Genomic DNA, 60,948 nt, shown 5'->3' on the forward strand with positions numbered 1-60,948 from the left:
TGAGATGGAGCATGTTCACCATAAGCTTCCCGAAGTATTCAGCAGCACTTTTCTTCAAAATAATGAATTAAAACTTCCTGCAAATGCTTTTTCTTGCACAAAATCCAACATTTTTAAGTTTAAAAGTATCTAAGGTAACACCATCAGCAAATTTAACATATGAAGTTTTGAAGCTTGTTGTCAATACAACAAAATAGCATACATATATATCACATATATGTCAACATATGTGTAACTCCATCTATTGAAAAAAATCCGCATTATTAACTGGTACACCTAGTATGTTCACAGCTACTAAAACAAGCCCCACCTCATTTCTCGGCGGTCCCTGCGTCAGGCCTGGCCATAAAGCCGAACCGCATTGCGCAGTCCGTCTGTGTGCTTCTCAGGGACACAGAGGCCTGCGGACACGGGCATTGCTTTACTCTCTCGCCGGGTCTGAGGACAGAATGCTCACATGCCTGAGGGTCTCACTTCCCACCTGTCACCAGGTGGCCTCCCAGGCCGGAGGTCCTGACTGGCCATGACTTAGGACCCACGGCCAACAGGGATCTGGGACGAACGTGGAGACTTCCTGGTAACCGGGGCGGGCACAATGGGTCATGGACAATGCAGCCAGGAAGCCAGGCGCCAGTCGTCTGTAGGCACTAGAACAGCTCGCAGTTAGAAAAGATCAAATAACGGTAGTTCAGCGCAACTGAATGGCTAGTATTTGCAGCCACAGGACCCACCTCCACCCCAGGGCGGCAGCTCCAGGACCTGTGTGTGCCGTCCACCCCACCCCCACCCCGTGCCCGGCCAGGGCTCCGCTACAGCACCTTCTGGTAGAAGACAGGCTCCCCAGAATAGATGTTTTCTTTGCTTTATTACAGTTTGCAAGCAATAGTATATATACACATATGTATGTGGCATTTTTAAAACAACCAGGTGTGCTAGAAAGGTGTCTTTTTCTTTGCACGCCGGGTTTCCTGAGCCCTTTACATTAACTATATGATTGTGCAGGCACTAGGCAAACATTTAAGAACCTTTGAGCTTCCTACTCACACTTCCCCAAATCCCACCTTCTCTATTACATGGGATATTAATATTAAAAACACGAGGGAAATACCATTCATTTCATTTCCTATAAGTCCCTTTTCTCTATTTTTACATAACCAAAGATGATGGCTCGGTTATGAATTCAAAAATGCTCCCAAAGTTCTTGATGATGATTCGTAGAGAAATCTGAAACACAAGGAAAGAAAGAATTAGCTATAAATATAAGTGACCAAATTGTCCAAATGTGCATTTTCACAAAGTAAATCTAAAAATGGTTGTTAACCAAATCCACTTAAAAAGGAAGTTGAAACAAGCAGTCACGGCCCACTGACCGGTCCACGTCCGCCAGAGAAGGAAAAACAACACTGTCTTAGCGGGTACGCGACACATGGACAAGCGTCAGTGAACACAGCGGCCGTCACTCCCCACAGCCAGCAGCTCAGGGGTCCCCAAGGATCCCCCCACCAATAAAACTATTCCGTCTATTCCGAGGGATGGGCTTCCTCCCTGACGGTGCTCGGGTGAGGGAGGCTCTGCCCACGACTCGGTCCTCAGTGCACTCCACCGTGACGCATGCACGTCCCCTCTAGCCCCCGCCTCCTGAGCTTTCCCTTCTACACAGGAACAGGGACGGGGGTGCGCTATCACCTGGCAGCCACTGGCACAGTCACCTGAGACCTGCAGACAGGCCTCGTCTGGCCTCCTCCCTCCCTGCCTGCCCCTCCCAGCCGATGTGGGTGGGCCACTGAGTTTCCCTTCCATGTGCCTCTCCTAAGCCCTGCAGGGTCAACTCCAGGCCTAGAGCCGACCAACCGGGCAGCTCACACATGCCAGGTGCACTCCCTCTCCGAGCCTTAAAGACATTCCCGTCCTTCTTGTTGCCCAAATGCCACAAGGGTCCGGCACTCCCCTCAGAGGGTGCACAAGCCAGCTACGCTCTCGGCTCCTGCCTAGACACAAATATCGATGTTTATCCCCCATGACATCTCCTCAGCTAGAGCCCCGCATCCTGCTCCCCGTGGAGATGACCCACCACATGGCCCACAAGCAGCCCTTCTAGTATCAGTCCAAGCACATGTCGACCTGCACTTCCTAGGAGCTACAGTAAGAGGTCAAAGGAGTCAGGTGAAGTGCATCTTAATGTTTTATTTAGCCCAATACACCCAAAATACAGCAATCCATTATCAATATAAAAACACCTGACAGCCCTGGCCAGTGGGCGTCAGTGGTTAGTGTTTGCCAGAGCACCGAAGGGTCCAGGTTTGATGCCCGGTCAAGGGCTTGTACCTGGACTGCAGGCTCGATCCCCGGCCCTGGTTGGGGCATGTGCGGGAGGCAACCAATTGATGTCTATCTCACATCAAAGTTTCTCTCTCTTCCTCCCTCCCCCCCTCCCTCTCTCGCTCCTCCCCTGCTTTGCTCTCTGTAAACGTCAATGGAAGAAACATCCTCAGGTTGGGGTTAAGAAAAGACAAAAACCCACACTGCTGACAGACGGCACAACCATGTTCACGCTGTCTCCGGGGCTCGGTGCGCTCTCTGCCATGCCCTGCTCAGCTCAGCGGACTCACGTTCCGAGTGCTCAGTGACCACAGGGATGAGGCCGGCAGAGGGGCCAGCACAAATCGATAAAGGTTTTTAAATTCTCTCTCTGTCCTGGAATTCAGGCATTTCACTAGCACTTCCATGTGATTTTTCGTCATCAATCCCATCCAGATTTAGTGAAACAACAAAATCTTCAAAGCTACATGCTCTCCTATCCTTTATTAAACCACGGCCTGTCTTGGGTCTATTTTCTTGGCCTGCCTTTGTCCCTGTAACTTCTCTTCATCAGTATCTGTCCTGACACATCTCTCCGACGCGCTCCCTCTGACCATCTGGAGTCGGCCACCGGCAGTGACTCTCCTGGCGCTGACACTGCTGTGCTCTGGGGGCTCCTTTCTCCCAGGGCTCTGCCTGCTCCTCTAACTGCTGGGCCCCTCCACGTGTGGTGGTTCTGGTCTGTGCCCCGGGGACACTCAGGTGGAAGCAGACGGTGGATGTGAGAGGCGCAGGCCATGGAGGCTGCCGCCACAGCAGTGAGCAGGCTCTTGGCCCCCGAAAGAAACATCAGAACACTCCCGATGCCCCACAGCTCTCCAGGGCCTCCAGCCCCAGTGACAGAAAATATAGCGCCCCCCCAACCCCCACCCAGGTCAGCTCTCTAGGGTCTGGAGCAGTGGTTCTCAACCTTCCTAATGCCGCGGCCCTTTAATACAGCTCCTCATGTTGTGGTGACCCCCAACCATAAAATTATTTTCGTTGCTACTTCATAACTAATTTTGCTACTGTTATGAATCGTAATGTAAATATCTGTGTTTTCCGATGGTCTTAGGCGACCCTGCTAGCGGTTCTCAACCTGTGGGTCGCGACTGCTGTAGATCCTAAGACCATTGGAAAACACAGATATTTACATTACAATTCATAACAGTAGCAAAATTACAGTTATGAAGTAGCAACGAAAATAATTTTATGGTTGGGGGTCACCACAACATGAGGAACTGTATCAAAGGGTCGCGGCATTAGGAAGGTTGAGAACCACTGGTCTAGAGAGACCAGGATAGTCACGAGGGCCAGTATTAGCCAGACCCAAGTTCCCTGGTGGCCTGGGAGAGAAAAGCACCCTCTATCACAGCCAGGAGCTGAGATAGGGACACAGGACACACCAAGTCACCAGCACCCCACTCACAATACTGTCTCCTTGAGTAAGCACAGCCTTGAAAGACAGGAGAGAAAAGCACTCAGCCACCTTGGCAGGAGCTGATGAACTCTAGGCATCAGCCGCTCAAGCTGACCTACGTGTAGACTAGCACAGACACGACCGCCGTCACCCCGGGACCGAGACTGAGCCGGCACACAGACCGCTGGCACCGCACGTGCTCCTGTCATAAGCCAGGGACCAGGGCCAGCTTGCCCAAGACAAACCGCTGACAAGGGCAGCGTTTGGGTTGAACCCAGGCTGTCTGTCTGCTGACCTCCCTGAGGAGCCTCGGACAGAGAACATCCAGCTCTATTTTATGTCTTCACTCTCCTAATGCCGGGGAAAGGCTCACTATGCTGTGCACGCAAAAGAAATAAGGATGTTAAAAAACAAAATTAATGAAATGTGGGACGTTAGAGCTGGAAGGGACAGGGCAAACCTCAGACAAATGAAACCCTGGGCCAGGCTTCTCCTGTGTGACAAGACACCTGACCTGAGTCCAAACGTCGTTAAGCACAGGCCAGAAGCCGAGTCTGCACAACCCGCCTCCCTGCAACCCCACTACCAAGGGCTGTGCTCACGTGAGGGAGAACACCCACAGCCACAGGCACAGCCACAGGCACAGCCACAGGCACAGCCACAGGGAGGTCCCACTGCCCACGAGCTGTGCCCTCGTGAGGGAGAACACCCACAGCCATAGCCACAGGGAGGCAGGCAATCAATTTTCTGAGAAAGCAATAAGAAACAATGTATGTTTTTATTAAAGATTAGTCTTATTTATGTCTAGTTTTTAATTATCCACACTATTGGTGATGACAGAAGCATGTTTCAACACATAAAAATCAATTGTCATCCATCATCACATCAACAGGCTAAGAAGAAAAATCACATGGTCATACCAATACACGCAGAAAAAACTACTGAAAAGTCCAGCACCCATCATTCACATTAAAAACTCATGAACTTGGAACTGAGCAGAGCTCATCAACCTCATAAAGCTCGTGTACAAAAACCCTCAGCTTCTCATCACACCTAATGCTGAGAAAGTACAAGCTTTCAGACGCAGAGAGGAACGAGGCAAGGAGGTGCCCTCTTGCCATCCTTTCCAGCGTGCGACCCAGAGTCTGGGCTAATGCGGTAAGGCAGGAAGGCAAGAGAGGTAGACCGACTGGGAGGGAGAAACAAAACTGTCTTCGCTCATTCGTGAGCAATTCAGGATTTTGGAAGCTTTTCTCCCAAGGAGAACATGGCTCCTTTCCCGGGCAGGTACAAAACTGATCTCCTAGTCCGAGCTCTGTAAACTCAAGTCCACAAAACAGCAGGAAAAACATGATTTCTGTGGCTGCTCTGAGAGTCCACACAATTCCTAGGAGCATCTGCAGGGCACTGCCCAGCATGTCCCCAACAGTGTCAACACGGGCGGGGCCGCGCACAGCCTGGCAGCGGGCCCTGTGGCAGCAGGGGCCGCCCGGAAGAAAGCTATGGATTCCTTCAGTCTCCAGTGGGAGCGCTAGGGAAGTGCCCATGGCTTCAAAGGCAAGCAAACCATCAACAATCATCTACAAAATAATTCGGAGGCACTTACTTTTCTAGAGCAATATTTTACAAACAAAGTTTTTTTATTTTTGAGGACAGACATAGAAATAAATTAAACCTATGTTCCAAGTGTTTGCCAACAAAATGTTTCTATCTTCACAATCCCCAGTTTTCTAACTACCTGGCTGTGGGCAGAGTGAACACGTGACGTAAGACACCTGAGGAAAAACTAGCCTTTTCCAGATAATCGCCCGCCGCGTGACCGTGCTTTACCTTTCCCTGCTGTCCTCTTCCAAAGTGATCTCCATGAATGTCTGCAGTTTTCTGTGAACGGCAGCTGCAACATCCTTCACTTTGGAGCTTTTATGCTTACCTGGAAGTATGTTAAAGACAGAAAAAAGACTTTAACGTGACCATACAAGACCAACATCTGCCATCAATGCCGGCACAATTTCAACACAACTGAGCACCCCACCATCCCCTCAGAGCTGGCCCACTTATTGACCGTGGACAGTAACTGCCCCCTCACAGGAAGTGAGGGTCCAACGTTGACGAAGCTCCTTGCAGCTCTGAGGCGGAGAGAGCTCCGATGAAGGTGACCCAGGAGTCTTTCCACCAGAGTGCGTGCCACCTGTGCCTCCGTGAGAATGACAACTACCACGCTGCAGTCACCACCCGCGTGGCAAATACTGAAGTGCCTGTGAAGACTAGCTGCTCCATTCTCACTCCCTCCACACAGAGACGGTCCCCTAACCTGCAGATCTCAACTAGGAACACTCCCTTGGGGGAGGCTTTTCTGAGGCCTGGCCTTGGGCAAACCAGTTACAAAGTATTATCATAAGACTGCAGACTCAGGCTTACGGGGGAGATCGTTTCCAGGAGCACTCTCTAGATACAACATGTTATCTGAGAAAGTAATTGTGACATTTTTAAAACTGAACAAAAACACAGAAAGTTAACGGTTATGCACTGCAGGGTGTTACTGTATTGTACACTGAGGGAAGCATTTTATAGCAGCTCCAGGCATTTTCCCAGTACTATTGCAATTGGCTGGAACAGTCACAACAGGTAAAGCTAAGGCTTAAGCATTTAGCAGATACATTCAATATTAACACCAAAACATACCATCATTAGCAAAATATATTCAGATTTTTAAACATCCTATATAATAAAAGCCTAATATGCTAAGTGTCCGGTCGACTGGTCAGCCTTTCAACCAATCAAAGCGTACTATGCTAATGATATGCTAAGGCCGCTTAACCGCTATGACATGAACTGACCACCAGGGGGCAGACACTCCAACCAGTAGGTTAGCTTGCTGCTGGGGTCCGGCCGATTGGGACTGAGCAAGATGGGCCGGACACGCCCTGGAACCCTCCCGTGGTCCCTCCCCGACTGGCCAACCTCCCGTGTCCCTCCCCAGTCCTGATAGTGCATTGGTGGGGTCCCTCGGCCTGGCCTGCACCCTCTCACAATCCAGGACCCCTCAGGGGATGTCAAGAGAGCCGGTTTCAGCCCAATCCCACAGGCCAGGCCGAGGGACCCCACTGGTGCACTAATTCGTGCACTGGGCATCTAGTACGTAATAAATGACAAATCTATAGAAATTCAATTCTGAGGCATAGGAGGGATACGTACTAGGTCCAGGGGGGAAAGGTGATGGGAATAGGAAGTACATTAAGAAGCTCAGGCCAGCAGGTTACCCCCAGTGCAGGCTCAGCAAAGTAGAGGGAGCTGGGCAGATAAGTGTCAGAGCAGGGGATCATGGAACACGGGAGCTGAGTTTACAGAAGTTCCAGAACAGTTCTAAGATAGGGCCAGCTACAGCCCAAACAATGTAATAGAAATTTAACCAACCTTTATTGATAACCAAAATAATATGCATAACAGCCGTGAGACACACAATTCCTTCAATATCGTCAGAAGTAACACACACCTTTAACTCATCTAAAAATGACCTGCAAAAAACAAACATCTGAAATTACTCAACAGCATGCACCCTAATACCTGGTAGAAGACAAACACAGGTAAGATTCATTAACCACCGTGAATTCTAGTTCCCACACTTTTCACTCTGGTATGCCAATCCCACAGGTGAGACAGGCCATCAGAATAGGTCTTCTGGTGAAGTGAAGGAAGTTACTCTGTAGGTCCCAATACACACCACAAAACTTAGTATGTTTCTGAAAGGTAATTCACAGCTGCTGAAAACGATGCTTTTTAAACTTCTCATTGAACTGATCTGCTATTAAAGTTCCACAGGTATCAGGCACCTGCAAAGCCATTCTTTCTTTAACCCTTCAGTCTTGTATGTGCCCGGCCTAGGGTATCAGGTGAATGAAGGCTAGAGAAATATGCAGGTGTGTGCCCACAAGCGGAAGCCACGCTGATGCCTCACCCCGTCACGTTCTAGGAGCACACATAGTAACAAGTGTTTTATAAAACACATTAACATTTTAAATGTCTCCCTCTAAGTGAATTTTATTTATGAGAAGCATAACCAGAGACTGTTTGGATGAATATATTATGCAGAAAGTTAGAGAAATTCTACTTTATATATACTTATACAGCCCCAGAAAGGCTCTGTAAGTATAATGTAAATATTTTATGTAATATTTACAATGTACGAGCATAATATACAAGTGTACAGTATAATGTAAATGTTTCAGTGTAATCTATATATATAAAAGCCTAAGCAACCGTTACCACTGGTCGACCGAATGACCAGTCGACCAGTCGCTATGATGCTCAATGCAGGAGCTACCGCCTGGTGGTCAGTGCACTACCACAGCCAACCTCCCACAGTCCATCCCCCTGACCGGCTGGCCCCGATCAGCCGGGATCATCGGCCAGGCAGAGGAACCCCACCCATGCATGAATTTGTGCACTGGGTCTCTAGTGTAAATATAATGTATAATCTAATGTAAATATTTTTAAGCACTGATAAAATGGGAGAAAAACCTATGTTTTTGTCAAAGAAAGAGAGCAGATCTGAGAAAGTCCAAGAGTGGAAGGAACAGCATAGCCGGCTGAGCCACAGCCACAGGAAGAGTATCAAACAGTGAAAATGATTACCTGACCACATTTGGAGATTTTATGATTATTCCTATTAAACACCTTGAAAATGGGGGCAGGTCTGAAAGATACTCTGGGGGGGAAAGCTCTTCTACATCAGAAACCTAAAAAAAAAAAAGTTTTGAGTCAGCAATTTATCAGTTGAGACTGAGACATAACTTATTTTACACGGCTTTGAGAAAGGCTTTCCAGAAACTCAAAAGAATGACTTTACTAATTGTTGAAATTTCTACAAGAACCTTGATTAATCTATTATTATATACATGATGTCTTTACTTAGAAAAAGAAAAAGATAATGTCACGCAACCACCCTGGTCAGAGGACACTGTGGTGCTGGGGCAGCAAAATGCAGAGCAACGGTAAAATACTATATTACACACAAGCGATAATGTAAACTCAACAGAGGAGACAGAACCGTACAAATAGCAGGAAAGGAGGAAAAAAGGGGGACTAATAAACAAACTTCAAAATGGTCAACTTACCCCCAAGCATATATATAACTCCATTCAAGTCAATGAATTAAGCAACCCAACTTGAAGGCAGAGACTATAAGACTGGATGGGGAAAAGACCCCAATGTGGTATCTATGGTGCGGAATGAGAAACAGCAGGGCACAGACTGTGTGATGCTGCGGCAGAGACAGAGACAAATCCCTCAAGGTGAGCCTTAGGGCGCATGCGCAGGGTGACAAAGCTCCCGGACACACGAGGGAAGTCCACAGCGCTGACCTGCACTGAGGACAGGCAGATGGACAAAACCAGTGGGGGCACATGGCAGAGGTCCGTAAAAGCCTTCTCTAAAGTAGTAGATAAGTAGTAAATATTTTCAGCTTTATGGGCAAAACCATCTTCACACCTACTCACCTCTGTTCTTGTAGCACAAAGCAGCCACAGGAAATAGGTCAAGAATGACCTATATTGGTTGTTCCTTAAAATAAGTTTATTTGCAAAAGCAGAGGGTGGGCCAAACCTGGCCATTCTCTGATTTCTTTATCACTGTTAGCTACTCAGCACTGAAGTAAATAAGTTGTAGTTCTTATTCTGTGTATGACTTTCCTTCAAGTTTCAAGGAGGGCCTTAAGTTCTATTAATGTTTTAAAATTTAGTTAACTTTTTAAAAATTCATGGTCTTATAATACAAGATATTACATGCCATATGTCTACGTTCATATACTACAATGGTGTTGCCTATCAGACCCCACTTCTGTGGCTGAGAAAACCTTTCTTCTCAAGTCCCTGTTCATGCCCTTCCTCACCACCACCAATTCCACGCGGAAAAACAGCACTTTTTGTTCTGAGTTAAGTTATCACCCTGATTATGTCAATATCTCAGCACACAGGCTAATACATAAACAGCCTACTGTAAGAAGGCAGCCAGCGCCCTGGAGTAGGAACGAATCATCATGTGTCCAGGCTGCTGCCAGAGCTTGCATTTCCCGTGCTTAGGAACAAAAACGTCAGGCGCACATGTGCACTACGCCAACCATGTCCAGGAGCCCCGCACCCACTCACCACCAACCGTGACTTTGGCCTCATCAGCAGAAAGGAATCTTAAGAAAAGAGCCTGAACCGGTTTGGCTCAGTGGATAGAGCGTTGGCCTGCGGACTCAAGGGTCCCAGGTTCGATTCCGGTCAAGGGCATGTACCTTGGTTGCGGGCACATCCCCAGTGGGGAGGGTGCAGGAGGCAGCTGATCGATGTTTCTCTCTCATCGATGTTTCTAACTCCCTCTCCCTCTCTCTTCCTCTCTGTAAAAAATCAATAAAATATATGTATCTAAAAAAAAAAGGACTTTACAATGTCTTTCCCAAGTGGACTTAAAAAAAGAAAAGAAAAAGAAATGTATCAGCTCACCCTGGCCAGTAGGTTCAGTGGTTAGAGCATTGGCCTGGACACTGAAGGGTCTCAGGTTCAAATCCCGGTCAAGGGCATGTACTGGGTTGCAGGTTTGCCCCCCGCCCCTTAGTCAGAGTGCATGCGGGAGGCAACCAGTCAATATGTCTCTTTCACATCAATGTTTTCCCTCTCTCTTTCCCTCCTCTCTCTCTCTCTCTCTCTCTCTCTCTCTCTCTCCCCCCCCCTTCCTGAAGGAATAATTTGGTTATAATCAAGAAAGACAACATTTTCCCAGTCAAATGACTCTAAAATACAAACTACCTACGAGGTCCCACAGCTGGAGAAGCAAAGCCCCACTGAAGTGTGAGCTCTTAACAATACTCATTAAAACATAAAACGTGCTGCTCGCAGAGAAGAGCACCTGGTATGGTCAACAAGAAACACGGAAGTCTCAGAACCACGGGCTTCACCTTTCGCAGCTGGTGACTTATCTCGACGACAGAGGCTGCCATCAGCGTGGAAAGCACGCCGCGGTGAACGGGCGTGCCCACGTGCCAAGACTGCACTGTGGTTATAAACTCATGCAGAGGGGTCTGAACAGAGTGCAGGAGCTACGGAGAAAGCACAACGTCAGTTCGGTGGTTAGAGAACAGGCCCTTCCAGGGAGCCGGTCTGCCCCCCCCTTCTTCCCCCCCCCCCCCCCGCTTCCCCCACCTCAGGTGCAGCGTGCCCACCCCGCCTCTCCTTCCGGCTGCTGACTCACATCGCTAAGCCCACGACCAGAAGACGACAGACCGGGCAGAAGCCCACTTGCAATTACCTGCCTGCCATTGTTTGCCCCAAAGCAGAGGAAAAACCTCCAAGAACCAAAGTATCAATAATATCAATAGAGAAAAAAGAAAGAAAAGGTGAAGAATCAGAGATTGAAAGCAACATCAGTGATGTGCTCAATGAAGCTGCTCAGCCCATGGTAAAAGGCTGGTGAGAACGTGAAAAGTCTTGCCACACATCACACCACACAAACAGACCACCATCTCTAGAACCAACTCATCAAAAACAGAAACCTTCCCATGTAACTCAAACAAAAACCAGGCTAGAGAAAATATCACCACCAACCTTCAATTACCTCTATCAGCTAGGAACAGAATGAAACAGTTTTCAACATTTCGTAAACATCCTCCCATGTAAACATTTTTTCATTAAAAGTAGCTCAGCCTTGGCCAATGGTGCTCAGTGGGTAGTGTTGGCCCTCAGATCAAAGGGTCTCAGGTTTGATTCCCAGGTTGTGTTCAAGAAGTAGGGGTGCGTGCAGGAGACAACCAATCCACATGTCTCTCTCATGTAGATGTTTCTCTCTCTCCCTCTCTTCCCTCCTTTCCATCTCTATCTAGAAATCAATGGAAAAATACCTTCTGATGAGGATTAAAAAAAAAAGTAGCTCATTCATACTTTAGCCACTACTTAGAAAAACAAAGGTGCGCCCTAACCGGTTTGGCTCAGTGGATAGAGCGTCGGCCTGCGGACTCAAGGGTCCCAGGTTCGGTTCCGGTCAAGGGCATGTACATTGGTTGCGGGCACATCCCCAGTGGGGGGTGTACAGGAGGCAGGTGATCGATGTTTCTCTCTCATCAATGTTTCCAACTCTCTATCCCTCTCCCTTCCTCTCTGTAAAAAATCAATAAAATATTTTAAAAAAAAGAAAAACAAAGGTGCTCTCCATGACAACAGGATTCTGGGGGCAACGCAAATCTGGCCCCCAGGCCACTCAGCGTCCAATCAGCAAAGGGAGCTGCTGGCCCTGCCAGCTCGGGCCTCACTCACAATCGAAGGAGTGTGAGCTGCAAGAGGGGAGCTAAGGTGGAATTTAGCATTTTATCAGGGGAAGTCTTATTATCTACAGGTAATGGCAGGTGAGCTCTCACTGCTGGCCTGTGCCCTCAATGCAGGAACACACCTGTACCAAAGCTGACAGTCAAACCTGCTCACACACCAGAGTGTGCCATGCTAATCTGTGATGGTTGGCAAGTACTCCTAAGGTGGCAGCAAGCACTATCTCCTCCGCCACTCTGCACCTGACCCAGCAGCCCAGTGACACAAGCCAGTGCTAACAGCCTGCACGAGAGCAGATGCACTCCACGCGCCCTTCCCGTCAGCACAGCACGTCCATCTGATGTCTCCCCACCCCACCCTGTGAAGACGTTGAGTACCCGCAGGCCTTCTTCCGGTTTCTTCTTAAAGCTCCAAGCCATACACTCCAACATTTTCTGAAAGACTTTCTGGACCATATCAAACAGCGTTGCAACTTCTTCGTCTGAATCTGCTTTCTGCTTTAAGGAACTTTCAGTTACCTCTTTTAGAATGCCAAGAAGTAATGAAACATAGAAGAATCCCTTCACTAGAAAGAAAATTGGAAAAATCGGTTATCTAATCACATAATTTAGTTGAAAACATTACACATTCTTACTTAATACTCGTGTATTATGGTGACTTTAAACAAGTTGTCCCTAGTAAGCCAATAGCAGGTTGATCAGATTAATCTTGAATTTTAATAGATAACACCTGTTCCTTTAAATATACCAGTAAGACCAACACCTTCAAGAACAGTACTGCCGACGCAGGCACTGAGAACCGTGCTCACTGCGCGCATGGGCAGTGTGCCTTGGATACCTGGGCTGGAGAATGTCTTATTTCTCCCCTAACAGGGACACCCAACCAGCACCAGCTCCACAGCACAAGGCTGAGACGACGGCCCATGAGCTTTCAACAGGACTGACGGCACACTCCCGCAGGCCAGCTGTTCAACTTCTAACACCTGAGTGCACTGGTTGTCTTTCTCTTCCCAATCACTTCACTGAGCAATGCTGATTTGGGAAAATGTTTTCCATGTGTGCGCCTAATCCTGCAGCACACCCTAGAGCCGTGGTCGGCAAACTGCGGCTCGCGAGCCACATGTGGCTCTTTGGCCCCTTGAGTGTGGCTCTTGCACAAAATACCACGGCCTGGGCGAGTCTATTGTGAAGAAGTGGCGTTAGAAGAAGTTTAGGTTTTAAAAATTTGGCTCTCAAAAGAAATTTCAATCGTTGTATTGTTGATATTTGGCTCTGTTGACTAATGAGTTTGCCGACCACTGCCCTAGAGATCTTGAATTTACCTCCATTTCAGATACTGTAAGCTCTACTTGAGACAGGTAGAAGCTAAACCCAAACCCCCAAGTTTACCTGCTAAAGTAGGTAAAAGAAACGGTTGTGTTCAAGAAGTTTCTGGCACTACCAAAATCAACAAAGGTTCTAAAATCTTTGCAAATATAGTAGAAACTTCCAAGAAACTAACCTCTTTTATTTAAAAGGAGGCAAGAGCCCTGGCCGGTTTGGCTCAGTGGGTAGAGCACTGGCCTGCGGACTGAAGGGTCCCAGGTTCAATTCCGGTCAAGGGCACGTACCTCGGTTGCAGGCTCCTCCCAGACAGGGCCCTGGTTGGGGTTCATGCAGGAGGCAACCAATGGATGTGTTTCTCTCACATCGATATTTCTCTCTATCCCTCTCTCTCCCACTCTCTCTAAAAAATCAATGGAAAATATCCTCGGGTGAGGATTGAAAAATAAATAAAAGGAGGCAAGGGACACAATCTCTCCACACCTGTCAGTCAGTACAGTGTAACAGGCGGAAAGGGAACACTGAGGCTCTGAAATGAAGTACAAACAGCTCAGAAGCGGCCGGTATGTGAGATTACAGGACCCTGAAAACAGGAGGGTTTGTCCGTACAACCATCGCAGTCCTGGGGCACGGGGACAGCCACACACTTAACTCACCTTCAATTACTGACAAAAACCTGAAAAGTTAAAAATTTAATTCAAAGTGATTTCATTATATTCAAGCAGTATATGCCTTAGAACCAAATACACATGGACAGCAGCTCAGTCAATAGGACAAAGTCCTGGAGAGAGTCCGAATCCACAGTGTGGGCGACAGAAGACACAGACGTCCCTGCTGCCCTGCGGTGCACCACACAGGCCACTGCTAGGCAGGGCGCGTCAGCCTGAGTCTGGTTCCCAGTGGCCGAGAGCTCAGGCACACCTGGTCCTCCTGGCACAGCCAACTCCACACAGGGGCCATGGTCGCCATGACTCTGCCCTTCCCTCCATGTAAGACAATGCCGTGTGTTTGCAGTAACTTTTACTAGAAAGGCAGCCTTCCCAAACCGCTGTGCTACTTTTGCAGGACTGTCATTTCTCATGCTGCCCCACCGCCCGTCACTGTCGCTGCCTTGATGCATCCATCTTATATAAAAAGTGCTGTTTGAAATTTTAACCTGCTATTTTGGCTTGCTTAAATAATAAGGAAAATAAGACTACTCCCATTCCAGAGAAGCCATACACTATGCCCCAGACAGAGTTGTCAGTGCTGGCACCAGACCAGGCCTTGAGATATGGTCACATGGCCCCTTCCCAGCACGCAGGCCTTCTTCCTTCCTTTCCTTCCTTTCCTTCCTTTCCTTCCTTTCCTTCCTTTCCTTCCTTTCTTTCTTTCTTTCTTTCTTTCTTTCTTTCTTTCTTTCTTTCTTTCTTTCTTTCTTTCTTTCTTTCTTTCTTTCTTTCTTCCTTTCTTTCTTCCTTTCTTTCTTTCCTTTCTTTCTTTCCTTTCTTTCTTTCCTTTCTTTCTTTCCTTTCTTTCTTTCTTTCTTTCTCAGAAGGCCTGGAAGTCTCATTCCAAATTTGGGAGACAAAGACCTAGAAAAAGTATAGAGAAAGTTGCCTCCATGTGGGGGTGGGGGGAGGGCAGGGGCCTCAGAATTTGGAAGACACATTTTTCTCTGGGCCTGCGCATCCTATCTGTTAAAAGAGTAATATGAAAATTGACCGTACCTCTGCTACACCCACAAGCCACGCCCACAAGACAATCAGGAGCGAATATGCAAATAAACCCAACCAAGATGGCTGAGGCCACGGAGAGCAGGAGGGAGGCTTGGGTTTTCCCGGCGATGGAGGAAGCCAATCTTTCTGCCTGCCCTTGCAGGCCCAGGCCTCCACTTAAGGCTACAAAGTTTCAATTACAGAAGGTAAATAAATCCCAACAGAAATGGCTGTGGGCACGGAGCGAGCAGAAGTGGCTCCGCTCCAGGCTACAAAGTTTCAATTGTAGAAGATAAATAAACCCCAGATACCAGGGCCTCCGCTTGGGTCGCTGGAGTGCGTGGCCGGCCTGCAAACCACCACAGGCCCCTTACCCAGGCTGCTCACACCCCAAGGGAAGCCCCACCCTGATCCGGGACACCCTTCAGGGCAAACCAGCTGGCCCCCACCCATGCACCAGGCCTCTATCCTATCTAATAAAAGAGTAATATGAAAAAAAAATAAAAATAAAAAAAATAAAATAAAATAAACAAAAGAGTAATATGCAGATTGACCATCACTCCAACACACAAGATGGCTGCCCCCATGTGATCAAAGATCCTGCCCCCATGTGGACACAAGATGGCCGCCACAAGATGGCCAGCAGGGGAGGGCAGTTAGGGGTGACCAGGCCGGCAGAGGAGGGAAGTTGGGGGTGACCGGGCCTGCAGGGAAGGACAGTTGGGGGGGACGACCCAGGCCTGCAGGGGAGAGCCCTGGGCTGGGGGACAGGGAGATGGTCGCAGAGATCGGGGTGGTAGAGGAGAAGGAGGATTTAGAATCCTTGAGGGAGTCTTTACTCAAGTACAAATACCATTTCAGTTGATCAGAAGTCACAGCAGTAGCTCAGGGCAGCGATTTTCAATCTTTTGCCTCTCCTGGCACACTAAATAATTACTAAAATTCTGCGACACATCAAAAAATACTTTTTTGCCCATCAAAAAAAAATAGGTATAATTTTTATTAGTTCACACAAGATGTCTATTGTGTTCGCTGTTGTCATTTTCTTTTTTTATTTGAAAATCTAAGGGAAACGAGGTCAGTGTTCTAAAAATTATTTTGGTACACCGTTTGAAAATCGCTAAACTAGAGCCTTGTTTGGGGGAATACACACCTTTTCATGGTGAAACTGGCAACACTGGAGGATCTAAAATTCTTTTTTTTTAAATATAGAACTGACCTTTATTGAAACTTAAAAAGAACAAAGACAATTTGATAAGTGCCTAATTACAACGTATCTGCTATTTACCTGTAATTACTCTTTATACACAGCCTAAAATTCTTGTTAACGCCACAGAAAAGTAAATTTTATGAATACTAAAAAATAGATTCAGTGCTTGAAAATAATTCCTAAGCGAAAAAAAGTTTAAAAAATGTAAATTTTTTTAGTGTTTCAATGATTAAGCTTAAATTTAAAATGCTATTTTCACAATAGGAAATACAAATTATAAAGGGTTAAACAAACAAAACAAAAAAACACCCAAACTTTAGAAGCAATAACAGTTGGCCCTGGCCAGATGGCTCAGTTGGTTGGAGAGTCATCCAGTACACTACAAGGTGGTGGGTTCGATTTCAGTCAGGGCACATACCCAGGTTTCGGGTTCAATCCCAGACTGGGTGCATGTGCAAGGCAGCTGATTAATGTTTCTTTCTCACATCAATGTTTTTTTCTCTCTCTCTCTCTCAAATCAATAAAAAAAAATTTTTAATTTAAAAGCAATAATATTTGTCCTACTTAATATTTAGTCTTTAACTTTGGCTATTTTAAACAAACACTGGCTGAAACCGGTTTGGCTCAGTGGACAGAGCGTCGGCCTGCGGACTCAAGGATCCCAGGTTCGATTCCGGTCAAGGGCATGTACCTAGGTTGCGGGCACATCCCCAGTAGGGGGTGTGCAAGAGGCAGCTGATGGATGTTTCTCTCTCATCGATGTTTCTAACTCTCTATCCCTCTCTCTTCCTCTCTGTAAAAAAATCAATAAAATATATTAAAAGTAAATAAGTAAATAAAATAAACAAACACTGTATACTCTCTCATTCAGGTTCATCTTAGGAAACATGCTTGGAACAGCAGAGTAACCATGCAGCTCGAGCATCAACCTCAGTGGTGGAGGCACGAGGACAAGGCCCTCAGCACGCAGTCAAAACCCATGCAGCAGCTAATGTCAACTGAGCTACAGACTCACTAAATCTCATTTTCAAAACAGTGTTGACTTTGCTACATGATAATCTCATTTCCATCTTTCCAGCAAATACCCAGGCTTAGAGAAACTGAGAAGCCACTTCCCAAGTTTCCACAGATCTCAGGACGCACGTGCAGCATCAGGGCGCACAGGGAGAAGTCCACAGCCAGTTCACACAGGACAGGGCTCCCCAGGCTGTGGGGTGGGGGTCACATCCCAGCAGTACTCCCCTGACCCTGACTCTGTCCACAGCCCCACTCCTCCTGCTATAAGGTGATGGGGCTGTGAGAATTCAGCCCTGGAACCCACAGACCCAGACCATTGCTAGGCCCAAGCCCAGGTGGCTGGCCCCTCACTCATCCACTGAACACATTTCACTTAGTACTTAGTACACAGCCAGTGTGGGTGTAAGTTCCTAGGTGCACCTGTCCTTGGGGAAATGGCACCTTCCCAGTGGTCCTGGGGGGGGGTGGGGCATGAAACAATGCGACTCACAGCCCCACGTGGCTGGGCAGGTGACGAGCACCCCGTGACCTTGCCTTGGAGAGCAGGGAGGAGCAGACGGCTTGGCAGCCAGGCCAGTGCACAAGCCACACACAGCAAAGTCACCCAACAATGAGCAACCCCAGCCAGGAGACTCCCCCAAGGCCTCGCCAGAAACTCTGGAGTTACTGACGTCTGATGCTAAAAATACCTCTGAACTCCCTGGCTGCATCAGCATGTAATCCCTTTTTGGGTGTAAGCTCGTTCGTGTTCCGTATCTGTTTAAGGCCACAGCCCTGACCAGCACAGTGAAGGGGGAGAGGGACTGGTTTTGATAACTGTCCCAACCAGTCCTTTACGGAATGGCGGTACCTGTGTGCATGATCCTGAGACTCCAATGTAAAAGCTGTATCTGAAACTTGCCATCGCCAAGGCCGACCATCACCACATCTTTGCCCACAGTCAGGTAGGTCTGTAAGAGACAGATGGCAGACGTGACTCACCAACAAAGTCCAGAGAAAGCAAAGAGGGAGTCCAGCCCACCACGCTCCCCCAGCGGGTGGACTGCCAGTTAGCGCAGACAGCAGCTATCTCCAAAGGGGCTTTGTAAAGGAATTGCCATAAAGATACATGAACTCTCATGTTTCCATAGGAAATCTAATTACCTTTTATGTAATGCCATGAACATCAGTGAACACCTATCACATGTAATGCGTAAGATTACATTAAAATTATGCAGACTTATGTTTTGGAAAGAATAAACTATAGATATTCAAAGGCCAATATAAGTATTAGGAGCAACACTGCTATCTAAAGTTACAACTTGAAAACAGGAAACAGTCTTGAAGCACCTGACACGCCCGGGAGGAGGAAGGTCTGAGTGAAGAATGCTAACCTGGATAATCTGCTGATAAATAAGCCGATGGCGTTTCAGATAGTCTTCCTCTTGATCGTGAATAAAAGATAAAACCTTGCTTTCTAACCAAAACCCGGTGTCTTCCAAAGTGGACAGGTAAACTTTCCCTTCTGTGCAGAACTGTCCAACAACAACAGACAGAGAACTTAGTGACGGAGCGGGCTTTGGCAAGGTGCTTCTTGCTCTGGCCCGGGTGGAGACGGACACACCTTGTGCTGAAGGTGGATGCTCAGCCGACAGTGCAGGCTGAAGGCTCGAAGGGCTGCCGTTTCACTGAAGTACTCAGCTTTCCCACCAGGCGGCTGCAGAATTGATTCCAGATCCACCTGCAAAATAAAATACCTGGGGCCATGTTCCCACTGACAAGTCGCCACCACACCGTGTGGCGAGGACGCGTGGCGAGGGTGGTAGGAAGGACCTGACATAACGACACCAGGAGAGGGAGCCTGAGCAGCAGAGGTGACTCCATAACCCGGCAACGCTGTCCAAGAAATGTGGTCTTCCCTCCCTCTGCCCCTGCAGTCTCCCCCTAAGAGACAGGAACATCACTTGTAAGTTCTTGCGTTAAGCCTGGTGAGGCCTTTGCCCCGGGGTAAATTCTGACCTGCCCTCTGTGAGGGGCAGAGACAGCCCTGTCAAGACAGACCAACACCGAAAAGAAAGAGAAGCAGTTCCCTGGGAACAATGCTCTCCTCCACGGCAGGGTAGGAGCCTCAGCTGGACTCCCCGGCCGTGCACCTCCCAGGAGCAGGGCCCTGTTTGGCTGTAGCAACACAGAGGGAAGGGACGTCCCTCCAGCCTGTCATGGAGGTAGAGCCACTTGTCACAGGTGCCGGGGCACTCCCCCACTTTTCCTGGAACCCATGGGCCGTCCCGCCTCCTAAGCCGGCCAGTCACCCACGCCTCGTGTCCTTGTCTGCACACTGAGGGGGGACTAGACAGCTCCTCACACCTGCTCAGCTGGGAAACTTCCACATAAACATGAGCATTTAGACCTGCCCTTGTCACACTGCTAGCACTCGAGTCACTAGCTCTCACAGGTCTGTATCTGTTCTATACAGTTACCTTGGACATTTCAAGTGCTTTCAAAAGGTGGCTTAGTTTCTTCCGGGGCGCAGAGAGCAGGCACTCTCGGTTCTTCGGGTGGGTCAGCAAGTATTCTATGTAAACCAACGCCAACTCAGGCTTCAAGGGGCGTGGGTCATGGATTTGAACCTTCCGCTTAGATGCAGAGTTAGCCTGAGAGAAGGAGAGCAACACACTGACACCCTAGTCCCAGGAGAGCGTCCGCTCCGCCAGCCGCCCCGCCAGCAGATCGAGAGCCGGGACAGGAGCGCACCTTCCCCTGGGGGCACTCCTCTGGCAGCCAGTCGCAGACGAGTTCCAGAACGTGCCCGACGCGCCCCCAGGCGCAGAGACAGTCCAGCAGCGTGCAGTAGCTCCTGTCCGCAGCGCCCTGCTCCCGGTTTCTCAGTGTGGAAATCACGCTGCAGCTGAACATATCACAGACACAGGTCAGACCCAGCGCTCCCCCGGCAGTCTCCCGCTTGTCTCCCAGTGAGGAGGACCCCTGGAAGCAGCCAGGAAGGGGAGCGTCAGTGCCGCCGGGTCCCGTGCCAAGTCCTCCTGACACGGCCACATAAGCCCATCCTTCCTTTCCCTGTTATCTCCGTCAGACTCCAGAACAGATTCCAAATTTGGGGGTAATGTTTGCTTAGCATCAAAATATTAATTGTATCATAAATATGAATAAAAACGAGTAATTTTTACTGAGCTAATAACCAACACTATCAAATAAAAAATACAGCGCGAGCCACAAAAACAGGCTCCTACATCAGTCATTTAAATTTTGTAGTCACCACATTAAAAATAAAAAAGAGGAACAGGTAAAATTAATTTCAATAACGTATCTTATTTAACCCAATCTCCCCACAACATCATTTAAAGATATAATAAAGAAAGAAAACTACACCCTTCTCACACCGAGTCACCGCGTCCATGTGGGTCTGCAGCGGAGCACAGCACCCGAGGCCCTGCTCCCCGTCTCACAGCCACCCTGGCCGATGCGCCACCGTGGACAACAGCACGGCTCTAGCGTCTCGGCACGTCAGGCTTGACAAGTGCCCGGCTGAGGCTCAGAGGCTCCAGCTCCATGCAGTCACCACGGGATTCCTGGGCAACCGAGAGCCATGGAAACGGCACCCTGCTCCCCCGCACAGAGAGGGCGCGAGTGGGCGGGAAGCAGCATCTGAGAAGTCGCAGCCGATGGGGGCAGTCTGCTGAGTGTCAGTGACAACAAGCGCAGCGATGCGGGCTCCCCCTTCACTGCGGCCCGAGCAGAGTACCTGAAGGCAGACACGGAGGAAGGCGGCAGGAAGGACATCAGCATGAAGAGAGGGATCTTGCAGCGGTCATCCTAAAAGCACAAAAGGAAGACAAAGCGAAAGGGTACTTAAACGCCACGGTGCTCTGAAAGCTCCCCACTTACCTTCCTCTTTTCAAAGTGGCTCAGCAGGAACTACATAGGCCAGGCGACCTCAAACTACGGCCCGCGGGCCACATGCGGGTGTTTTTCCCGTTTTGTTTTTTTACTTCAAAATAAGATCTGTGCAGTGTGCATAGGAATTTGTTCATAGTTTTTTTTAAACTATAGTCCGGCCCTCCAACGGTTTGAGGGACAGTGAACTGGCCCCCTGTTTAAAAAGTGTGAGGACCCCTGACATAGGCAATCCTGGCCATGCGCAATGCGGGAACTTACACCTCCTGGAAAGCCTCATGTTTGACAACTGTTTTCAAAGTGCACACAACACTTCACTGCTCTGTGATGTATTCATTTTTTTGCAGATATTTATTAAGCACCTACTGTGTACCAGGCAACAATCTAGAACCTGGGGCTACATCAGTAACAAGATTTTTTTTGCTGTAAAAACATTGCTGATAAAAAGGGGGGAAAATTATCTGCATACACTTGGTGTCTTGAACATAAAACTCAAGAGAATAAAACTAGAGAAAAATTTTAAATAAAATAACCAGAATCTCTGTAGGAAGATGAGACAATGTGATGGGAAATGTGGAAAAGTTTACTGGAGCTGCCTCCCGACACTCAATCCCTCCCCATCAGACTCCACCTGTGACGGGAAAGGTGTGGGAAGAGTTGGTGCGGCAAACACATCAGACTTCTGCAGCGCCTGCACCACCGAGCACTTACACTGCAGCTACCCACCGCTACCTGCCTTACCGCAGCAGAACACAACACACAATATCCGGGTCACTCACTGCAGGCGGCCCCGGGCTCTCTGAGCTCCTGCAGGTAGAGAAGCTCGCTTGCTGCAGTCACTTGGAATAAAGGGAATTAACTAACTCCTTGGGTCCCCAGGCACCCCAGCCACACTGCTGCCCCTCATCCAGGGTCCTATGGGTGTCTGTGTTTATCCTCTGAGATTCTCGAGATAATGCTGGTTTCTCAGGCCAACAGAATTACTTGAACTTCTAAACGTGCTAGTAACTTGGCAGCCTAGGTGTTGACTTTCACGGACAGGACAGTTTGCCTTTCAGAGGCAGAATGAAGTGCAGAGGCGTGTCAGTCAGGGAAACACAGCTCACAGAAGAGCCAAGAGTGAATTTTCCAAGAGAATGGGGTTCCCAAGACCTATGATCTTCCGTCACTCAGACCATGCTCTCTTTATAATTGGGGATAATTTGCATTTTTAACTATTAATCTTATTTTCATTTGTTTTTGAAACATGAACTTCCTTCAGAAGTAAATTAAAAAGTCAAGGAATGAGAAGACTTCCTTCGTCCAAACAGAAGTGACAGCCCTGGTTCTCTTCGCCCTGATAACAAACACAACTCACATATTTCAGAAACACATGTGCTTGTCAGGCGGCATCAAACGCTGACAGCTGCCCACACAGCCTAGGTGCTACCACACCGTCATGTTCACAAACTCCTCCTTCTCAATTCCCAGCAAGGCACACTGGAATCTAAAGTAGTGCCACAGACCAGCAGACAGAAGAATCGAGTACCTACCGTCGACATTCCCCTGCATGCTGGGACATGCGGCTGAAAGGCATGTGGCCTCCACCCCCGAGAAGGCTAGCGGCCAACCCCCTGCCCGGTAAGAGCTGGCTGAGCCCGTCCTGCTACAGACGAGGCGCCAGGGCGAAGCAGTCGTGTGGGGCACTTCTGCTAACTCTGCTCCACTGTCACCTCAATACGCTTGCTTCCAAGCGGCAATCTCACCTGCAACACCTTCAGGTACTCGGGGAGCACAGAGGCGAACTTGTCGATGGTGTAGAGTCTGGCCTCTTTGTTCTTCTCCATACTTCTGTGAATGCTTTTCCAGAGAATCACGATGATTTCTAGCAAACCTGCCATGGATGCAGCATCGCTGACGGACAGGGTTTTATCCAGAACCTAAGATGCAAATAATTTTATTGTGAAATAATCAAATCATAACAACTACTAAAATAATAGCACTGTCTTTAAAAGCACCCCTCAGAATTCTAGAACGAAAGCAGAAATGTAAAGAATATCCAGTCTATTTTCATGACTATTGAAAAGGAGTTTATTCTGTATTTGAGAATCTCTCAGAGGTGAATTGGTTTTTAAAAGCCCACCAAAGAAATAACACATTCTACATTAACCCTATGTCCTTTTAATAAACAATTTACATGAATTATAAATCCTCAAAATCAAAATGTATAACCTATTATCATCTAGGGACATAACACACTAGTAAAAAGCATGCTTTTTCTTTTATGTATCTTCTGATTTGTTCAAGGATGTCACTTCTCAGCATAAACCTCGACATGAACAGACTGAGTGTGGGGGGTGTAAAACCTGATTACTCAATGTGATTACACTAAAACTCAGGGACGAACCGCCCATTCTACAGCTGCCCATTCTGGAAGGTGCGACGCCAGACTCTGGTCTGTAACTGTAACAACGACCCTGCTCCTCATGGGTTTCCTCAGCTTGTTTTTAAATTAATATACGCATTGACATTTCCCAACTTATGCTGGCAGCAAGCCATAATGGCTGCTGTTTATCATCTGACTGTGGGCCTGAACCACAAAGGCTCTAATAAATTCTCTCGTGCCATCGCCTCAAGCTGCACATATGCGCCCCTGCCAGACACACGGACTGAGCCCTGTGGTGGCTGCAGCAGACAGCTGGAGAACCTGCAGGAACAGCCGACACCAGGTCCTGAAAGGGGAGCAGCTGGAGAGGCCACGCGGACTCACTGCAGGTGTTGGTGCTTCTGTGCTCTCTACTGAAGTGTGACGGAAAGTAAGCCTGATTAATGAGGGCACACAGAAAGGACAAAAGTAATTTCTATATAGTTACATTTTTCAATGGGCACTTAATACTCCAAATGAGGTATGGCCAGTGACATTTAAAAAGCAATGAAATTACCAAAGCCTACTATGAGAACAATACAAATAACAAACCAACAAAACTTCATTCTGTGTTTAATTCTACGTTTTACTGCTCTGCAGCCTAATCATGGGTGCCTCACAGAACCCATCACTTCTTACAAAAGTGTGCTAAGTTCCCAAGTGAGATCTATTAAAGAGGAAGCCAACTTTATATTTTAGCAGAAATAGCTTTGATTTTTCGTAGATAGCAAAGAGGAAAAGTAAAAGAGCGCTTCAAAAACTTTTGCTTTCAGCCTTATATTTTTAGAATATATATATGACAAATTGTATCTTTTCTAGCATAGTTCACAATGGAACTACATATTTCTAAACCCTTGTGCTTTCTGATGGTACAGAAAATGACCTAAAATATTACAAATTGCAAGCTTTCTCATTAACGTCTAAGTTTTTAATAATGAGCCTGGAGGATTCCTTCAATGTTTAAAAAAAGTAACAGTCTCAACTATTATTACCACCTCATGAAATACGCTTTTGCTCCTTTGCAAAACCATCCTCACCATCAGCACGAGTCTGAGAGGCTGGCCCAGAGGCCCTGCACGCTCCGCAGCCCCTCGCCCTGCAGATGGGGTTCAGAAGCCTTTCAGCTAAGGTTTCTGAAGATTAGCAGCAATAGAATCCCTTTCCTGAGGAGTCCTGCCCACCCAATCCATACATGGAGGGAAAAGCCCTGAAGAGAAGAACTCAAATCCCAACTGGCCTTCGCCAGTTCTCAATGCTCTCAGCTGAGGGTTTCCCAAATCCAGGCTCAGGCCCGCTGTGGGAATGAGATGCAGCCCCACTGTCTCCAGGCCCTCTTCCTTCTCTGTCCCAATCCGCAGGCCTGACTGGGGCGGGGACCAGGCTGGTGGGGAGGGGCCGCGCAGGCCTGAGTCCAAGGGCACGAGTGTGAGAAGCACTCACTTCCGACATGTGGTTGGACGGCCCGAGACCAATGACTAAGCAAAGCCACACTGGAGCCCTGAGCAACCTGTCAGCCTGTGTCAGAGCGGACACAGGGCAGGAGCGAGGCAAGACAGAGGGCGCCTGGGCTCGCCTCGGGCCAGCACACAGTTCCATGTTGCAGCGAGAGTGTAAACTGTCTTTGGTGCCTTCCTTATCAAGGTGAGTTTCCTAACCTAGATGAGCACCACAAAACTACCCTAAGATTTTACTTTCAACGTCTGTGAGCACGCAAGTTTGGTTACAAGCTTAAGACAGTGCCGACAAGTAGTGTGCCCGAGCCCTAAACGTTCTCTTCTTCTGCTCTGAAGAAATAGCAGCCAAACAACCTCTTGGATAAACTACTTTTTAAAAAAATATGTTTTAATTGATTTTAAAGAGGGAAAGGGAGAGAGAGGGAAAACGAAGAGAGGGAGGAAGGGAGATATCTGTGTGAGAGACATCAATCAGCTGGCTGCCTCCTGCACGTCCTGTACCGGGGATCGAGCCACGGCCAGGGCATGTGCCCAGACCAGGAATCAAACCAGCAACCTTCTGGCGCACAGGACAATGTTCAACCAACTGAGTCACACTGGTCAGGGCTAAATCACTTTTGATAAATTACTTTTTAAGAGAATTCTAAATAAAACTGAGACCTAGAAATTCAACCCCATGACGTTTCCAGTACAATCTTACAGCAGAGGGTAAGCGCTCCACCACCTAACTAAAATACAGTTTGTGTACGCCACCCCCAGACAGAAAATATACAGAGAAGCTTAAGGCGAAGAAAATCTAGGACGGGGTGATACTAATAATACATTTCCTCTGTATTCACTCCTACACAAATTCCACAACGAACTACAAAGGATGTACAACAATTCTTTCAAAAACATTATGACCCTCCAAAATAATTAGTTGAAATATCAATACTAAAAGAATAGACAAAATGTTCCTAAAGTTGGGGACGGGAAAAATTCCTCCACTTCTAGACAAATAATAAACTAATCTAAAACCAGATTAATTTAATACGTGTGCACAACAGAGTCTCTCTAAAGTGACGAACCAGCAGCTTTCTATACTTTTTAGACAAAGAAACAATACATTTTTGAAGAACTGACAGGACAAAGACACTTAGGTTTGGGTGCTAATTAGTGAGAAACATAAACAAGTTAGGACTTGGGTGGTGCCTGGTAAAGGGGTAACATGGTTTGCCTATCAAGGCTTTTGGCCCTGGATTCCTAATTCTAGCCATTGTGGGATCTTTTGGGGCGGCCTGTGCTGGGCCCGGACACTCACATCACAGCCCATGGAAACGAGGGGTAACATGGCCCAGGGCTCGAGGCCCCTGTGTTCTACTTACACTCACGTTCTCCTTCTCCCGCTCCTCGTCCTCCTCCTGGTACTCGCGGATTGCCTTCCGGATGCAGGCATTTAAGCAATGGCGAATCACATGAATCAGCTTTGCTACAATGTTGAAGATAACCAATAGTTTATTCACATGTTTCTTCAACAAAATTACCTCTTAACAGTAAAATATAATCCCGAACAACTACAAGTGCCATCTAAGGGAAACCATTCAGCAATGCATTCAAGCACAGAGCTTACAGGCCAGGCTCCTTGGAGACCAGCCTGAGAGGCGGCGTGCGTACCTATGTTGGTGCAGGCGGTGTGCTCGTGGGCGTACTGGTAGAACCTCCTGGCAGCAGCGTGGTTCATCTGCAGCAGCGTGACGCAGCGCTCACACCACACCTCCTCCGGGAGGTTCACGGGCAGGAAAGAGTTAAAGATGAGGCTCACCAGGCGCCGACACACAGGCCTGGAATCTGATTCCAGACGAACCAAAATATGCTCCATGGGGCATATCTTCCAAAACTGTGTGAAGCAGGAAGCGGGGCCTGTCAATGGTTCCTGTCATCTTAACAACATTTTAAGCAAAATTCCCAGCGCATACTAAAAAAGAAACTAGCTCTCGCTCCTCCAGCGCGGGGTGCAGGAGACCCGGCGCCTGGCCAGCACCTGTATCAGACAGCAACATGCTGCCCACCATTCCACCGGTGACAATCACCCATTCCTGTTAGCTGCTTCTCCACAGGCCCATCAACCTCTGACCTTGATTTTCAAGAACAGACCTTTGCAGAGACCTCACCACTCAACCACTCTCTGCCTTCCCTCTACAGAGCCAGCTAAGATCAAGACGAAAGAAGCACCTCATTAAGACAAAGCCCGAGCTCCGGTCCCAGGCCTTCTTTCTGTCCACTGGTCCTGCCCGTTCTCATGAGAGACTCCCTGGTAAAGCAGGAACAACTGCCCTCTATTCCTCCCAGCCATCACCTCCACGATCCTGTGGCAAGCAGACTGGCAGCTCAAACAACACTAAGCCAAACACTTCCCTTTCAGACTCGGGATCTAGTTTTAATAGGCTGTTAGGACAAATCCAATCAAACTGGCACCCAGCTTTGTTGTTGAAACTGACATGCTGATTCTAACATTGTTATGGAAATGCAAAGGACCCCAAGCAGCAGAGGGCTCCAAGGGAGGAGGCGGGGGGGGGGGGGGGGGGGGGGGGGTGGTTCGTACACCAGACTCAGGGCCCTCAGCATCCAGGCCGCGCTGGGTGGGCCCGGCCCAGGACGGACAGCAGGAAAGCTACACAGAGCAAGTTCAGAAACAGACCACACATCAAATGATTTGCAACACAAGTACCGAGGTAGTGAGATTGGGGACGATATGGGTATTCTTACTATGCAGGTCATACAAAATATACTTTTTTTAAAAAACATAAAAATATTCAGGTCAAAATTTGAAAAGCATAAGGCAATACACACCCTAAGCAGTGATAAGGCCTCCCCAGAACCCCATCCCAAGACACCCAATCACTGCTCGCAGGCAGCTGTCACTAACGTCCTGATTCTCCCAGGGTGTTTTATGCATATCTGAGCAAATACAGGCTGTTATGCTGTGTGTTCCCATTTTATGCAGCTGGCACCTACACTTGCTTGTCCTCGCCTATTGTAGAGGTATTTCTGTGTAAGTTCATTTCCTTTCACGGTCACACAGCATGATGTCACTGCACGAGCGCACCGCAGGGCTGCGCAGCGGACCCTGCACGGATGACGTGCGAGCTCTTTCCCCAATGCTGGGCCAGGCAAAACAGCCTGTTTCAAAGTAAATTTCAGAGAACCATTACGTGGAGGGAAAACTCACAGACAATACCAAATAATAACGAAGACCCTTAAACTAACATTTAGCCAAACCTGAACTTCATCTTTTTGTGGATGAAAACAAATGCACTTATTTATTTACTTCATGTCTTAAATAAGAAAAACTCTATTTACCCCACCTTGGCAGCCCTTACGGCTTTAACTTTCAACAGCATTTCCACAAAAGCCACTCTCACTTTCTCTGAATTGTCATGGAGACTGTACTTTAGTGCTGGCAAAAGCTGCTCTAATAATGGGTGGCTTAATTTGTTATCCAAAATGATCGGTAGACACTGCAAGAAAGGAGAAAGACAAGATTCAAATTAGACCATAAACTAAAAAGGTTCAGGTGAGAAAACATCCAGGCCCACTGGTGAAATAAACACACCTGTAGAAAATAACACTTTCTTAAACGGTTTCACATTAACACACACTTTTAATGAATTAGTATGGTTTCAAAGGCTAACAATTATTCCTCTACGGCAGGGGTCCTCAAACTTTTTAAACAGGGGGCCAGTTCACTGTCCCTCAGACCGTTGGAGGGCCGACTATAGTTTAAAAAAAATCTATGAACAAGATTCCTATGCACACTGCACATATCTTATTTTGAAGTAAAAAAACAAAACGGCAAAAACACCCGCGTGTGGCCCTTGGGCCGTAGTTTGAGGACGCCTACTCTACGGTTTCACTGCTCCTAACAAGATTAGAGCAGCTATAAAATAATCTTCTGAGTTAAAGAAACACAGCACCGCGGCTGGTCAAGCGGTGTCCAAAGCTTAGACCATAGAGTCCTTTATCCATGCCCACAGCCCACACCTTCTGCACCTCCTGACTCCACCCTGCAGGACCCACGCTCCTCAGATAGAGGCCAAGTGACCCGTCCAAGCTCAGTCCAGGCACCGACTTGTCGGAAGACTGATGCGCCCTGCCACCTTCTCTTTCCAGTTATTAGGAAAATGGATTTCTTATTTTAAAAGTCATCTAGATTTTCAAGGTTATACGTAAATATTTACAGATGAGATTATGCAATGCCTGGGCTTTGCTTCGAAGGAATTATAGGAGAAAAATGGGTGGAACTACAGATGAAACGAGATGGAGTTGTCCTAGTAACTACTGTGACTGAATGATGGAGGAAGGGTAGTTTTGTAGATTCTTATGAAAGTATATACTAAATATCAAAAAGGCAGGGAGGGTGGGTGGGTGGAAGAGATGAATCAAAGAACTTGCATCCATATATGATAACCCATGGACACAGATAATAGGGTGGTGTGAGGGCCTGGGGCAGAGGGGGAGGGGGTTAGAAAAGGTCAATGGAGGAAAAAGAAGACATATGTAATACTTTCAACAATAAAGATTTTTTTAAAGGTCAATTTTAATGTATAACTTAACAATTTAAGTGCATCCAGGTCCTATTCTAAAATGCTGTGCACCACCCCCTCCCCCCCCCCCACACACACACACTGAAGAAAGACTATTTCAAGTAGATAATTTTTGCAGCAAACACTTTAATTTGGTTGGTAAAACCTTACCTTGGACATATTAAAAAAATGTCAATAGTGATATTATGAGTGATTTTTATGATGGTTCCCTCTGTATTCACTAACTATCCTATAAATAAACATTGCTCATATAACTTAAAATCTTACCTTAAAGACAGAACAACGCACATCGGCTGAGCTTGCATCGAACGCCAGGTCCCCGGTCACTTTCTTGAGGAGGTCAATGAGAATTGTCGGAGGCATCATCTCCCAGTATCTGGAAGTTATCTTACAAACACCAAGGATCCCTGCGGAACGGACCATTGGATATGGATCTTCTAAAAGGCTCTAGAAGTAGGAGGGAAAACGGCTTAAAAATCTTAAATCAGTTCCCTTTATATCAACGTCTGCTTTACACATAAGCACCTTGGACACTCACAACTCACCCAATGTTCCAAGGTACAGAACTACGGGTCATGCAGACCCATGATCTTTGGTCAAGTGTCATTTCCACAGCTGAGTATTGCAAGAGGACCTCCAGACCCTCATGGTGTCTTATTGGACAATTCCACCCACAGGACACGGCCAACCTAGGGCCTCCAAGGCCGCCCCACTGCTCAGGGGACTGTGCAGAGCTGCTGGCACTGTCCTGAGTACCAGTCTATTAGACGCTGCCTATGCAAACCGCTCTTGAGTTCTCAAAGTGCGGAAATGCACTGAATCCAAAATAAAGTCATTATACTCGCAATGACTCAATCCAAACAATGGTCCCATGTATCTGATGGAAATACACGACAGCACCTGAGAATCAAACACAACCCACAAAACCACGGCTCTCATCAACTCTAAACTTCACTACCAAGTCACAGGAACGAGCAAGGGCAGAGGAGCACAGCAAGGGCACCGTAGGGATGGTTCTGTAACCCCGACTGTGGGAAACAAAAGAATAACCTGGCTTCTTCAACAACAAAATAGCAAGAAAAAGAGAGAGCCAGCTGGCGTGGTTCAATGGTTGAGCATCGACCTCTGCACCAGGTCATGGTTCACTTCCTGGTCAAGGGCACATGCCTGGTTTGCGGGCATGCAGGAGGCAGCCAACCAATGATTCTCCCTCATCATTAATGTTTCGCTCTCTCTCCCTCCCTTCCTCTCTGAAATAAAAATATTTTTTTTAAAAAAAGAGAGGAGAGATTTCTGGAGAGGGACATCATAACTATAATTTCAACTTTCTTTTAAATATATTTTTATTTATTTCAGAGAGGAACAGAGAGGGAGAGATAGAAAGATCAATGATGAGAAAATCATTGATCAAGCTCCCTCCTGCATGCCTAACATTGGGGATCAAGTCCGAAACCTGGGCATGTGCCCTTGATTGGAATTAAACCTAGGACCCTTCAGTCTGCAGGCCACAGCTCTATCCACTGAGCCAACCCATCTAGGGCTATAATTTCAACTTTCTGTCTGAGATTTTTCACAATCAGTCAGAACACAAACAAAATTAAGTATTTAAGAGTGTCATGAGCAACCACCATCATGGCATTTTTTCCTATTTCTGCCTATAATTTTCTTCTACTAACTAGGAAACTAATGTTTTTACTTGTGTTAGGAGCCTGCGCATGCGCAAGTGTGGGAACTGAGCAGGGGCAGCGCTTTCCAGCAAGGAGAGGAAGAGCCACAGCACCCAGGAAACAACGTCACACCTCACACCTCACATTTGAAAACCCAGTCACCTGAAAAAACCACCCCAACAGGTATTACCTGTCGGTTTGCCTTAGACACACCCAGATACAGCTCTACAGTAGGCAGTATCCCACCCGCAGTTCACAGGTGAAAAGACAGAAAAGTGTCACCCAACGTTACACAGGTGGAGTCAAACCTGGGGGTGTTTTAACCCCTATGATACCCTACTTCTCTGCTGGAGACAAGAATACACATAAAACGTTTAAAATTACATGAAGTGTTCCAAAGGAGATGAAGAGGAAGAGAAAAGGGCACTATGCGCCCACAACGTCACCGGGGAGAGGGTGGATTTCCTTGAAGAATGTCAACATCTGGAAAGCTTGCCATGGGGGGGAGGGGGGCACAGGCAGATGTGGGAACGGCCAGGACGCACACCAGGCCAGACAGAGCTGAAGTGATAAGGAGCTAGACTACATGGATACGTACATAGAGCTCTTCAAACTGCTTCTGAATTTCACTGTCCATCTCAATAGCATTGAAGTTTGGATCCCTAATAGGAAATGCTTCAACGAACAGCAGCGCAGCATTGGAGCGAACCTCCGAGTTCCTGGCCTGGAATGAACAAGAGTGTGTCAGGGCCCCCAGAGAGGGCGGCGTCTGAAGGCGTCAGTGGAGAGTTCCCCGAGTAAAGCTCCTGACATCTCAGCACAGACTGACTCGGGAATTAAAGACGATTTTAAAAACCGCACTGAGGCCTTCCTCAGGTTCAGCCACGCGCAGCTCCGTGCGGACACCCGGAAGAAGACCGCTGCCTTGTCCAAAGCCCATCCTGTCACTAAGACACACGGACCTCACATCCCCCCAGCACGTCGCCTGTGCTGAAAGCCTGTGTCGACCTGACCGCTCCTAGTGTTGTCATCCTGGCGCCCCGTCTCAGCAGGGGGTCTTGAGGGACCAGGACACCCCGCCCAGCTCTGCAGACCCCCCACCTCTGCTGGTTTACTGAGCACAGCTCCTCCTCCCCTCCCAACTGTGTGGTCAGCACTAAACCAACTCAGACTCAGCCTGATGGGCCTGAGAAATGCTTTTAATAAAAGAATAACCCATTCAATCCAGAGTGTCACGAGGCTCCCGGCCCAGGCCTATTCCGCTGCCCTCCAGCAGTTTGGAATGAGCGCACCTTGAGGCCTCTCCAGAGGATGGGCTTGTACAGCCGGTAGAGCATCTCCTCCACGCCCTGCCGAACTCGCTTCTGATGGTGAAAGTAACTCAGCACCTGGAGCCAAGAAAGCAGAACACCAGGTCATGTTGTTTTGTATCAAGAAAGCGAAGGTCCTGTTTGGAAAAACCAACAGAGCGTGCCCCTCTCCCCCGGGACGGGCAGCCGGGCCTCCAAGTCTGGCGCCTTCCCTGAGGACGACAAGCGTGGACACACTGACTGCACCCACGTGAAGGGAACCTACGGCACAAGACGGAGCACGGCCCCAACAGCCACAAACCGCATCACCTTCCGGATGAAACAGCAAAGTGTCAGGCACGTGCTCTCCACAGCGTCCCAGCTAAAGATGAGCTGGCTACCACTCCGCTCAGGTCGAGAGCCTGTGCTGGACATGCCCTCCAGTGTCGGCACAGGCTCCCCGTCCCTCCGAGTGAGTGTCACTGAGTGGGCCTGTGCAGCAGGAGCTTAGCTCAGACACCAAATGCTTCTGAACAACCAGCAACCACTGCTCCGAGCGTCCCTCCCTTTCTTTTCTGCTCCCTTCTTTCCCAGCCAGAATCTTCCTGCCATTTTTTTTAAGTCCTCACCCCAGGATGTTTACTGATTTTAGAGAGAAGGGAGAGAGAAAAACATGGATTAGCTGCCCCAGGACCTGCTTCAACTAGGGATCAAACCCAAAACCTAGGTGTGTGCCCCAACTGGGAATCAAACCTGCGGTGTAAAGGACGACGCTCCAACCAACTGAGCCACCTGGCCAGGGAGTTTCTGTCACTCTTCACAGACTCTTGTCCCCAACAACAATCAAGCCTGCCTCACTTCCTTAATTCACAACTCTAGGGGACTAAGATCATATAGTAAAAGGTGAAAAACAAAATAAATAGGCTATAAAATATCCTGTGCTTTAAGCGAACTTGAGTCAACTTTACCCTAAAACAACTCCAGTCTAAAGGTTATTTTTTCTGCCCTAACTGGTTTGGCTCAGTGGATAGAGCATCGGCCTGTGGACTGAAAGGTCCCAGGTTCGATTCTGGTCAAGCACATGTACCTTGGTTGCAGGCACATCCCCAGCAGGTGTGCAGGAAGCAGCTGATCAATGTTTCTCTCCCATCGATGTTTCTGACTATCCCTCTCCCTTCCTCTCTATAAAAAAATCAATAAAACTTATTTTTTTTTAAAGATTATTTTTTCTGTTTATTCATCTCTACTTAGGAGTTTTTATTGATGTCTTAAGTGATATGAGTCTATAGTTTGTTTGTTTTTTGTATACAATATTATCAAGTTTTAGTATAAGGTATACTTGTTCATAGAAACTTTTAAACAGATTTATTGAGATAATTCACATACCAAAAAAGTCACTTTTAAAGTGTTCAATTCAGTGGGTTTTAGTATATTCAAAGTTGACCAACCATTGCTATTATGCAGTTTTAGAAGATTTTCACCATTAATATGGGGACTTTTAATGCTTCTGAAGCGTTTCCCAAAGCTTCTTCCAACATATCAATAAATTTATCATATATAGTGTTTATCCAAAAAAGAATTTTAAGAAGAAACTATGTGTTATAAAGCAGCAAGAGCAATTACTTAGAGTCTAGGAATGTATTTCATTTGAAAAGGAAAATCTAATATTCTTCCTTTTAATTCTTTCTGTGCATTTTCCCATAAATTTACCAAATACTGTTATTTACACTCATATTTTCATTACTCAGAGACCACAGCAGGAAAAACAGATATGAAAAGAAGTCTTTAGTGTGGGAAGCCACCCATTGTCTTCACTAGCAGAGAGGTGTGGACAAGGAGCCCGGAATGCTGGTGACCCTTGAGCCCTGGCAAAGGTCAGAGCTATGCACCAACTGTTTGAGACAATGGTCACCAGTGGGCCTGAAGAAACTTCCTGACTAGACAGTCATGTAAACCCTTACTGATAAGATAGTCTGCCTGTTACTGCAAATTGCCTGCCTAAGGGCTATAGGTGCATCCCAAACTGAATAAAAGGATGGCCAGGCCTGAGCCCAAGTGGAGTCCTTCTTATTGCATTGGGCTCCTGCCTGGCCCCCCCCAATTTCCAAATTATTATTTCTTGTCTCATCTGTCATTTGTGCGTGTCCCCTTCTCCAGAGCCTGAACCCTGAATCACGGGGGACATGGGTCATTACATCTGGCACCTCGACAAGGGACCTCTGGAGGAGAAGATATCACCTAGAGTGAAAAAAACAAGTTTCACCGGCAAGGTGGGGAAGATTTCACCGGATAGGTGGGGAAATTCACTGCATGCAAAGCTGCAGAAGTTGCGATCTGTAAGTAGGGTGGGGACGTCTTTTCTTAGCCAGGCTAATGGGGCAGGATTCAGTTAAAAAGTAAGAAACTTTATTGTAGACTTTTGGTTTGCATGTTTAAGGAATCAAAGTTTCAGAAGGTATTCTCTTACAGTTTTTGCTTGATGTTATAGAACATAACCCTTGGTTTCCTGAAGAAGGTACATTAGATCCTGAATGTTGGGAAAGAGTTGGTCAGAACTTGAAAAAATCTCAGCAGCAGGGGAAAAACTTGCCTCCAATCTGTTTCTCCTTGTGGAACATGGTATTGCATTTACTAGAGCCTTTCAGAGAGGCTAAGGAGGAGATTATTTACTACGGTAGGGAGAATTTTTGAAAAAATGTCAGGAGCAAGCCCACACAAACTGCAGACGGAATGATCAAATAACTTACGAAATGTTGGCAGGGCTGGGACAATACAGTGACATGCGGAATCAGCTGAATAATGTGCAGAAAGCTTATGAGCGAATTAGACTTTGTGGAAGAACAGGACATTTTAAAAAAGAATGTAGGCAACCAAGAAGGACACAAGGTGGCGCTCCAGGGAAAGGCCCAAGCATCCGGCCTCCTGATAAAATCAATGCAGATTCAACCTCTTTTATATCCTAGATATGAAAAACAAAATTATTGGGTACTTATCGATTATTGTTTTTCTTTGTTGTTTATTGTTAGTTTATTAAGCATGACTCTAATTTAATTTAATAAGAAAGAAATGATAGATGGCCAGGCCATTGCTGAGTTTCCCCAGAACAAACAGAATGCGTGAATGGGGAGAGAGCGAATTTGAGCATACATGTGGCCAATAATACAGGTTCTAGGAAAATTCCCTAGACAAAAGGAAGTAATTGAAAAATTACTAGGTCTTTTGGCGATCCTGTAAAATAGGCGCCCACTCTCAAGAGTGTTATTAAGTCTCATTTTGGCCATGTTTTCATTTCCCAGTTTGTCATTTAAAATTTAGGCAAATGAAACATTTCCCAGAATTTAGGGATGCATCTGGGATTTCTGTACCCGTGAATAGAAAATCAAGCTTAAGAAAACGCGCGCGCTCCGCTCGATTTTGGGTGACTTCTTGAGCCCCAATCTTTTCACAGATGCTACAGAATAAACCAGACTGTTTTTTCTTTGAAATTATTTCTGAAATTATTCAAAGAATTGTTTTCTTTTTAAAAAAAATTTTAAATTTAGCAAATCTAATATACTTGAAATTGCATGGAAAGCTTTATCAAATAAGAATTGGTAACTATATTTTACTTATATATTTTAAATGTTATGAAGGTTTTGGCCTCTAAGAAGGGCAAAATAAAGTAACTATATATTTCTTAAATACAGCCAAATTTTTCAGCAACAGAAATTTAAAAGACAAAAAGCCTCTGCATTTTAAATAGGCGGGGGTGGGGCAGCATTTGTGCCTTGTGAATCAGATGTATAAGTTTACTAAATTTGCTTGTTTTGCTTTTTTAATAAAAATACCTACTTAAATTACTTAATAAATTAGCTTTTTAAAAATATAATCAAGGTCCCATATAAATTAAGTTATAGGAGAAGCCAATATTTTTATAAGCAAATTGGATCCTAGTAAAGTCTTCTAAGAGAATTACTGAAACCTCCCATAGTCCCTCTATATATGCAAATAAGCCAAAGGGGATATTCTTTAAAAATATAATTCTAAGCTTAATAAAAAGGAGAAATTTGAAAATTTTGAAATCTCTTCTGCTAATATTTACAGGGTAAACTAAAGATTGTTGTTAAAATACTAAATCTGACAATAATTACCGTCACCATAATTGAAAAATCACTTGAAATATATGGCTTTGCAGCAGTATTTGTCAAAATCCAAAAAGCAGCCATGTTTGTTACATTTGTTGCTTGGTGTAAAAAAAATAGAAAAAGCCTTTTAAAAGAAACTCTCTAAGTGTGGTCTACAAATTACTGTGGAAAGAAAGAAAGAGAAGTTTCCTTCAAACATCTGAAGAATTGTAATTAAAAGTCAATATATTAGGCTTCAAAAAGAAAAGTAATTAATTTGTATTTCTGCCTCCCTGACAAGGTTTATGTAAAGTTACTCAAAGACTAATAGCAGAAATTTAATTAATGTCATGTACTGTCCATAACCGAGGACAAGTTAAAAAATAAGCCTCATTTCAGATTGTTTTAAATTGGCTAATTAAAATAAAAGAATATTCATAAAAACTTTGTTGTACTGGGCAGGAAACTGTTCCTGAAGCATTGAGTAATTTTTTACTAATGGTTTATCTCATAGTTCAAAAACTGCTTAACATGCAATGAATCCAAAGCAGTCATACTTCTGTACAGAAAATTAAAATTAAAAAGTTATCAAGACTGCATTGCAAAATTTCCAAAAGCCTCTTAATATTATTTACATCAAAAAAAGAAGGGGGGAGGAGAAACCAAGATGGTGGCATAGATAAACACCTGAAATTGCTGGCTCGCATAACCACTTCAAAACTACAAGTAAAAGACAAAACGGACATCATCCAGAACCACAGGAAGGCTGGCTGAGTGGAAATTCTATAACTAGAAGGAAAGAGAAAAGCTCACTGAGACTCAGAGGAGGGGCGGAAGTAAAGTGCAGAGGTACCGAGGTGGAAAAGGCAGGCAACTGAGTACGCTGTTGTCTTTCTCAATCAGGAGGGAAACACAAGCTCCCTACTGCTCTGAACTCCAGTTCCCGGCAAGAATCTGGGGAGCCAGACTCATACGGGGAGAAACTGGATGGGCGGAACTCGAGGGCGGCTTTCTCTTAGAGGTGCACCGAGGGACACTGAGACCCGGGGGCCTCTTAAGGCAGGGCTGAGGATCAGCCATAGCTGTTTGCCCCGCCCTATTAATTCCCTGAGACCCCGCCCCACCCAAGCTGTGTGTAGAGGCTTTTGCATATGAATGGCCTGGCCCCGTGGTCTGCAAACTGCATCTCGCGAGCCACAAGCAGCTCTTTGGCCCCTTGAGTGTGGCTCTTCCACAAAATACCACAGCCTGGGCGAGTCTATTTTAAAGAAGTGGCGTTAGAAGAAGTTTAAAAAATTTGGCTCTCAAAAGAAATTTCAATCGTTGTACTGTTGATATTTGGCTCTGTTGACTAATGAGTTTGCCGACCACTGGCCTAGCCCTTTGCAATCTAAAATTACCTAACGAACTGCAGCTGGGTCAGAGAGCCCCAGAACTTCCAAAAGAAGGCCCAAGGCCCCACAGCAGCTTGCATTGCTTCACAGCTGGGCCTCATCTGGGCACCTCCAAACCCCAAACAAAAAAGAGGAATCTGCAGATCTCTCCATAGCTCCTGCTGGGTGGCCTCAGCCAGAGGCTAAATTAGCATCTCCTTGGAGATCCAAGAGCCACTGTACCCAATGGTCAGAGTGGAACCTTCGAGATTATAACTCCTCAGATCCATAAGGGACACACTCATGGGGCAGACTCAATGAGCACCAAAGCCCCACTGAAGCAAGTCTTGTCTCATAAGGGTGTCTCCAGCACAGAAGTTTTCCCATCGTAGACACAGCTGACCCTCACAGCCAATTGGCCTGGAGGTCAATTCCTCCCAGTGATACCAACAACAATCAAGGCTTAACTACAAGACTGTGCACACAGCCCACAAAGGGGTGCACCAAGAGTGACCACCTCAGGTAATTAGGGAGGCTGAGCCACTGGGCTCTATAGGACACCTAGCACACAAAGCCACTCTATCAACACAGGGAAGAAGCCAAAATGCGGAGACAAAGAAACAGGTCACAAATGACAGAAATGGAGGAAAGCAAACTACTGGATATAGAGTTCAAAACCACAGTTATAAGGTTTTTCAATAATTTTCTAGAAACCGCCGATAAATTTAGTGAGACCCTCGATGATATGAAAAAGGACCAACTAAATTAAGCATGTTCTAAATTAAGCATACTGACTGAAATAAAGAATAATATACAGAGATCCAACACCAGACTAGAGGATCGCAAGAATCAAGCCAAAGATTTAAAATACAAAGAAGCAAAGAACACCCAACCGGAAAAGTAAAAAGAAAAAAGAATCCAAAAATATGAAGATAGTGTAAGAAGCCTCTGGGACAACTTCAAGCGTACCAACATCCGAATTATGGGGGTGCCAGAAGAAGAGAGAGAGAGCAAGATACTGAAAACCTATTAGAAGAAATAATGACAGAAAACTTCCCCTACCTGGTGAAAGAAATAGACTTACAAGTCCAGGAAGCGCAGAGAACCCCAAACAAAAGGAATCCAAAGAGGACCACCCCAAGACACATCATAATTAAAATGCCAAGGGCAAAAGACAAAGAGAGAATATTAAAAGCAGCAAGAGAAAAACAGTTACCTTCAAGGGAGTACCCATATGATTGTCAGCTGATTTCTCAACAGAACCATGCAGGCCAGAAGGGTGTGGCAAGAAATATTCAAAGTGATGAATAGAAAGAACCTACAACCAAGATTACTCTACCCAGCAAAGCTATCATTCAGAATTGAAGGGCAGATAAAGAACTTCACAGATAAGAAAAAGCTAAAGGAGTTCATCACCGCCAAACCAGTATTATATGAAATGCTGAAAGGGTATTCTTTAAGAAGAGAAGAAGAAAAAGGTAAAGATAAAAATTATGAACAACAAATACATATGTATCAACAAGTGAATCTAAAAATCAAGTGAATAAAAAATCTGATGAACAGAATAAACTGGTGAATATAATAGAATCAGGGGCATAGAAAGGGAGTGGACTGACAATTCTCGGGGGAAAGCGGCGTGGGGGGTGCGGGAAGAAACTGGACAAAAATCGTACACCTACGGACGAGGACAGTGGGGGGGGGTAAGGGCAGAGGATGGGGTGGGAATCGGGGGGAGGGGAACTATGGGGGGATAAAAGAGGAACAATTGTAATAATCTGAACAATAAAGATTTATTTTTTTAAAAAGAATGGGGATAGTGGAATAATCCCGTGAGTAAATTACATCAAGAAAATTTTTTATTTTAAAAATTGTTTCTCACTTGCAATGCTGAAGATAAGACACCCATGAAAACACACATGGTGTCAAAATAAGCCAAAGGAAAATGGTTTGGGCACAATGAAAAGAAAAGGATCCCAAGTCTAATTTATAGAAAAGATTCCTTTATTAACCTTTGGTTGAGAATATGCTTGTATATTTCCAGAAAACTCCTCCAAGCCTGTGTGAATTCCTGCAACAATGAATCCGAGAGAGGAACTGACCGGATTGCTCCAGCCACAGAATCGCAGTGGCCCCCAAACAACACCCTGAAGACAAGAGGAGAAACAGTCCCGAGATGGAGATGGTGAAGACACCGTGCCATACTAGCAGTCAGCAGCTGTGCGTTGCTGCAGGTTGCCTAGGACCAAGCCAGAGAAGGTTGGACTTGCATTGCCATTGTTTGTCCACTATCCAAAACTAGAATATCATTGCTGGCATGTACACATAAGGAATGGTTGGACATTGGAAAGAGGACTCAAAAAACTGTTGGCCCAGAAACAAACTTACTACAGACCGATTCCTTGGATGCCTGGCAGCAATTTAAAAAGGACATGAAAGAATTTAACCCCTTCCACTGGGTATCCTTGCATTACCACTATCGGCTTGTCTCATTTTTGTTCTCATATGTTTATTTCTAGTCTGTAGATGCAGAATAGAGTCTTAAGAAAACTCAAACCCTTTTAGCCGGCATTCACTTTTCAAGATTTATTAAGGAAAAGAAAAGGGGGAGATGTGGGAAGCCGCCCATTGTCTTCAGTAGCACAGAGGTGTGGACAAGGAGCCCGGAATGCTGGTGACCCTTGAGCCCTGGCAAAGGTCAGAGCTATGCACCGACTGTTTAGTTGAGACAATGGTAGCTAAAGCAACTTCCCAACCAGACAGTCATGTAAACCCTTACTGATAAAATAGTCTGTCTGTTACTGCAAATTGCCTAAGGGGTATAGGTGTATCCCAAACTGAATAAAAGGATGGCCAGGCCTGAGACCAAGCGGAGTCCTTTTTCTTGCATTGGGCTCCTGCCTGGCCCCCCCAATTTCCAAATTATTATTTCTTGTCTCATCTGTCATTAGTGTGTGGCTCTTCTCCAGAGCCCAAATCCTGAACCATGCAGGACTTCACACTTTAGTCATTTGGTTCCAAGAGTGAAGCACCCACGTCACAAATCTGTAGTTTAACATGATGCCAATCCTAAACAGAACCCGAGACACCAAACTACACGTGTGATCACAACTGAATGAACCACACTGGGATGGGGGTGGAGAGGGGGTTATCTCTGGGCTCTTTATCTTTGGGTAATCAAACTAAATCATCAATAACATAAAGAAATGTTTTCTTACCCAAACATTATATAATCAGTACTAGAGGCCCGGTGCACTAAATTTGTGCATGGGGGGGTGTCCCTCAGCCCAGCCTGTACCCTCTCCAATCTGGAACCCCTCTCATAATCCAGGACTGCTGGCTCCCAACAGCTCGCCTGCCTGCCTTCCTGATTGCCCCTAACCCCTTCTGCCTGCCAGCCTGATCACCCCCTAAGCACTCCCATGCCAGCCTGATTGATGCCTAACTGCTCCCCTGCCAGCCTGTTTGCCCCCAACTTCCCTCCTCTGCCGGCCCCGTCACCCCTAAATGCCCTCCCCTGCAGGGTTGATCGCCTCCAACTGCCCTCCCTTGCAGGCCAGGTGCCTCTCAACTGCCCTCACCTGCTGGCCATCTTGTGGTGGCCATCTTGTGTCCACATGGGGGCAGGATCTTTGACCACATGGGGGAAGCCATATTGTGTGTTGGAGTGATGGTCAATCTGCATATTACTCTTTTATTAGATAGGAAAGAGGCCTGGTGCACGGGTGGGGGCCAGCTGGTTTGCCCTGAAAAGTGTCCCGGATCAGGGTGGGGGTTCCCTTGAGGCGTGGGGCGGCCTGAGCGAGGGGCCTGTGGTGGTTTGCAGGCTGGCCATGCCCCCTGGCGATCCAAGCGGAGCCCCTGGTATCTGGAATTTATTTACCTTCTACAATTGAAACTTTGTAGCCTGGAGCGGAGCCAAGCCTCCTGCATGCTCCACGGCCGGCAGCCATTTCTGTTTGGGTTAATTCACCTTCTATAATTGAAACTTTGTAGCCTTAAGCAGAGGCCTGGGCCCGGCCAGGGTGTGCGGAAAGCTTTGCTTTCTCAGTTGCCACAGGCAACCCTGGCCTGGTCTCTCCAGCTCCGTGGCTGCTGCCATTCTGTGTGAATTTGTTTACCTTCTATAATTGAAACATAGTAGCTTGAGTGGAGGCTTAGGCCTGGCAAGGGCATGCAGAAAGCTTGGCTTCCTCTGTTGCCTGGGAAACCTTGCTCCCTGTGGCTGTAGCCATCTTGGTTGGGTTTATTTGCATACTCGCCCTGATTGGCTGGTGGGTGTGGCTTGGGCTGGTGGGCATGGCTTGGGTGTAGCGAAGGTGCGGTCAATTTGCATATTACCCTTTTATTAGGTAGGATGCTGACATTCTACAAACAACTGCAGTGTCACTATTCACAAAGCAAAGAGTCTGCCTTTGTCTACTTAGCTTCTTGACACTTGGTGCCAAATGCAATAGCTGATCAACATGACAGAGAGGACTCAGCCCTCCTGCCAGAGTCCGAACATCACCAGACACCTACCGGTGTGGCAAGGGCACTGACAAGCAAGCCTTACTCACTCACACCTTTGACAATCTATATATATAAAAGCCTAAGCAACCGAACAACCAGTTGACCAGTCGCTATGATACGCACTGACCACCAGGGGGCAGATGTTCAATGCAGGAGCTGCCCCCCTGGTGGTCAATGCGCTCCCATAGCCATCCTCTCACAGTCCCTCCCCCCAGCCGGCTGGGTGGTCAGTGTGCTCCCACAGCCAACCTCCCACAGCGGCCAACCTCCCACAGTCCCTCCCCACAGCCGGCCATCCAATTGGCCATGATTGGGGCCGGCTCGCTAACCTACCATGGTCCCTCCCCTCAGACTGGGCGAGAGGGCCCAATCGGCCCCAATTGCTAGCCAGGCCAAGGGACCCCACCTGTGCATGAATTCGTGCACCAGGCCTCTAGTATAAGGATAAAATTCAGATCTAAATTCTGAGATAACTTCTTAAAAACAAAATCTTACCAAGAGAAACTAACAAAACAGTATCCCATATGGTCTTCAGAATACCAAAATGGAAATATAAATGTATGAAAGTAAATAATAAAATTAGTCTCAACTATCATCTGTTCTGAAAAAAAAAAAAAAAAAAAAGCAGTGGAAGTTAGAAAGTGATGATTCTGGACATATTTATGTCAAAGAATGTAATTAAGGTGGTTTAATTAAGTTCTGACACTGTAACATGTTGGGAGCCGCCCATTGCCTTCACTGGCAGAGAGGTGTGGACAAGGAACCCAGAAGACTGGTCAACCTTGAAGCTCTGAAAGGTCAGAGCCAACCACCCACTGTCTAGTTGAGACAATGGCAGCTAAAGCAACTTCCACCTTTTAGTTGTATGTAAATCCTTGCTGATTGGCTATTATTGGAATTGCCTGCCTAAGGGCTATGGGTGTATCCCACAATCTGAATAAAAGGGATAGCAAGGCCAGAGCGGGGTGGAGTCCTTCCTCTTGAGCTGGGCTTCCGCCTGGTCCCCAATATTTCCAAATTAATATTTTCTAGTCTCTTTCATTTGTGTGTGGCCTCTTCCAAGTCCGAACCCTGAACCTGAACCCTGAACCACGCGAGACGTGGGGGGGGGGGGGGGGGGGGGGACACTCGCAATAACAGTATTGCTTTGCTTCAATAATTAGAGCTGTGGCGGCAGGATACAACTGCCAGATACCAATATCGAGGTTCTGAAAAATCCCCTAGAACTGACAGCCACCAAGGTTTAACTTCATTTTTAAACTTAACAAAAAGAGTTATCTAAAAAAGAAATAGACGAGGCAGTGGACAGTGTCAGGGCCTGCTCACCTCGCGCACTCTGGAGTGCACCGGAGACCTCCGCGGGAGGTGAATCCCGTGGTACATGAAGTCCTGGATGCAGTCACTTTCGATGGTCTGGAATAACAAGCAGGGTGGAGTAACATGGAGTGTGCGTTTCCACAGACAGACAGCAGGACCGGCAGAGCAGCAGTGTGAGCACAAACTTCCATCTCACAAGGAAGGAACCTGGCTCCATCCATCAGAGCTTCCGTGTTTTAAGTGGACACCTCTCTCTAACTTTTCCTCTATCTTATTTGATGAGATACTCACTTGTGATGAATGGCAGTTCAAGCCAGCAGGGCTCGCCCGGAGACTGAGTGAGGCTGGGAGCCCTCATCTGAGTCGTCCTGATAACCTCAGAGGGCTGGATTTTTTCCAAGGACCTCCCAAAACGACACTGACCTACCTCTAAGGAGCTGACGGATTCCAAAAGGAGTGAAACAGGTCTTTCAGGCAGGGGCGGGACAAGGTGGGCTATGGGAAGCTCCTGGGAGGCCAGGACACCAAGTGGGGAGACTGAGGCAAGGCCAGATTGCCAGGAGCAGCCCTAGTCCTCCAGATGCCATGGCTTCAAGGAAGGTATAAGGGAAGCCTCCTGCTAGTATTAACCTCTTCATCATCTTTGAAACTTTTCCTCACCTGAAGCCACTAACAAATCTGTCACAAGTGGGAACCAACCACTCACTGCTGACTTGTGATCAAACAGGAGATCCCTGGCCCCACCTCCTGGGCTCTGTGCTTTTAGAGCCAATTACCAGAGTATGACCTGGCTTCCTCAATATGCCAACGGCACAGGAGTGAACAGATGAAAAGGAGGGAGGGACCAATGCTCTCAGAGAGTGAAATGACACAACCAGCAAATGCCATTGGGAGACTTGCTGGAACAAAAAAAAAGAAAAAACTGTAAAAAGACATTTTTGGGCCCTGGCCAGTGTGGCTCCATTGGTTAGAATGTTGTCCCATACACCAGAAGGTGGTGGGTTCGCTTCCCAGTCAGGGCACGTACCAGGTGGTGGGTTTAATACACCATCAGGGTGCATACAGGAGGCAACTGATCGATGTTTCTCCCTCACATCCATGTTTTGCTCTCACTCTCCCTACCTCTCTGTAAAAAAAAATCAATTAAAAAATGGAAATGTTATAAAATCATTTTAAAGCCATTCTTAAAACAAAGCTGAGAAATTTAAATATGGCTTATTATTTCTAAGAATCCTCAGGGATTGTTAATTTTATTGCATGCGACAATGGCACCATATAACCCTATCTAGACAGGGATACTGAAGAACATAGACAAGAAATGAATGTCTGGAATTTGCTTTAAAACTTGGAGAGAGGAAGGGCGGAAACAGAACTATCTGGTACTAATTTGGCACAGACCTAGTTAAACAATTAAGTTCTTAATTATAAATTTCTATGTTTTAAACCCATGGTCGGCAAACTGCGGCTCGCGAGCCACATGCGGCTCTTTGGCCCCTTGCGTGTGGCTCTTCCACAAAATACCACGGCCTGGGCGAGTCTACTTTGAAGAAGTGGCGTTAGAAGAAGTTTAAGTTTAAAAAATTTGGCTCTCAAAAGAAATTTCAATCGTTGTACTGTTGCTATTTGGCTCTGTTGACTTAATGGGTTTGCCGACCACTGTTTTTTGTGTTTTTTTTTTAAATATATTTTATTGATTTTTTTTTTACAGAGAGGAAGGGAGAGGGATAGAGAGTTAGAAACATCAATGAGAGAGGAACATCGATCAGCTGCCTCCTGCACACCTCCTACTGGGGATGTGCCCGCAACCAAGGCACATGCCCCTGACCGGAATCGAACCTGGGACCCTTGAGTCCACAGGCCGACACTCTATCCACTGAGCCAAACCAGTTAGGGCGCCGACCACTGTTTTAAACCATTAATGGAGAAAGGGGGATAAATATTCCTTCCTGTGAACAAGTTTCATGCAGTAATAAAACAATGCAAAAAATGCGTAACAATGCCCTGGTTTTGCCCTTTCCCCAAACAATTACACTATAAAACTATTCCAGAAGTTAATAATCTTTTGTTTTTTCGAAGTAGAAGTTGGTGATAAACCCTGAGATTTAACTCGGTCACATAAACCGAGTATAAGCGGGCAGAGAGCAGAGTAGACAGAAATCAACTCCAAGCATCTGGCACCCTTCCCCTCTACCTGCAAACCGGCCCCCCCACCCACTAACTCAGGGCCCACTCCTCAAAAGGAAAGACCCCTTTTTTCCTTAAGCAAAAATTTTACTCTCAGAGGAAAAGAAAACACATTTGAGAACCTAGTATGAGAAAAATATAAAGGATATAAGACAGATACTTTCTGGTATTGTTGAATACTTGTGATTATGAATTATATCACCATACCTTCATACTATAGGTATTATACAGTCCTTAAAGGTCAGCCATATTCAAAAGGAATATCTTTAAATTCTGAAAAATAATGTAACTAAAACAAGTGGCTGAGGTTCCCACGAAGCACTATCCAACAGAAACAGGTGAGACACAAGTGCAATTTTAAGTTTTCTAGTGGCCACATTAAAAACAGAAAAAAGAAACAGGGAAATTTATTGTAACAATGTCTTGTTTAACCCAATATATCTCCAAACTATCAATACTGACAAGAGGCCTCAGCACAGGATCACTTCTCCCAGCACAGGCTTTGAATCACTCTTCCAAGGAGAACGTAACAAAGTGTTAACATTTAATGAAATAAAAATACCTCCAATATTTTCCCGGAAGCCTTTCTCCAAGCTCTGAAATAAACTTCTGCAATGTGTACCATCAAGGATCTATTTTAAAAATAAAAAAATTTAATGCAAAGAATTACACTTTTGATGTGCATCGCTTTAGGAACTCTCCTACCCCCGGGAAGAGCGTCGGCGCGGAAGTGCTTTGTGAAGAAACTGTGGAGAGTTGTTAGCTACCCACAGCAGTAAGTAGAGAAAGAAGAGTTTTGAGAGTTTAGTATCAAACTATTTTCTTCCTTCTCAATCAAGGCTCCCCCAGAACTTGACTGTTTTCTGTGAAATTACGGGAACATAAGCCTAAAACTAAATTTCTAAGTCTAAATAAAATTTAAAATGAAATAAAATTTTCAAAACTTTGTAGGCTACTAATTCCCTAAAATACCAGAAACGACTTTAGAGTAATAATTAGGACTCCACTGGTTCAGCCCAAAATTCTGCAAATGAGGAAACAATGCGTCCCGAGGAGCAGCAGGAGCTCAGCAGTGAGCGGGTCAGGCCCGCCGGAGCCCGGCTCTCACACTGCTGCCTGGCAGAGGGGAGGCAGCAGCAAGCCACCCCTAGAGCCTGAGGGCTTGGTTCCAAACGCAGACACAGCGCCGTGCAGAGCAGCGCCAACAGGGCCCTGCAGCCGCAGACAACAGCCCTCACTGTGAGCACCCAGGCGGTGGGGAGGGGCCTGGTTGGCTAGGTCTTGGCACTCTTCCCTGCAGGCTCCGCCCCCACGTCAAGGGGCCCAGTGCTCAGTGAGTGAGGAGCAGACGTGATAGTGAGACAGGCTTTACTGTGACTGAGGCTGAGATTTAACTGGGGAATAATTTGACTATTTAAAGAACTACCACAAATTAACACCTTAATTTTAAGTCATTACTAAAAAGGAATGATTTTCTGTACAGGGGAAAATACAACCCAGTTACAAAACAGATCATCCCATATAATAATCCTATCTAATAAAGAGGGAATAAGCAAATTGACCGTCATGCCCTAACAAAGATGGCTGCGCCCACAGCAGAGGCAGGGATCCCATAACACAAGATGGCTGCACCCACAGCAGAGGCCGAGTTCCCGTAACAAGCAATCAGCAGGGACTTGAGGCTGCGTGGCGCTGGGCCAGGGCAGGGGACCTGAGGCTGCACCCCTCTGCCTGGTGGGGCTTGACAGGGGACCTCAGGCTACACCCCCCACCCAGCGGGGCTTGACAGGGGTGGGGCTGGCCGGGTCTGGATCTAGCCCAATGGGGGTAGGGCCGGCCAGATCCGGGTCTGGGTCTGGCGCGATTTGACTCTGGTTTCCATGGAGCGCCCCAGACTCTGACAGGAGGAAGATTTTCATATACACTTTACTAAATTTATTTCATCTCTGACACTTCTATTATAGAGAAAGGGCAAATAGCAATATTAAAACATTTCCTCTAATTAATTCCCTTTTAATGTGCACGAATTTCGTGTACCAGGCCACTAGTCTATAATAATAAAAGTGTAATATGCTAATTAGACCGGACATCCTCCCAGATGAAGCTGAGGCCCCGGGTGCCAGAGGGAAGCTGGTGCTGGCAGCTGGGGGAAGGAAGGCCTACCCTTGCATGAATTTCAGGCATCGGGCCTCTAGTAATAAATAAGAGGTAACTTCTACAACTTCCAAAAGATTAATATAACTTTAAAAACCCAGGTCAAAACTTTCAAAACCAGATTAAGACAGTACAAAATATTACCTTTAATACTTACTTCTGTAATCCCTGTAACTGGTTTTTAATGGTTCCATGGATCATTTTAATAAAATTTGTATTCCAACTGAAGAGAGAACTAAGAAATCTTCTTCCCTACAAGTTAAGAAAATAGGAGATAATGATAAAATTGAAACCACATAAAAAGTTCCCAGCAAGTAAAAAACAATTCTTTGACTGTTTAATAAACACTTAAGTTTGCTGTTCCCAACCAGGAAGCATCTGCAATTAGAACTTGGAACCCAGACGGGAGCTGTGCTGGGAGAGCGGCCCCTCCAGTGTGGTGATGGCAGAGGGAGCCCTGACGTACAGCGGTGGCAGCAGTACCACTGAGCTCCTTCCTCGCTCGACTGCAGGCTGATAGACAGGCAGTAACTCAGGGCTCCGATGGTCTTAGGCGACCCTGCTAGCGGTTCTCAACCTAGGGGTCGCGACCCACAGGTTGAGAACCGCTGCTATAGAGCCTAAGACCATCGGAAAACACAGATATTTACATTACGATTCATAACAGCAGCAAAATTAGTTATGAAGTAGCAACGAAAATAATTTTATGGTTGGGGGTCACCACAACATGAGGAGCTGTATTAAAGGGTCGCGGCATCAGAAAGGTTGAGAACCACTGACCTAAAGTAAAGAATGCTCAAAATCTCACATTTTGGGGGTGGTAATGTAATTGAATATTAGTTCATTTCATCTTTTTTTTTTTTTTAAATATATTTTTATTGATTTCAGAGAGGAAGGGAGAGGGAGGGAGAGAGAGAGAAAAACCAATGATGACAGAGATCATTGATTGGCTACCTCTTGCACGCCCCATACTGGGGATCAAGTCCATAACACCGGGCACGTGCCCCGACTGGGAATTGAACCACAACCTCCTGAGCTACACCAGCCAAGCCATTTCATCTTTAATAAATGAGAAAACTGAGGACTTGTAAATTTAAGAGGCTAAAGCTAGAATTTTCAAATACACACAGTCCCCAAGTTACATGCACACAAAAGGCTGCATTCTAAATACAAGCAAGTCTTCTTTGCACCCCTAGCATGGGTACAAAGTCAGTGTTTGTAGGGAGCGGCTATAGTTAAGCCTTGGACTAACCTGTTGGCAAAGCCACAAACAAGTCCCAGCTTGGAGGGCAGAACCCTCTTAGCGTAATTAAGCTTGACCTTATGACCTCCCTAGATCCTTCCTGGGTAGCTAATGGGCTGTGGGAGGTGCAGCAAGTGCTGCCAAAACAAGTGAAACTCATGAGAACATTGTAACCATGGTGACCACTACCTTGTTTACCTCTGGCTATAAAATAAAGGCTCAGCTTGCCATCTGGATCCCTCTCTGTGGTCTCAGCCAGGCACAGGAGATCCACTGAGTCCCAGCTTATTCTCCTCGTCTGTCTTTTCTTTAATCCTTCGCCGCCCCGCCTCAGGCTCACTGAACCCTTGGCTATGCTGGCCCGGCACAAGTGTTAACTATATTCATGTTAACTAGGTTATACATATGAACCTACAAAGCAAGAATATTCACCCTCTGCAGAGTGCATAGGACACACCCACCAAGAACCTCCCTGGGGAACAGCACCCCTCAGTGCTCCCAGCACGCAATCTATGGAAACTACGGCCGTGCAGCACCTTCACACACATGGCAGGGGAACCACGCATGCAACATGCTCGTTTTTGTTTTTTTTAAAGTATTTACCAAAACACTTACCATTTACCATTTGTCAGTAGAATACAAGATATGTTTTGTTTACCCAGAATGACTAAAATCTGACCTAACCAAATGATTATCAGTAAACTAAGTTTAGATATCTTAAATTCAAAAGAGCACGTTAGTTAAAAAGAGTTGCAGCAGATGCCCTAGCCCAGTGGTCGGCAAACTCATTAGTCAACAGAGCCAAATATCAACAGTATAATGATTGAAATTTCTTTTGAGAGCCAAATTTTTTAAACTTAAACTTCTTCTAACGCCACTTCTTCAAAATAGACTCGCCCAGGCCGTGGTATTTTGTGGAAGAGCCACACTCAAGGGGCCAAAGAGCCGAATGTGGCTCGCGAGCCGTGGTTTGCCGACCACTGCCCTAACCGGTTTGGCTCAGTGGATAGAGCGTCGGCCTGTGGACTGAAAGGTCCCAGGTTCGATTCCGGTCAAGCATGTACCTTGGTTGCGGGCACATCCCCCGTGGGGGGTGTGCAGGAGGCAGCTGATCAATGTTTCTCTCTCATCGATTTTTCTAACTCTATCCCTCTCCCTTCCTCTCTGTAAAAATCAATAAAATATATTTAAAATAATAATAATAAAAACAACTTTCTATTAAAAAAAAAAGCAGTCACAAATATACCAGAAAAGAAAATCCTATTTACCTCTTCTTTCTTGATATAATTAACACTTATGAAGCACTCAAGTAGCATATTTTTAATTTCTCTACTTTCCTCCAAATCATAATCAAAGCAATACAAAGCTTGATGAACATGCCAAAGCCGACTTATGTCTGCACCCTAGGAATGACAAAAAAGAAAAACGTTAAGAGTTTTTCAATAATCAGTAAGGTCACATTTCAAGTTAACAATAAGAATATTTTATATCATAATTATAATTCTAGATTATTTGTCAAAAATGAAGAATGACAAGAGAAAACAGACTTAAAAATCTGCAAATTCCTTATTCAAACCGCCCCAAAGAAAGCAAACCCCCCCTACTTAAATCCCCCCCAAAATGTGCAAATGTCACTTGTAACTCTAAAGAACACTTTTTTTAAAAAAAAATCCTCACCAGAGGCTGTTTTTATTGGTCTTTTTTTTTTTTTAAGAGATAGAGGAAGTGAGGGACAGAGAAACACTGATGTGAGAAACATCAATCCATTGCCTCCCCTACACACCCCAACTGGGGATTGAACCCCCAACCCAGGTCAGGTATGTGCCCTGACCAGGAATCAAACCCCAAACCTTTTGGTTCGTGGGTCAACGCTCCAGCCAGTGCTGCCCAGCAGTTTCCTGCGACTGTGAAAACATCTGTGTCTGCACTGTCCGTGAGGGTCATTAGCCCATCAGGCTATGAGCAACGGAAACATGACTAGAGCAACTGAGGAACCAAACTTTTCATTTTCTTCACTTTAAATTTAAATAGCCCCATGTGACTGCTGGCTACCGCAGTGAACAGGGCAGGTGTCTAATACTAGGAAGATGTGATTTAAAAGCTAAAAAAAAAATGGCCAGAAAAGAGATTTTAAAAAACAAATCAAGGATGGCTTAAGGATCACTCCTAGGGCAGCAGGAGAAGTTATGTAGCTAGCTGAGGGTCCTGTCATCAAACTGGATGTTCCTTGGAGGCCGCTCACTGATGGAGCAACGTCAGTAGGCCCTAGCTTTCTAGAAAGCTGTTGGCAATGTGCATGAAGAGCTCCAAGTTCAAACCCAATGACCTACCAATTTCATTTCGAGAAATCTGCCAGAAGGAAGGAGAGACATGAGGTGGGGAATGTCAGAGAGAAATTCCTAAATATCCCTAACATAACAATGATCACCTTGGGTGGTGGAATTATGGGTGATTTTTATCTTCCTCATTTTTTTTCCTGATTGGGGTGTCTTTTTCTGGATTTCTGAACTGTATACCCAAGATTACAGGATGAGAAACAGCCAAGTTATATCCAACCTTCAAGCACACTGTCCGTAGGTCCCCAGACCTGGGCTGCAGGCTGAAACAGTCCCTCCCCACCCCCCTTCAGTCAAGTACACATTAAACAAGCAAACATACAGTTTTCGTCTGGAGGCTCCTCCTGAGCAGCAAGGTGAAAGCAGTCTTCCCCATGTCCTCTTTGGCAGGCAGGCCCTTCTCCCACCATGTCACACACAGGCCCTGGATGGAGCTCTGCAGCTTCCGTTCCGACTCAGGCAGCGCATACAGAACACCTAAAGGAGAGCCCAGTCACTGTCCGCGGGTCAGGAAAATCAGGACTGGTTCAGACTCAACAGAATCGAGCAGGATTTTCAATCTTTTTCATCCCATGGCACATATACAGTAAACTAATTACTTGAATTCTGTGACACACCAAAAAATATTACGTTTTGCCAATCTGACAAAAAAGATAGGTATAATTTTGATTCATTCATACTAGATGGCTATTGTGTTAGCTGTTGTTTTTTTGTTTTTTTGTTTTTGACAACCTAAGGCAGGGGTGGGGAACCTTTTTTCCTGCCAAGGGCCATTTGTATACTTATAACATCATCTGCTTAATATAATTCACTTGATATAAATTTATGTTGCTATGAAAAGAGCTCCTAGATTTATTGAATTTTGATTCCCGCCTGTGGTTGCCTTGGCAGAGCCAGACCAAATGATTTTGCAGGCCTTATACGGCCCGGGGGCGATATTCCCCACCCCAGATCTAAGGGAAAAGCAGTCAGGGCCCCTGACTAAACAGTCAGGTATTGCATGTTTTAAAAAGTCTTGCAGCACACCAGGTGAAAATCGCTGGAATAGAGTATGATAACTTATAAAGGTTTGCTAAGCAAATATTAGTTTATGTTTGACTTGCCAAAGGCTTATATACATTATTTATAGGACACAAATGATGTTAATTAAAAATTTTTTACTGCGGTTATAAAAGCAGACCCACTAGAACAGGAAGACCCAGAGAGGGCATGCTGCCAAACCCCACTGAAGAGACAGACACTGAGGCCGCCCAATGTACGTGCAGCGACACCCTGTAACAATTCCCAGCAGAGCCAGCCCACGTCTGTGACCAAGAATCCACTGCAACGACCCCTCAGTGTGTGGTCCTCAAATTCTAGCTCTTTGGTGGAAAATAGTAAAGCAACTATTATAATGAATACAAAAACTACTGTGTTTTTATCAACAGAAAAGCTCAATAATTAAAATACTAATAATGCACCCATAAGTATAATCCATAGATATCTGAATGCCATCATACTAATGTAAAATTCCTGAATTCATGCAAAGTTGGAAACAACTATGATATCAGCACCAACCATTTTACAACAGTTATTTGGAGAGGGTGCAAATAAGTAAACTATGGCCCTAGCTGGTTTGGTTCAGTGGATAGAGCGTCAACCTGCGGACCAGAGAGTCCTGGTTAGATTCTGGTCAAGGGCACATACTCGATCCCCAGTAGGGGGTGTGCAGGAGGCAGCCTATCAATGACTCTCTCTCATCATTGATGTTTCTAACTCTCTCTCCCTCTCCCTTCCTCTCTGAAATCAATAAAAATGTATTTAAAAATAAATAAACTATGGTAACATTCACAAAGCACCTGGGAGCTGTTTTCGTGTTGATTAGTGACACCTTAATAAGACCATTTCAATGCAAGAATTATGCATACAATGGCGCACTAAACAGATACAGGAATCCAGGTGATGCTGAGAAAGAAGAGCTTGTTGAGAGAAGGCAACACATGGAGCCACTCATAGTCACACAGTGGGGGTGAGGGCACACAGGAGATTTTTCTTAAAAATCATGACTTAAAATTACTTTTATATCCATAAAATCATTTTATATAATATTTTATAATCACATATTCTCCTTAATTTAGCCTACTATTCCTCCTAAATTAATAACTACAATTTGTGGTTTAGTTAAAACTTGAGAAATACCATGACATAAATTTTAGTATAGGAAAACTCCCGTAAGATCAATAGTATTCCTAAGAACACGGTCAGACATATTTAAAGAAAAAAGTGCAATGTCACACTGTTTGGTTAAATTTAAACTATGGCAGGAATCACCCGCTGAGGCATTTGGAATCAGACCTTTTCCCCTTAACAAGCTCGTATCATTGGGCCTGTAGGTCAGGAGAGACCTTCCTTAGAACCTGCACACAACAGCAGTCAGCGCTCATTGACATGCCGCTTAAAGTGAAGTAGTTCCTTAGGACAGCCCGGAAAGAACACTGCTCCTTCCGCAGGAAGTAAGAGCCTGCCTGAACATGGTGCCTTAGCACCACTTCCTTCAGCATCGCTGCTTCCTCCCAGACCTCACGGACCACCAGTGGCCCGAGGACCGCCGGGTGTCAACCGCTGGTTTAGACGCTTCTACACAAGCCTCAGGGCACCAGGCAACTTACCATTCAATATAACAGCACACTCCAGTAAGGCCTCATAGTTCTCACTCTCATTTATTACAGACACAGAAGCAAGAATCACAGATGTAATTGCCTGGGTTATTTCTAGAGTTTTTTTCTATAAATAAAGAAAAATCAAAATATGAGTGAATTAAAATCAATGTAAAAATCAAGGCACACTTTTAGCTTATTCAAAAAAGTGAATTAAAGTTGAATACAAATAAGTCAGTTATCCATAAAACACAGCAACACTGACTAGATTAATAATGGAGGATTACAAAAGGGTAAAACGACAATAAGCAATCTTCTAATACTCTTCTTGACTTCTAACTTTAAATTTTTTTTAACTTAAAATTCAACTATACACAATAAACAACTACCTTTTAACAAAGAAAAGGGAAAACATTTGTTTTGAAAGACCAAGGCTACCATTTTTGAACGGTGGTCTGTTTCCATACTGCCCTCCCCCTGGGCTTCCAGGGCCGCCCACCCCTCCACGGGGCTTTCCAGCAGCACATCTGTTAACAGCTTCTTGAGCCTCTGCCAGAGCTCTTCTTTCTGTTTCCTTGACAATTCATCTAGTAATTCATTTAGGCTGAAAGGATCAGAAGCATCTTCCTGTAAAATAAATAGCAAGTGTTACATTTCAAACACAAAATATTAGTTCTAGTCTTTTCATAATGGCATCAAAGAAAAAGCTTACCTGCTAAGTTATAAGTTCAAGCGCTTGGTTAGAGTTTTCAAAATCTATTCCTACCAGGACAAAGTACAGGGTATTGAGGCAGAAAGCAGCAGATTCCTCCTCCACCTATTCAGCTCTTTGGAGTTTAAAATCACCCACTCAGCAGGCCTGTAATTGGCTTACAGAAGTGTGCTGGAGCTAAAACAACAGCGCGGCCAGGCCAACCGACTGCGCTTTAAGTTTCCGGTCTCCACCAGGCTTCAGCCCTCAACACCCATCTTTCGAGTCGTCTATAAACATCATTCTCTCCCATTAGCCAATGAGACTATTTCAGAGCCTCTCAATGACCCTTAAAACTGCTGATCCAACCACCACTTCCTCTGACTCTGAGCAGATGACCTCACCTCCTCTTTGACGTAGCAAACAGAGGCCATTATCAAAGGACAGAGAATACAGCTTAGAGGGACTCCCTGTAGCCAATCTGAGAGTAGTGAATTATATATAATCCATGAATAGAATAAGAATCCATGGGGCCACACTGATAATACACACACAAATAACTAGCAGCACTGGCACACTACAGAATGCCAATGGAAAAATACAGAAGGGACATGGGGTTGAAAAAAATCACAATTTTAGTGCCATTATAGTAATAACGGATTCATGTAAGAATCGTCACTGTGTGCTAAACCCAGTGTGTGCAAGTACGATGAGAAGCAGGGCGGCTGCCTAGTCTCAGTACTTCCTGCAGGTTACTTATTAACTGCGAAGCTTCAGTGGAGAAATCTGGGACACCCACCCTAAGTCACAATCAAAATTACAGCACCAATAACGGGGCCTCCCTGGCATGTTGCTGCCCAAACTCCCAGTGAATTTAACCAGATCATCAAACAAAGGCAAACGGAAGAACAGGCCACCAAGCAGCTCCCCTCTTCCCCAGGCTCCCCAGCATGACGGGGGAGCTGGAACGACACTTCGTCATCACGGCACAGGATAATCCTGTGTCCAACATGCTACCCAGATGTTGCTAATTTTTGCCTTTAGATTTTAAATCAGTATTGACTTAGCTTCATCATCATCAGTTTAGTTTATGATTTTATTTAACACTATGGTACGCTGTTTGCAACAACAACTTTGCACTTCAAACCACTCACGGGCTGCTTGTCTCAGACAAACCACCTACCTCCTGCTAAGCCGGGCAGGTAACAGCTACACAGTCTGCCGTTCCGGACATCTCCGTGGTGATGTGTGGCTAGTTTCTGCTGGTTATCTTTAAGTTTACAGGACATCATTTTATAATACAAAACCATTTTATAAGCTCATTTCTCTCATAAAGAAAAATAACTTCATACATATTTACTAGCAACAAAATTTATTAGCTTCCTGTCTAATTCTGAGTTATCACTAGTTTGATCACAGTGCATGGTCTTGAGCCACACGTGCCTCTTCTGTCCAAGGTCACAGTATTTAGAGCCAGCGCCGTAAACACTGGGGCTCCTCAGAGCCTGTGGGGGCTCCTTTCTCTCATTCCACGGCAGACGGCCTCACACCCGCCCACGACGAAGCTTCACTGGAGCCGATGACACCCAAACTGTCTCCGGCCCAGGCCTTTCCCGGCTTCACACAAACTCCATCTGCCCACTGGACACGTCCTGTGCAAGTCCCCCGCAGCCATCCCACACATCCAAGACTGCCCTCTTCTCCCCCAAACCTGCCCTCTGCCCACGTTCACGCCCTCACGGGTGGCTCTGCAGGTCAGAAAGCAAGGACCCTCCGGGCCCTCTTCCGGCCCATGTCCAATCAACCACAGCACCAGCACCCCTCCCCCGCCACCTCAAAAGGACACCCACACTTCCCATCCCCGTGTCCTTCGATCTATTTTCCCCGGGCAGCCCAAGGGGCATTTCCAAAGGGCGGCTCCGGCTCGGTCTCTTCTGCCCACTAGCTCTCCCCCCTGTTCTCCTGCACGCAGGTCCCGCTCGGCTCAAAGCCCCCATGCCTTCAGGATGCGGTCCCAACTCCTTCACCTGGTGAAGAAAGGCAGCGCTCTACCCCTACCGAACCTTCATGCTCACACCCAATGCGCCTCCGATGGCTAACTTCCCTGCGCGTCCAGAGCTGAGCTTCAGAGCCTTTCCGAGGGGATGGGAAGCAGTCCGTTGCTGGATCTGCCCCTCCCCATCCTTGCCCCTTCCTCTGCTGTGTTCACACCTGGATCCACTGTGACTAACCCGAGGACAAAGAACTATCTTGTCTTGCTCAGGACTCCCTCACCATGCCACCAGGCACGGAGAAAACAGCAATAAACATGTACGGAAACAGAGCAGTGTGTTACCTCCCTGAGCGTCCCCAGCAACTCTACGGAAAGCAGAAAATGCAATTTGTGAGTAGCTGTCCATCAGCAGGTCTGAATTAGTAGACTTTGGTTTTTTAAATAAACCTTGGTCCCCAAGGATTCACTGAGATGACTCTATTTCATGTATGGACATAATTTTAGAAAAATGTTTTACATTAACAGTCAAAATCACAATAAAGCTAAACTTAAAACTTACATCAAGTTGAATGAACTGCAAAAATTCTCCAATCAGCTCCTTAGACACAGCTTGAACAAATATTTCACGTTTTTCCATGACAGATGAAACGGCGCATTTATTCTGTAACCCTGGTGGAGAACACAAGCACATGGGAACTTGCATTTGCAATTATGTCTTTTCCTACACAATGTCATCTGGTACCAGCACCCACTGCAAAGAAATCCCTCTGTACCTGTGGTAGACAGTGTCGAACACTATTCTGACAAAAGACAAGTCACATCTAAAATTAGCTTCCTTATTTTCATCCTTGTTAATGAAACTGCCAACTGCGGGAGGGGAAACCCACAGGGCCCGAGGTGCCTCAGTACCTCTGTCAGGTGGGCACCGGGCGTGCCAGCTCCGCGGAGACGGGCTGACCCGGCGGCTGTGCCGAGGAGGCGCCCTTTCCAAAGGAAATTCCGTCCCCGCTGCTTGTTGTTCAGTGCGGCAGAGGGCCCCCTGGGGCGTCAGCGTGACAGCAGGTGCGCCCAGGCCCAGCACGCTGCCGCATACCCTATGGGGACCAAAGCTCAAAGGACTGGGACTGTGCCCGCTCCTTCCCAGCTTGTGTCCCCCAATAAACCGTGTTTTCCATCGAAATAGCCCTGCCCTGTCTGAAAGACACCAACCAGAGATGAAGTCACAGCCAACAGACAGGGGTGGGCAAAAAGTACGCTTACAGTGTTTGTATGGAAAGACACCCAGGCTATGGTTATTATAACAGCTTTATTAACTCAAAAGAACCGCACATTAAACCTACGTTTGCCCACCCGTCCATGCCACAGGGCTCCTCCCTGTAAAAATACACGAAAGCCTGCATGGCCCTACCCAGAGCAAGATGGACGATTACTGGGACCAGGCAGTAACTCTGGGGACGAAGAGCCAAGTAAACACAGGGTCCCACATCCAGGGTCCAGTAGAAAATACCTTCCCACGTAAGTGCCAGTGAAGTCTGCCCTCTCCCTCACCTGGGGGGGGGGGGGGGCTGTGCGCTAACTTCCTCTGGCCAAGCAGAGCCACAGCTGCACCCCAGCAATGGCAGGTGCCCACGCCTTTAGCGGTGTAGCCAAGTACAAGGAAGCCCATCTTCACTGGGGGTCTGGGCACCCTGCGCCCTCTGCTGGGACTGGGTCACTTCGGCCACCCACTTCCCCACCCAGTCCCCCTCCCCCTCCCGCTTCCAGGGTGCGGGGCCCGCTCGCCAGCAGTTATCAGCCCCTCACCCCCCAAGAACAGAGCCCCCATGGGCAAGCCGTTCATCTGAGGACGAAGGGATGCCTGACAGCAGGCTCCCCTGCACACAAGCCAGGACTGCTCTCTGGGTCAGGGGCAGGGCAGGGCCGGGGTGCTCTGTGGGGTCAGTCCTGGGGGACCCCGGCAGGGGTAGCTCTGTGGGGTCAGTCCTGAGGGGGCCGGGCGAGGGTCCGTGCTCTCCGGCTCAGTCCCGGGGGCCCCGGCTGGGGATGCTCTGGGGGCGCAGGGGTCCCTGCCCTCTGGAGTCCCGGGGAGCACGGCTGTCGAGCGCCCAGGTCCCGGTGCCCGCCGGTCGCGCCTCCTCAGAGACGCCAGCCGGGACGTGGGTTCGGACGCGGCCCACGCGGAGGATGCGTTGCTGGGACTTGACCCGCCCGACCCCCGCCGTCTCTCAGCCCCTGGCCCCGAGCCCTGGGCGTCCCGGCATCCCCGGCGCTCACCTCGTCCTCGGAACCGTCGTTTCCCGCGCTCGGAACAGATTCAAAACCGCCCGCCCGCCCGCGCCAGGGACGCGATCCTCACGCCCTGCGCGTCACCACGCGCCGATCTCGCGAGATCCTGACACTCCTGGGCGGGGCCACTGGGGGCGAGCCCCACCCGCCCGCGCTCTGTCCCAGCACTCACGCCCGCCCGCACGCGCTCAGGCCCCGCCCACACGCCCTCCCGCCCGCGCTCCGTCCCAGCACACACGCCCCGCCCACACGCATTCAGGCCCCGCCCGCACGCACTCAGGCCCCGCCCACACGCCCCGCCCGCCCTCCGTCCCAGCACACACGCCCGCCCGCCCGCACTCAGGCCCCGCCCACACGCCCGCCCGCCCGCGCTCCGCGTCAGCACACACGCCCGCCCGTCCGCACTCAGGCCCCGCCCACACGCCCGCCCGCCCGCGCTCCGTCCCAGCACACACGCCCCGCCCGCACGCACTCAGGCCCCGCCCACACGCCCCGCCCGCCCTCCGTCCCAGCACACACGCCCGCCCGCCCGCACTCAGGCCCCGCCCACACGCCCGCCCGCCCGCGCTCCGCGTCAGCACACACGCCCGCCCGTCCGCACTCAGGCCCCGCCCACACGCCCGCCGACCAGCCAGCTCTGGCCCCGCCTTTTCCCTGAGCTCGGGATCCAGGCATTTTCAGTCTGAAGTCAAAATTTAGTTTTATCGTTGGCTTAAACGGACGCAGTCTTTGATATAATTATAAAGACAAATTCTTCAAATGAAGATGTCACCTCAGTCTATATACACTCAATGAAATCAATATTCTCGCAAGAGGGCACCCGGTACTTAGTGATCGTCTCCCAGTGAATCCGCTCCGAATGAAGGGTCTCTTTGCTGTGCAGTCTGTGAATCACGTCTCCAGCAAAAACATATATATGTATTAGTACTTTATCACCATAATGCTCTAGCTTTGACAGCTTCCACATGTATGAGGGATGAAAATAGATCAAAACCATATAAATTAATTATAAAATTTAAGTATTGATTAAATTTGAAACTAAAATTTTGTTGAAGCACACCTTTCAATGTTATGCTTTAGACTATTTTAAATCAATTTATATTTCAAAGGATGAATATTCTATTCTAATTTTTCATGTTTATAGATGTAAATACCCGAGAAAACTTGTTCACAAAATAAGGGCACAACAGTGAAAAATTAATAGCAATGTCACACAACTCCTTGAATATATATATATATTTTTAAAATATATATATATTTTATTGATTTTTCACAGAGAGGAAGGGAGAGGAAGAAGGATAGTTAGAAACATCGATGAGAGAGGAAACACTGATTCAGCCGCCTCCTGCACACCCCCCACTGGGGTTGTGCCCACAACCAAGGTACATGCCCCTGACCGGAATCGAACCTGGGACCCCTCAGTCCACAGGCTGACGCTCTATCCACTGAGCCAAACCGGCTTCGGCTCCTTGAATATATTTTAGCTAAATACCAAAAACCACACACTGGTTATCATCAATTTCTGTTAATTCAGT

The 60,948-nt window shown here is 46.7% G+C and overlaps 1 protein-coding gene across 1 annotated transcript; it reads right to left on the minus strand.

The window, feature by feature from the left end:
* Positions 1 to 853: 853 nt before the first annotated feature.
* On the minus strand, positions 854 to 59,531 carry NCAPG2 (non-SMC condensin II complex subunit G2). Its single transcript, XM_079785570.1, has 28 exons — positions 59,402 to 59,531; positions 57,687 to 57,796; positions 54,882 to 55,070; positions 54,456 to 54,570; positions 52,130 to 52,284; positions 50,740 to 50,874; positions 48,386 to 48,480; positions 46,637 to 46,706; positions 43,900 to 43,986; positions 32,592 to 32,687; positions 31,898 to 32,023; positions 29,900 to 30,079; positions 28,394 to 28,546; positions 26,703 to 26,925; positions 26,414 to 26,517; positions 22,937 to 23,110; positions 21,040 to 21,110; positions 20,034 to 20,187; positions 19,760 to 19,933; positions 18,904 to 19,020; positions 18,674 to 18,814; positions 18,151 to 18,250; positions 12,432 to 12,619; positions 10,695 to 10,835; positions 8,390 to 8,493; positions 7,172 to 7,272; positions 5,588 to 5,687; positions 854 to 1,224 (listed from the first exon to the last, which is right to left on the minus strand). Exons 2-28 carry the CDS (start codon positions 57,762 to 57,764, stop codon positions 1,173 to 1,175), a joined length of 3,423 nt encoding a protein of 1,140 aa, XP_079641696.1. The 5' UTR covers positions 57,765 to 57,796; positions 59,402 to 59,531; the 3' UTR covers positions 854 to 1,172.
* Between the last annotated feature and the right edge of the window lie 1,417 nt (positions 59,532 to 60,948).

The sequence above is a fragment of the Cnephaeus nilssonii genome (genome assembly GCF_951640355.1).
Source record: "Cnephaeus nilssonii genome assembly, chromosome: 12".
Lineage (NCBI taxonomy): Eukaryota > Metazoa > Chordata > Mammalia > Chiroptera > Vespertilionidae > Cnephaeus > Cnephaeus nilssonii.

Excerpts from the sequence above, each read along its gene's own strand:
- NCAPG2 (XM_079785570.1), bottom strand. The coding sequence starts at position 57,764 with ATGGAAAAACGTGAAATATTTGTTCAAGCTGTGTCTAAGGAGCTGATT. Across the intron at positions 18,251-18,673 it reads TTTATCAGCAGATTATCCAG|ACCTACCTGACTGTGGGCAA; the intron begins GTTAGCATTCTT and ends TGTCTCTTACAG. Across the intron at positions 10,836-12,431 it reads AACCGGAAGAAGGCCTGCGG|CTCCTGCACTCTGTTCAGAC; the intron begins GTACTCAACGTC and ends CTTTCTCCGTAG.